A 72,089-nucleotide genomic window follows, 5' to 3' on the forward strand; every position below is an offset into this window, starting at 1 on the left:
GCTGAGTGACAGGCAGCTCTTCTGAGTGCTGCAGATCTCGGCTGGCAACATATTTAGTTTACAACTCTTTGTATTTCCTCACATGCCATCCTCATTTGTTATTGAACCCACCTTCTCTCCTGGGGAGCAGCAGTCTCTCCTGGGTTTGGTCTGACTGATAGCTAAGCTAGCACAAACCAAAGCGATCACATCTGACAGCAACTTAGTGATAAGACCCTGGCAGTACAAAGGCAATCCTTTCCCTCCCCTCCGAATCTCCTCAACTTTGAACTTGTTCGGGTCAGAACTTTTTTCGGACTCTGTCAGGCATCATTTGTGCCTCTTTTATGCGTCTCATTTCTCTTACTCATGGCCAGGACAGGTAAGATGTGGTGCATATGCAGGGCAGACCTCTGGGACCCATCCGTCCCTTTGGTTTGATGGTTCCTGGGAGCTGTGGTCGGGAAGCAGCCAATGAAGCAGGTTCTAGTCTGTGCTATATGATAGTTGCATCAAGCAAAATCCAGACATAAGCTAGTAAACCATATTCCAAGGTGACCAAAATATACCTTTTGGGTCCTCCAAGGATCTGTGTCACTATTGGTTTTAACGAATGGTCTAAAATGGGATTGTAGGCAGCAAATGTGACAGTGGCATAAAATGATTTAGAGTAATAAAAGCTGAAGGAGAAATGACAAAATCAAGAGGGACCTAATAAAGCTGGATATATGGGCATTGCAGCAGCAAATGAAATGCAGTGTTGCAAGAAAATTTATGCCAGAAACAATGATGTTAACTCTTTTTATGCATTCTTGAGTTCTGCATTTTGCTCTGAAAAGATCCGTGCCCTTGACGGACAGCTTAACGAGAGCTGCTACTCCAAGCCCAGATGTGATGACCAATGCAATAAGAGATGGCAGGTCATGCAATCTACCTAGATAAGAAAGATATGGGTGGTAGGAAGGGAAGAGGAAAACATCAGAGACTGCAGTGTTTGCCCATGGTCTCTCATAAAACTAAATGTAGAGCAGAGGGCTTCAGAAAGCCACGCCTAGGGCCAGACTCTGAACCACATGGATAAATCCCCAGAGACCAGGGCATTAATTGAGACAGAAACACCTCAAGAGGGCCATAGCACCATAGAGATGGCCAAGACAGAGGGAATGAATCACTCTTTGTCTAGCTCTGTTAGTTAGAGATAGAGCTTAGATGAGGTTCTTAGGCCATATGCTCATTTTTTAAGTGCCTGGAATTAGTAAAATAACTTACACCTTCTGTTATTTTTTCCTTGGAACCATTTATTTTCAGCCACAGCTGAGACTAGAGGTTTGTTCCTGGATGGCAAGTCCTTTTGTTTTTTCCTGAGAACTGGCAGCTGTGGAAAAAAATGTCATCAGAGGAACAAAATGAAATTAATAGTGCTAAAATCCCTATGCACTCATACCAGCCTTGGAGTACAGATAGAATGGGGAGACTGAGAGATGCACAGTCCAGGAGGTTCCTACAGATCATTGATGATAACTTCTTGGTTATGGTGGAGGAGCCAACAAGGAGAGGTGTGCTGCTGGACCTTGTCCTAACAAACCAAGAAGAAGTGGTTGGAGATGTGAGGGTTGGGGGCAGCCTTGGTTGCAGCTACCACGAGATGGTGGAGGTCAACATCCTGCATGGAGGAAGCAGGCCAATAAATAAGACTAAAACCATGGACTTCAGCAGGCCAAACTTTGGCCTCCTCAAGGTCCTGCTTGGAAGAATCCCATGGGCTAGGGCTCTAGAAGGTAGGGGGGTCCAAGAGAGCTGGCTGATATTCAAACATCACTTCCTCCAGGCTCGAGACCAATGCATCCGTATGAGGAAGAGATCAAGTAAAGGGAGTAAGAGGCCAGCATGGATGAGTAAGGAGCTCCAGTCAAAACTCAGGTGGAAGAAGGATGTTCATGTAATGTGGAAAAAGGGACAAACTGCCTGGGAGGAATATAAGGTGGCTGTTAGACTATGCAGGGATGGGGTGAGGAAGGCCAAGCTCCACTTGGAGTTAAATCTGGCCAGAGATGTCAAGGACCACAAAAAGAGCTTCTTCAAGTACATCAGCAGCAAAAGGAAGGTTAGGCAAAATGCAGGCCCGCTGCTGAATGAGGAGGGTGCCCTGGTGACGGATGATACAGAGAAGGAAGAGTTACTGAATGCCTCCTTTGCTTCCATCTTTACTGCTAAGACCAGCCTTCAGGAAGCCCAGAACCCAGAGGTAGGAAAGTCTGGCAAAAGGAAGACTTTCCCTTGGTTGAGGAGGATCAGGTTAGAGGTCATTTAGACAAACTGGACATCCACAAATCCATGGGCCCCGATGGGATGCACCCACGAGTGCTGAGGGAGTTGGCAGATGTAATAAGCCACTTTCCATCATCTTTGAAAAGTCATGGAGAACAGGAGAGGTGCCTGAGGACTGGAGGAAAGCCAATGTCACTCCAGTCTTCGAAAAGGGCAAGAAGGATGGCCAAGGAAACTACAGGCCAGTCAGCCTCACCTCCATCCCTGGAAAGGTGATGGAACAGCTCATTCTGGATGTCATCTACAAGCAAGTAGAGGAAAAGAAGGTTATCAGGAGTAGTCAGCATGGGTTCACCAATGGGAAATCATGTTTGATCAACCTGATAGCCTTCTATGGTGGTGTGACCGGCTGGGTAGACAAGGGGAGAGCAGTGAACATTGTCTACCTTGACTTCAGCAAGGCTTTTGACAATGTCCCTCACAACCTCCTCATAGGCAAGCTCGGGAAGTGTGGGCTGGATGAATGCATGGTGAGATGGATTGAAAACTGGCTGGATGGCAGAGCTCAGAGGGTTGTGATCAATGTTGCAGGGTCTGGTTGGAGGCCTGTAGTTAGTGGGGTTCCCCAAGGGTCAGTGTTAGGTCCAGTCCTGTTCAACGTGTTCATCAATGACCTGGATGACGAGACTGAATGCACTCTCAGCAAGTTTGCTGATGATACCAAACTCGGAGGAAGGGCTGACACGCCAGAAGGCTGTGCTGCGATTCAGTGAGACCTGGACAGGCTGGAGAGTTGGGCAGAGAAGAACCAGATGAAATTCAACAAGGGCAGGTGTAGAGTCCTGCACCTGGGGAGAAATAACCCCAGGCACCAGTAAAGGTTAGGAGCGGACCTGCTGGAAAGCAGCACTGCAGAGAAGGACTTGGGAGTTCTGGTCGACAACAGGTTGACCATGAGTCAAGAATGTGCCCTTGTGGCCAAGAAGGCCAGTGGTATCCTGGGGTGCACTAAGAAAAGTGTGACCAGCAGTTTCGAGGGAGGTTCTCCTCCCCCTCTACTCTGCCCTGGTGAGGCCGCATCTGAAGAACTGCGTCCAGTTCTGGGCTCCCCAGTTTAAGAAAGACAAGGAATTACGGGAGGGAGTCCAGTGGTGGGCTACAAAGATGATTAGGGGCCTAGAGCACCTTTCTTATGAGGAGAGACTGAGAGAGCTGGGTCTGTTCAGCCTGGAGAAGAGAAGGCTGAGAGGGGATCTCATCAATATTTATAGATATCTCAAGGTGGGGTGTCAAGAGGATGGGACCAGACTCTTTTCAGTGGTGCCCAACAATAGGATGAGGTGCAACAGGCACAGACTGAAGCATAGGAGGTTCCATCTGAATATAAGGGAAAAACTTCTTTACTTTGTGGGTGATGGAGCCCTGGAACAGGCTGCCCAGAGAGGTTGTGGAGTCTCCTTCTCTGGAGACATTCAAAACCCACCTGGACACATTCCTGTGCAATCTGCTCTGGTGAACCTGCTTTAGCAGGTGGGTTGGACTAGATGATCTCCAGAGATTCCTTCCAACCCCAACCATCCTGTAATTCTGTGATTCTGTGATGAGGGCATATGGGATCTTGTCCTTACCCTCTGACATTACTGCCCTTACCTCAGGGCACTGGGCAGAATGTGGGTCCCATGTAGGACTGGGGCTGTCACTTTGAGGTGTTCGCTTGTGTGACAAAGCCCAGTCCCTCCACTGCAGCAGGCTGAGCTCCCTGGCTGTAAGCCACCAGCGGGTTTTATGTAGTGCTGCCAATGTCCACGCACACTGCCAGGCCTGGCCTTGAGGAGCCCCAGGGCAGAAGACTGAGGATCTGCTTGTTTGTTTCACTGCCAGCCTGTGACACCATACATTTCCTCTCCCTTCTCCCTTCTTCTCCCCTCTTCTAATTCTGGCCAGGCCTACTGGGCCCTGATGTGTCCATAAATGGATCCCTTTTATATCTCATCAGTAAAAACAGAGCGTTCTTCGGTTTTGCTTGTGGGAAGGTGATAGATGCAAGTGTTGCTTGTTTGCATAGAGATTTCACAGATTGCAAAAGCACTGTCACCTGTTCTATAAAATGGGGAAAAAAAAAAAAAAAAGCACCAGGCTGCCAAGTGCCTACTAAACACCAGCTGTGTAAGTGTCACAGCATCAAGCTGTCCAACTATTGCCTGTGCTCCCAAGCTGGGGCGAACTCAAGGCAAATCAGACAGCCTAATGGTGACATGCAGCTTAGGAAGGCGGGTTCAGAGCCCCATTCCCTGCAGGGTTCCTCGGGGAGTGAGTGCAAGCACCTAACGAAAGTGCCTTGGTCCTTCTCCACTGGGTGGTTACACAACCCAGCACGCTGGTCTCAGCTGCTGCACGGCCTGTCTTGCAGATGCCACTGCTGGGGGCTTCTGTGGAGTAAAAGCAGATCTTGGAGCAGCTTGTCCTGGTAAAACGCTCAGTAAATGCAGTTGGTATCTTCAAGCTGAAGGCACTATGATGCTGGACTGCATTTCTACCTCACTTCCTCCCGCTCTGCCTACAATGGGAGAAGTAAACCGCTGTGTTATGAGGTCACAAAGAACTATCCAGAAGCTTTTTGTTACTGTAGACTGTGACTTAAGGGAGAGACAGTAATGGTCTGAAAATAATAAGCCATAGCTTTACAGAGGGATAAAGTCATCTACATGCATTGCAGGGTTGTATGGCAGCAAGGGGTAGTTGCCTTATATTTCCTAGGGAAGGCTTTCAGTGCTGCATATATTGATGCAGTGGAAGATTGCCTAGAAAGGTTACAGAGCCTTAACAGTTGGGGGTTTTAAGAATAAACAGACATCTGCTTAAAATATATAAAACTGCTGGCTAATTCAGACAGGGAAGTGGTGGAATAGCTGCCTTCTCTACCTTCCTGCTCTATGTTCTGTGATTCCTGTTGTGCCAGGAGGTGGGGAAACTCTCAGGAGTCTCTCAACAGCAGTTTCGCATCTCATACAGCATTTCCTTGATCATGGTGGTTGCAGTTGTCTAGTGTTATAAAATCAGTATGATATGTGAGGGTAAGTGGTACAGGATGAGTAAAAGAATCGTTATCACGTAATTTTCAGTGCCCTGTCTGCAATGGTGTGAGGCGGGTTCAGGTGATAAGAGTAGCCTATGGCATATTATGTTTGTGAAGGCACAGATTTTCATCTTGTCTGATGGGCAAATATTTGAGAAATCACTAAAACTTTTCCTTGCTAGCTGCCTGGCTCTCCAGGAGTGCGTGACTTTGTATGAGTCTGTGGAAACAAGGCTCCTGTTTTAAACTGGTACAGCCTAAGATTAAGCAAAGTAGAGACAGCAGTGTTTTGTGCACATTTGCAAAATAAACTGAGCACAATATACACATGGTAAAAGTGTGGTAACTGTGTGGTTATGTCTGCACATTTATTTTCTGGGCAATCTGAGATGGAGTGAGTCCTCAGCTAGAAAGAAACCTACAAATGCCATTTCGGACTGTTCCATTTTCAGAACCCTTTCGCCACCTTCCATGAAACTTGTGTTAGTGTAATTTCCCTGGCCCTTCCCACTTACACACAATAGCAAGATAATATCCAGGCTCAAAACTTGGATTGCAGAGTAAGAATGACCATAAATGGATATTGCATTTTACCGTCTGTCATGTCTCTGAAGGCATGAGATTCTGTCAGGGCTGTGTAACTCATTTCCATCCTTCTCAATGCCCCAGCCATAATCTTTCCAAAAAATCAACCAATACTTTGTTTTGACCTTAGCATGGCTGTAAGAGAAAAGCAGCTAGTCTGGTGGGCTGCACTTGGTCTGATTCACTGCTAAAGACAATGTCCAAGTGAAAAATGATAAAAGAAGCCGACAGTCTCCTTGAAACTGCAAACTGAAGGCTCATCTCCTTGACACAGTGCTGATGAACCATTTTTTCTTGTGCTCAAGGCATATAAAGCCACAGATAAGCACTAACTGCTGTGTGCAGACTAGTCAATAAATTGTCATCAGACTTTTCCTTCTGTTTAACTTTTATTAAAAGAGGTGCTAAGGTACTGTACTGTATGCAGTACATCATATTTATTACCAAAATTAACAAATATACAAAACTTATACATGTAATTTTCTTACATCCATTTATTGGTCTATAATACTGCATTTGTTCAAGTAGGTTATCTACAGTATGTAAACATCCCTTGGATTGACCTCACACAGATTAGGAAAGCCCATCTAACCCATGTATTACCAAATATAGCTTTTTCATTTTTTAAAATTTATTTGGCTTTCATTGGTAGAATCTAATCTTCACATTTGGCACATGGAAGAGACATCTACAGTGCAAAAGAGGCAGATTTTCTGGTTTTGTTCTGAGCAATTTAGTGGAGTCATGGTTTTAAAGAGCCGAGAATAAATTTACACAAACTTGATAGGCGATGGATTAGTGTTAATGCCAATGACTCATAGATCAGCCATTAAATTAGAGCAGAAATTCAAAGCCTCTTCCCCAGCCCTCTCAGCCAGGTGGAAAAAAACCCTTGACCTTGTTTCTAAAGGATTAAAAAAAGGACTCTGTTAGCAACAGAGAGAGCAGGTTTAGTTTACAAAGAGCCCTCCGAGATTCCGGTTTCAATTTTCTGTTTTGTGGTTGTTTTGTTTTGTTTTGTTTTTTTTCTCTTGTTAGCAAGCAATATATTTTCCTTTTTAATGGAGGAAAAATAACTGGCGGGGAAGAACTTTTCTGTGCTGGCAATTTCTCAGTGAGTTGGAGATTACAGTTGGAGTTTACAGATCTTTGAAACCAGGTGTATAGAGCTCAGTAAGCTGCCGTGTAAAAGGGAGAGAGACATGGAGAGAGAGGAAGAGAGTAATGTCATTATATTCCAGGTGTGGAACTTTCCAGTTTTGCTGTAAAAACCAGGAGAAAAACTTTCTTCATTCTACTTCTCACTGTTTCAAAAACATGACTTAATTTAACCAAGTAAAGCTGATCCAGAGAGATCTTCATTCGCACTCTTCTTCCCATCCTCATCCAAGCACCGTATTGCTATTTTTTTAGGAGGTCTCACCCATGTCCATGGAAGCATCTGATGAGAATGGACCTAACTGGACACCATTTCATGTGGAAACCCCTCTGCCATTCCTCCTCCGTTACCACAGAGCCCCGCTGCTGTCCGTGGCACCGTACATCTCCGCCAGCTTTTTGAAGCGCGGCCCCCAGTCCGTCAGGTAGTCGTAGCTCTGGTCTGAGTCTGTCGTCACCGACTGTAGGGAGCTGAGGGACTCTGCCACCGAGCCGTTCCCTTCAAACATGTACGTCTGGAGGGAGTCGAAGGGAGGTGCCCACAGGTCCATGTCAGCTTCGTACAGCTTGGCGAGCACGTAGCTGTGGACGTTGTTGTCCATGACGCATGCCTGAGGCACGTACCGGGAGAGGCTCTCTATTTCAGGCAGCATGTCCTGCCGGTTTTTCACCACCAGCTGGGCCTCCCGTGGGTTCCACATGGCGGCTATATCGAAAGCCTCCGTGTCCTCCTCCCCGCCACCCTCGTCGTCGTACCGGACGATGTTCTCGTGGATGTTCTCCTCCTCGTCGATGATGTACGGCTGCTTCCGTTGGCGCCGCATGGAGAGGATGAGGAGCACCAGCACTGCAGGGGACAACCAAGACACGGGGCCATCAGCGAGGGGACAGATCTTGCAAGGACTTCAGACTCTCTGCTGCCCTATTTTCCCCTTGGTGAGCCCAGCTAGCCCCTTGGATTTAAAGAGCTGTGATGTTTGCAGGTGGAGGGGTGTAGAAATCCCTCACCCCCCCCAGTCAAAATTAGTAGCTTGAGGTCCTGTTAATCTGTCCCTTTTCTCACCTTAATTCTTAGCTCTTGGTGACACTTTGAATAAGTATATCCAGCGGTGTTTGCAATGCACTGTAGCTACACTTGAGCTACTTTTAAGCTAGCCATATCGAGTATCAGTAAAAGTGGCACAGAGCTCCACAGAGACATTTTTTTCCCTGCTGGGTAGCTGCGTTTTGCAGCCTCCTTTGGGGATGCCGCTTGGGTTGGGCGCTGCATGTGACATAGACGGATGGTGCCAAGGCACCATGGTGACGTGTGTGCCTACGCAGCAAAATGCAGAGCTGGCCCTTTAGTCTGCTCTGAAGCATTTTTCTGTTCGTCTGCAAGGCACTGCCACGGTCTGGGTAGACCTACCATCAGTTGCTCTGTGCTAACAGGATGCAGATGCAGGGTGAGAAGTGGTCACACAGGCATCAGAGCCCTTTTCTATCGAAAATCTGCTATCACCTGGTGACTGTATTTCCAGGGCTAGAACTCAGCAGAGGTTTTGAATGCTGAAATTCTGAACTGAAGTATCTAGGCTCCTTTGAAGAGCCAGAATCGAAGCTCTTTTAAAAAATTTTTCCTGTGTCTTACTCCATGGCTCCTCAAACTGGGTCCTCTGAAATTTCAAGGAATGTGTGTTTTGAAATAATATCTCATGAGTTGAGACAATGAATGAGGTAACTGAAGTTCTTTTGATACCAACAGCTAACAGAGGATATAGAAGGTCTGGTCAAGGAAAAGACAAAATTTATTTGTAGACACAGAACCGATGAAAGGTGCTCAGCCCCTTTATAGCAGCACAGGCACCATTTAAATGTAGTTCCACAAGGAAAAAAGATGCAGGTGGGGATATGCCTTGCAAAAGACACGAGGTGGAATTGGGCTTACCACTCCTGTTTCCTGTGGGAGCGTATGATCAGAAACTGCTCAGGATGAGAAAGAAAACTGTCCCCAGCCACAGCTCTCAATACTCCCACCTGGCATACCCCTTCCAGGAAAGCAGGGCCATAGCAGACACCCTGGCACGTTGGGCATCTGGCAGAAATATGTGCAGGCTGTAGTTTTCCCCTATTCCTACACCCCAGAGTCTGAAGCCATACGCAGCTGACTACACCACCTGGTCCCTGATTTGGCCGTTTAAGTACAGGTGTGTCTACATAGAATATATACATAAATGCGTGTGTGTGCGGTTGTGTCCTTCACCCTCCCAAGAAGAAGGCAAGGGTGTACCTAGCAGGACAAAGATGCAGGCGAGGATGGCGATGAGCGCCCCTCTGCTCAGGCTGACAGGGAGGACGTAGGCCTCCGCGTTGCAGGACATCACCATGCCGTCGTCGTCGCAGCTGCACACGTGCACGGTCAGCGTGCCCGTGCTGCTCAGCACGGGGCGGCCGTTGTCACTGATCAGGATGGGGAGGTAAAAGGTGTTCTGCTCGTGTTGTCTGAAGCCAGAGCGCCTGGTCAAAATCCATGCCGTGTTGTCTAAGGGTAGAAAATAAATAGAGAGAAGAGCTTATATGCAGAGCAAATACGTTCAGCAGAGAAGGAAGGTTAAAAAAATCAGCCCTAGACCCACATCCATTTGTCTTCTCTCTTTTTTTCTTCGGATTTCTTTTTCTTTTTAAGTCAGTTTGTCACTAATCAGCATTTTGCCTCCGCCTCTCCCCTTCCAGAATCTTCTCAGGCCATAGCTCCAAGCCTGCAAGGCAGACACACCTTAGGAGTTGCCTTTACCCCTTCTGACATAAAGTGCCCAGAGCAAACTCACAGCCTTCAGATTGAGCTAAAACAGCTTTCAGAAGGCAAGACAGAAACGAACAGTTGAAGGCAACCTGTTGTCCCTGTTTGCTCATGCTCAGCAGCCTTTCCAGACCTCACTCTGAAGTGCTGCCACCATTTTGGAGATGCAGGAGTATAACTCCTGTGGACATGTTAAGGTACCCTTTATGGTTTTTGATACATGCCACAGTCATCTGCTTGAGGCAACAAGAAGACTAAGGAAAAAAATCAGCTTTATATCCTAAAGCAGCAGCGAGTTGAAAATTTGCAACTGAACATTCTTCAGTAAAATATGTGCAATTTCATTGGCGCTTCTGCCATTGAAAAAATCAGAAAGCTTGATGTCGTCACTGTCAGAATTATTATGCTTTGATTTGACCATTCTGCTTCATTTAGTGTGACTGCCTGTTTTTTATAAGAACTTAAATCAAAATGGTGCCACTGAAAAAAACAGTAAGAGAGTGACCTAACAGCCAGTTGCTGTTGGTCATTTCAAGGGAAATTCCTACCTTTGGGGATTTTTCCTTCATATTCAGCATTTTTTTTAATGTCAGAATTTCCCAGTGTCATTTGAATTCCTGTCTATCCCATCCCTCAAATTCCTCAGACTGTGCACCAAGTTTACTAATCAAAAAGAAATTCGGTTCAGGAATCTGTTATTCTCAATTCTCATCTCAGGAATTCCAAGGCAAAATCTTTGGACATCATTGGTGATTTTGTCAGTGCTGACTTTTGAGCTTTTTGACTTCAGAGGCTTTTCAAAAGTGTAAGACTGAATGTCTCCAATGTGATCTGGGCCAGCAGGGAGTCTAAAGGAACCTGCAGGAAAATTAGCCCTTCTTGCAAACTTTTCTGCAAATCTTGGGCCAGCAATGATAAATGGGGAGGAACACAGATACTTTTTCTCTTTGGCAGACCTACAAGCCCTGACCCTGTGTAGTGATGCTGTGGGATTTTTGGGAGCTGAGCTTCATGTAGTTTCTTTTACTACTTAGTTTTGTTTCCTGTTCCGTTGGGTCAAAAGAGGTTGCAGCCTTGTCATCTTCATCTCTAGGTTGTTACTAATGTACAATTGCTATGCTTGGAAATGCAGGATGCAAATCAACTGTTCCCAGGTGGATTGGCACAGTGGAGCTGCTGCCTGGAAATGGCAAGAAACCTTCTGATCGCAAGCAGACTGTGAAAAAACCCCAAATACCAACAATGGATTGTTCCATTTCTTTATTATTTCCCTGTCAATTCACTGCTAAAATTTAAATCTTGGGTGGTTTTCTTCAGTGCAGAGACTCAGGCTGCATGCAAGTAAATCAGCTGTATTATCTGCTGTAGTCTGAATACCAGAAATGATATGATGGCTTTTAGGAGTGAAATCCAGAGTATTATATACAGCCAGCTATGGAATATATCCAAACTCAAGCTAGACTTGCCAGCTACCTGCTAGACTTAAATTATGCTCCAAGTTCCACGCTTTGTGCTGCAAATCTTATGGCATCAGACAGTACTGGCGCACTTAAGTATTGAGACATCAGGCTCCACTGTTCATGAGATTAGTTTGAATTTGAGACATGTTTTTAAAAGGTATCTCAGGGTCTTTTATTTCTTGCATGTCAATGACATTTCAAGCTTATATTCTGAAAGTGTAAAATTCTGGAGTATGTGTGCATGTCTGTACGTGAATATATGGTGACATCGTGGTGATTTAAAACGTGTGATCCCAAGAGCTAGAGCTTTGAGGATAAAACACCCGGTACAAGATGAAATCCCAGAAGTTGCTTAAAACTGATTACGTGTCAGCGTTCACTGATGTCACGGCCCTCTGATATGCCATGGAGCTCTGAGCATGTGCAGCAGGTGTGGACAGACAGATGATTTTCTGGGATGTGTCTCAAAACCCAGCAGAGAGCAGCACCCTGCGTCTCCCGTGGCTCCTGGGCGAGGGGTGCGCTGCGGACAGGAGCCCTCACCTCCTGCAAACCTCCCCTCCTCCCTTCTGGGGCACACGCAAGTGCTTTCTCTCCCTTGGGCTGTTTATGTGCCCTCCAGTATGTGGTCCCCAGCTATTAATACCACATCTTTTCATCACTGGGCCTGAGAAAAAGTGGCCCAAAGAGCAGAAAATAGCAAAGTGCCTGCATTTATGCTGTGTCAATGGAAACGTCTGAGTCACCTTAACAGTGTAGTAATTTGGTTGTGTTTCTCTTTTACGGGTGAAACACTCAGTCTCTTTAAACTGACTTATAACAGAAGTCACAAATTCTATCCAGGTGACAGCAAACCTTCATTTTATGTCAAATTGCTCTTTCTGAGGGAGAAAGACTTCATTATTCTGAGCTGGTCGTACTTTGTCTGTAAAAGAAGTCACAGGCAGTGAACCTGACTGAAGCAGTGCAAAATCAGCTAGTGACAGATATCAAGTGTTTTTAAACATAATTATTTTTTTCAAGCCAAACCCACGTTTCTATAAGCAAATACTGAAAGATATATTTGTACATATACATATTTTTGCCGTGATGTGCTGACCATATCACCCAGGTCTGAAATGTTTCTCATGATAAAAGTCTCTTGGTGAATATTGGCATTGCATTTCATCCCTTTTAATTTGTTTTGGTTTGTATTAGGCAGACATCCAAATCATCCCTAAAGAATCACTCTACCTGTTACTCTGCAACTGCAAAACGTTGGTGCCAAAGCTTGTTGTGTGACTCATCAAAAGCCAATGTGATTTGATGTGCTGCTGCAGTGCAAAGGACATGCTGGAACGTGATGCAGCATAGCAGAAAGCGGAATACAAAATCATTTTCCAAATTTGATATCTGCTAAACCCCAGCCATTAAGAGAAGAGGGCTTGTGAGGACATGAAAGCCCCATTATGTTAAAAAAAAAAGCAAGCATTATAAGAATGCACAATATTTTTTGCATCGCAGATTCCAATGCAGCATCTTTGGCTCGCAGAGGGCTGGATGGTAGCACTTAGCTGCAGTGCTGAGCAGAGATACTGAAAACTGCAGCATGGCGGGACCCCCGCCTGTGTGATCAGCAGCAGGAGGTTCCAGCTGTACTCCTCACAGGAAAGGCTTGGTTTCTTTCTGCATGTGTCTGTACAAGAATGGGGGATGATTAGCCCAGAACTTCTCTTAGTTTTAAAAAACTGATTGTAATAATTATGAATAGTTAGAAATAACATAAAGAAATATTTCACCAGGAGTGGGAGAAAGAGCACAAGGAAGCAGGAATTACAGACACCAATGGCTTGAGGAAGGGGTCACGTTTTTTCCTGGGGATATTCAGCTCACTGCTTTTGCACTCTGACAAAACAAGGTAGACCACAGTTTTAGGGAAAGAAGAAATACCTAAAAATTTTCCTAGGACAAATTTAAATGCAATGAGGAGGATTGCCAGAGGCTTCCAGTGACAGGCCTGGTGGTGATGTGATGCTGATGCCTGCACCCATTAAAATGGACACTCTCCTCATCAGTCCCCAGTACCCACAGAGGGAGGGCAGCAGTTTAGGGTCAACAGAACATCATCTCAGAGTTTTATCTGGAAATGCCATAAGGTCATTTCGTTGTTCATCCCATTCTTACAGCAAGCCTCTTTTGCCAACATTTTCCCAGCATAATCTCACCTGGATTTAGAAGCGGGGGATGACAGCTGCCAATACCCTACATTAGTAACTGAAGAGATAGGAGACCCCAGCTCAGTTCCCTGCTTAATCACATATATCTTATGCAGCCTTGGGAAGTCCTTTACGCCCAGATCTTTGCAGATACTTACATGCCTATCTCCCATGGATTTTACTGAACTCAAAGGGAACCAGGCGTGTAAGTAGCTTTATTTCTCCTTGCCCCGGATCCCCGTCTATAAAGTGGAGAACAATTGGATTTCTCTGTCTGCCAGAGATATGTAGAGAATGAATAGACTGAAGACGTTCTCAGAGACTAAAATTACAAAGGCCAAAGAAATATGTAAAACAGGTCATCAGAATGCAAACTGTGATCTATCTGTTGCTCACTACAAATCAAGGTTTTATTTGTTGCCATGAAGGCTGCATGCCTTGCAGTTTCTTTCACTGTGATACTGGGTGACCAAGGAACCAGCACCATTGCTAATCTTAATAGTGCCTTCCTGCAGCCTGGGAAGTGTTGCTGTCTCCTGTTTATGTGCACAGGCCATGACTCGCAAGGTGGGTTCTGTTTCTTGTCTTGCTACCCTTGGACATACAGGATAGCTACCCTCTCTGTGACTGAGTCATATAATTTATATAGTCCTTAGTGGTCCCTAGGTGAAAATATAAATTATTGTTACTGAAATGATTACTGCACTCCAAATTGCTGAGGCAGTCAGTTAATCCTTAATGTGTATATTTCAAATAGTCAGTGATTTGATACTTAACATTTTTATTTCAAATTTGTAACCCATAGTACCCTAAGCTTCTTCTGATATATATATCTCTGGAAAAACTGGTGTTTTACAGAGAGCAGGAGGCACAGCCATTCAGTCACTGCTGTCACTATAAATTATTGCAAGTATGGCCTTAGACAAAAAAAGAGCATCTCATGCTGGGAATTTTGTGAGTTTCTTTTTTTGGAACAATGCCTTGAGGATAAAGTGAGCCTAGTTTGCCAAATGTTTTAGCAATAGTTGTGTTTCACTTGTTCACTTATTTTTGCAATATATATTAAAAAATAAAAAATAGGGAAACAATGAGAGAGAGGGGGATAAAAATGCAAGAAATTACGTGGGGAAGCTTCAGGGACACCATAGAAAAAAATGCTTTTGGGATGAAAAAGCAATAGCATGCTGTGGAGAAGGGCTCCAGACTCTGCAAGTAGCATCTTTTAAGACATGTTTGGTTAGTGAAGGCTTTATTAGCCTCTATGTTGCTTTTTAATATGCCTTCAGAGGCAGAGATGGGGACTTATGGAAATAAGTGTGACAAGTAGGCATGTGTGGGAGTGCGGGTGGGTAGTCTGCTTGGAGACTGGCTGCAGGTCACTTTCTCCCCATTTATTCTGGACTGCTTGTGATTGGTGGCACTTTACCCGCTAAACTACTGAAATCCTGTCCCTTCACATTGATTTTCAAAGGTCTGCAGCAGGTTACTCAAGGTCATCCGTCTTTCCCAATGAAGGCTGGTGTGGACCTGACCTTGGCACCATTGTCTGCCCAAGGAGATCCTCCATCAGTGGTAGACATGCAAAGGCCTGCCACAGTGGGGCTTTCCTCCAGGCTCCAAAACTACCAAAGCTTTCCCCCAAAGAAGCAAATTTCACTGGTTAGGACACTCAAATGCCAGTGTTTTGCCATGAGTCTTCCCACTATGTTTCAGTTTCTACTTAGCACATCTTACACAGACTTGTAGCTGTACTCTAAGTTACTCCCCGAAGGCTTGCATCTCCTCCCCACCTCCCTCCCTTTTCTAGGGAAATCAGGGTGTGCAAAGAGGAAGAAAAAAAAGTGCTTGGGGGAGAAGACTGGAACAGTACAAGAACCTTCCCTTTCTGTGCCTGGGAGAAAACATGAGTTCAAAAAAAGAGCAAAGTAATTCCCTTCAGATTTGTCTCCTAGTTCCAGTTGCTATCCTACCTTTAAGCATCTCCTTTTGAATGAATGCAATTTCCAGTCTGCTAATCTGAGATGCCTGAAGCCTGACCACAAACCCTGAATTTGCACAAAACACTGGCACATTTCGTCAAAGAAGGAAAAAGGGCCTCTTGCTAGAGAATATTTATAGAGAAGAAAATATCATATAACCTTCAAATGTATTAAGAAATATGTCATTTTATCACTGCCTTTAAGGAGCAGGTGTCACTTGGTATTATTTGAAATGGCAGTCTTATCACATGCTATAAGCCACAGCCTCTCAAGTCCAACTCCGGCATTAGAAATTAGAGTAGCTAACTGTCTGTGTCCACTCTGATTACCTTGATTGTCCCTTAGAGTAAAGTTGGGGTTGTTGGCTGCCTCTGGAGCCAGGCTGTAGTAGAAGTGCTGACCCTCCTGCGGGTCATCCCTGTCGATGGCGCTCACTGTCTGGATCAGCTAGAGAATACAAGAACAAAGCAGAAACAGGTAAGAAGCAAAAATATATACAATATAAATAAATAAACAAACAGATAATGTATATATATGTATATAAATACAAGCAACTGGAGCACTGGAATAAAACTATCTTCCTGAGGTACAACAGATGAATAAAGAAGAGACTCGAAACCTTGCAGGTTTCATTTATTTTGCTATCACTTTTAAATAAAAGAGGCGATAGTCAGTTTGGTTGAAATAACAGGCACTTTCCCCCTCCTGCATCCCTATCTTCTGTTGCATGTTGCTTTTTTTCTTTTGAGGGCCCAGGGTGTTCAGAAGATGGCATTGTGCATTAGAGAGCTTGTAAGAAAGCCCATACTTATTTTCAGCTTAGCTTTGCAGGTAGAGAAGGCTTTCAGGTTGGTTTTTTTTATCACTCTTTTAATTTTAAATCAGTTAAACTCTTCCCAAGATGTCAGCGGAAAAGAAAGAAAATGCAACCATGCAGACACTCTGCATATGCAATAAATAACACCATGGAAAGCAACTAAGACAATGTTAAATCCAGAAGATTTGTCACCTCACCTGTAGAGGCTTAGTAAAGTAGGCCTAACAGCTGGAAGCACAGTGAGCTATAGCTCTGTCTGAACAAACATTCTGACATCTTTTTAGACAAGGAATAAATCTTCACCTGGGTTTTTGCATTCAAAAGTTATTTTTGGATTCAAAGGAAAATGACAGACCCATAAAGTCTTATTCAACACATTAAAACTGATTTCAGAACTTTTCAAAATGTAGCAACAGAATTTAGCTTTCTCTCCTGAAAGAAGCTGACTAAATTAGTGTGCATTTCTTGGAAAGCTTATTATTTAGGCCACTCACCCTTCAAAACCAGGAAACAGACTAGGCAATGATTTCTATTCCCTATATTGTTAAGGACCTCTGTAAATTAGTGGGATGAAATTATCCTGTATGTGATAGTTGTGAGGACAGTTGTCTTAGCAGTGAATAGCTATTTCATTCTGCTTTACAGCAAGATGGGAGAAGGTTCAGTGAACACACAGGGATATTGCTAGCGTAATATTTCCTTCACAAACCATGAGTGGTGTGTGTGTGTGTTTGCACTGTGCTGTGTCAGCTGTGGACCCTTGGTGGTGAAGCACAAGGTCACCTCCCGACAAGTGATCGGCAGCAGAGCCTGCACCAGCCCCAGCAAGGGAGAGCTCATGTCCATCTGTGGCACAGGCAGACCTTGTTCGAGGGCTTTGATGGGGTTTTGGAATGGAGAGGAGCAAAAAGGCATCACTGCTTGCTTGGATGTGCTGGTTTACAATGTTTAGAGCTGGAAGTCGTGTGTTATCTACAACTCTCTGTCATCTCCAGTTCACAGCAGAACAGATCCAGTTTGTCACACCTTTGAAGCTGATGTAGTATGTTATGTCCAGCTCCTGTAAGTCCAGATGTGCTTAAGGCTCTTATAAATGGGTCTTTTAAAAGTAAGCCCTGTCTGTCACACATAGGCCTGACTGACTCCATGGCCCTTCTCATGACACTTCTGCTCTCTTTGTTGCTGCTACAGGACACACAGGGTGATCGCCTGCTGGCACCTGCCCGAGGGAAGGCTTTACTTCAGCTGTGCTGTATATTGCACAGTGAGTCTGGACACTACTGCATGAGAAAATAAAAAGGTGCTATGTACGATGTCAATCCCGATGCGATGTGCTTGCCTTTGGAAAGCAGCACTGACAGCTGCCAATGGAGTTTAGATAAAACGTGTGGTTAGCTGAGCCCTCTTTTCAGCGCTCACCCTTTCCAGCACTCTGCCTCCACGTAGGACAGCATCCCCTCCGTCAACCCCTGGTGTTACCAGCATTTCTCACCTGCCCTGCTTTGGCGTTTTCACAAACAAAAGCTTCATAAAACCTCGCAAACTCCGGCGCGTTGTCGTTCACATCCAGAACTTTCACTGTCACGGAGACACTGCCCACCTGCGAGGGGTTGTCTGGAAGGAGAGGCACAATGTAAAGAAAGGCAGTGTACAGGAAGGGGAAAGGGGCTGCTCCTCACTCTGGTCAACAGGTAAAGCAGCTTTTTTGCTACTGACCTGTGTTAAATGACATTTTTGCATTGGGAAATGCAGTTGCTAGCAGGTTGTGTGACTCGGAATGAAGCTGCAAATGCTGCTATCTGTCTATCCTGGCTTCCCATCTAATAACATCTTTTTCAAATGAATTCTGTGAAAAACTTTTACCTGGTTCAGTTCAATGGGACTATTTCAGTAACAAAAGTTTTAGACAATGCTTTGTATTTTTTTCTATTGCCCTTTGACCGGCGATTCTGTTTGTTGAGCCTCAGCACTGGTGGCATGAATTAGGAAGCCACTCTTTTAAGGATAGGCTTGTTATTTAGAGCTTGTTGAAAGCGGTAATTCTGCAGTTCAGATACATTTTTGCTCAGAATTTATGTTCCTTGAACTCAAAAATAGTGTCAAGTCTTTGATACTTTGTACATGGGGGGTTTAAAATGTAATAACACATGAAATCATAGAGTAAAGCTTTCACTGAAGCTTAAAATTGCAATGAAAATTTTACATTCTGCATGACATCATTTGTGATATTTCTGTCCCACTGGTTCATTAGCTTGCTTTGCCAGTAAATCCAGACATCATTTCACATATCTTCACAATTTCCAGACTAAGCAGCCATAGAAGAATTTTTTTTTCTTACTGTGTTTTTCTGCCATAAAACATCTTTTTCCCCTTTATCGAATGATAAAATGAAACTTTAGGCAGAAAGAAAAAAAAGAAATCCATTATTAAGAGGTCAGAAAAAGTGCAAAACCCCAGAAAATTCTTAAAAATTTGTATTCTCACCTTCTTTTTAGCCATACCACTTCATGCATTTATGTCCAAATATATCTCCCTTTATAGCAAGAAATGATGTGTTCATATAAACAACAGAGAATTTTCTTACACTCTGGAATTTTCTTAAATGTTCGATGTACTGTATCCATAACAAGTGTCACATTGTATCATTGAGATAATACTCTTTGTTTCTCCCTAATTTATAATTTAATCCTTCAGCTTTCCACATATCCATGAATATCTTGCTAACACACCTGTCACTATGGCAGATGAATGTCTGCATTTACACTCTTAGTAATATTGATCTAACTTTTAAAACTAGGAGCTTTATTCAGGAGTGCTCAACTATGACAGTTTTGAAGCTATTCACTAAATTAAAATATTGTGCTGCACGTGTACAGAGCAAAACTGACAGGATTGGTGGAAGATGAGTCAAACCAAGACCTTCATATTGCTCTCACCCTCAAGTGCTGCTACAGGGGCAGCTTTTACAGACTTGTGTGTGTGTGTGTGTGTGTGTGTGTATGTGGATCCACATGGAATTTTAATGTCTGTTGGTGGATGAAAATAAAACTGTCATCAAAACATACGAAGTGAGATCCTATCATGTCACCAACCCCTCTCACTAGTTAAAAAGGGGACAGAAAGGCACCGTGTGCTGGAACAACCTACAGATCTGTGGCAGAGTCACCCCGAATCTTGTGAAATATTCCTTCTGCTAACTCCAAGTTGGCTGATTCGGTTTTGGGCAAGCTTCTCAAAACTTTTTTTCTTTCTCAAACTGCCCCATGTCTCTGGTACAGCTGGGATGTGCAGGAAGCTCGCTCAGATATGAGGAATGGCTCTGCTACTAGCAGCAAGCTTCAGAAAAGCTGCTGCCCCTAGGCAAATGAACTGAAATCCTGACCAAAAGCTATATGGACCAGAAGAAGATTGGGTGAACCTTTTATTTTATTTGCTTATATATCCCAAGCTTCTTTATGAAGCTCGCATCTGTTAGCATTTCAAATCCAGCTAAATTTTTCATACTGACACTATGCAATGACCAGCATTTCCTTGTTCTCATAGCCTGATAAAGACCTGGCATGGATGAATCCTTGAGCTGAGTTTTAGCTCATTATAAAACTCAGGAGTATAACGAGTTCAGCACACTAGAAGATCCCAAAGCACTCTGGTCCAGATTATTTATGCAACAAGCAGATGGTGATGACATTTACTTGCTGTTGAACCAGACCAGATTCCAACTAGTGACCCAGCAGTGTAAGATCATTGCTGCCTACCAGTCCCAGCACCAGGCTCTGGTAGCTTTGCAGCCTTTGCAGTGTCTGCTTTAGCTGCCTTGCCCTTCTGGAGAGACATAGCTCTTGCAGAAACACATCAGGAAGAGTTTTAAATAAATCTGCTGAAAACTAATGAATTGAAAAAGCAGCACTCTATACTTAATTGCCAGCCTCTACTCCTCCCACTACCTTGTGAAAAGAAGCATAAAAAATAAATAAAATGCAGTGTTTGCTTGTTGATGTCAGAAGAGTAATTCAGTTAATATGGCTTCCCACTCAATGCATAAGAACATATGAATTGCTGAATTCGGGTCTCTCACCCTGTTTTGTCTATTGTATCTCTTTAATCTATGTACAGTTTGCATTCTCCTTACTCAGCTCCATGGCCAGTACAGTGATGTTGTGCCAAGAAACATCCTCCCGGTCAAGAGGTCTTGCAGTCATCAGCGCTCCTGATGTAATGTCGACATAAAAGAACCGCCCTGGATCACTGCTCCTGTCAATCGAGTATCTGCAAGAGCACATGTTAAAAATATTATGCAACCCTTGTGAAAACTGTGTGCTATAGCCAATGGAGTATCCCAGAAATGGGAATACTGTTATATATGGCAGATCCACATTCTTCCACAACCTAGTTATGTGCTGCATTGACTTGTACAGGTACAGAGTGAGATGCTCAAAAAACTAGGAGCTCATGTGGCTCATGGTGTTTAACGGTGAGTAGTACTTGGATGGAGCTGGAAGACAGGAAGATTTAGAAGCAGCAGCCTCAAAGCAAAGCACAGCTCAGCACAGGAACATCTACTTTACAGATAAAATCTGTCAGTGTGATTTCTTTTTCTAAGCAAAATAATTATGCCCTTTCCTTGGGCACAATTCAGGCAGGATGAAAATGACTTTACATTGGCTTGTTCTTTGAGCACTTAGGATGATGAGGCGGAACTGTTCCCTTTCTTGTGCTTTTGTATTCTCTCCTCCTTCAGGTGACTAAACTCCACTTGCATCCTGGACCATCCTACTGATTGAGCCATGTCAGCGCAAAGGGGGATGACGACTGGCTTTCTCATATCATCCAGCCAGAAAAACAGCTCCCTCTGGGAGGCTGATTCATCATCATTACTGAACCTGCCTGGTAATTATGTCAGTTTAATGCTGGAAACAAGCTTCTCACGCTCATGAGCAGGGGAGCATGGTGGTACCTGCAAACCAGAAAACTCAGGCAGGGAGGCAGCTGATTGACACCTGTCACTGCTGTACTTGGTCAGAGGGACTGTTTTGCAGAGTGTGTAAAATACTCAGTACCCTTTTATGTATTACCTTGCTCTTAACAGCAGTTTGTACGAGTTGCCTTCCTAGCCAGCTGTGTCAGTGTGGTAAGAGATTCTTGGCCAAAGCCATGCATGCGCCTATGGAAATGCCACAGCCTAGAAGAGAGCCCAAATTTATTATCATTTTTGTTGGTTCTTTCTTCAAAGCTGGTAGGAATTGAAAGCATTACTTATAATGGATGCTGGATGGGGCTTGTTCTTCTGAATTTTCTCCTTTCATTACAAATGCATTCACTGGAACAAGCATGCCAACCTGATCTTTATCTAGACACTTATTAAATAAGGGGGATATAAAATACTATTGAGCTGTGTTGTTAGGAAATTCTTTTACACCTTTTTTTAGAAAAATCGAAGAGGGTGGGATGGCAGGTTTGCTTCCCTTCCCACCTCTTCTTAAACAAAGAGCTTTCTCAGGCACTTGATTTATTTAGGAAATAAGTAGGAGTGTTGCTATATTTTGCTATAATAATTATTCTTGTATGAAGGCTACAAAAAGAATGTGTGACAGTTTAAGGCCAACAAGTATCTGAAATTGAATATGGCCCTGTGATTAGTGGTGCGGTATTAATCATTGGTGTCAAGAGGCACAGGTGGAGTCTTTGTCTGGATTCTCCACATAAGTTCTCCTGTTAATAAGACCTGCTCCTTCACACTCATTTCCACTGTACTCTCCAGGTAATTTTCCTGAATTGCTTAACAACAATCATGGTGTATTTCCAGTAATCAGAATTTCACAGTGTGGAAGTCCAGATATTGGATGCTAGGAAAATGAGGATTTGAGAGTTCCTCTGTGTTTAGTGAGCCCTTTTATAATGAGCCCTGCCTTTTCCATTCTTGAAAAAAATGGCAAAAGGTGTGGTCAGATCACAGTTTTAATTTCATTTGTATTTTATCTTGTGTAACAAAATATGTATCTGGAATTTTGTTTTTCTTATCTTGTCCTGTGCAAAGTGAATGCAGAGAAAGCCTAAAGCATTGCCTGACTGATACTGCACAGAGCTGGCATGGATGGAGGACACCACATAAGAGGCAAGGAGAACCAAATCTTAACATTTCTATGTTAGATAGCATTACAAATGGTATTTATTTTTTTTTCCTGTTTCCTCCATCCCAATAATTTATGATTGTATGTACAAGGTATGAGGGAGGATAGAGAGGAAAACGGGAAGGAAGGAAGATAGGAAGAAAAAGATGAAGAAAGTTGGGAAGGAATGGAGTTACAAAGGAGTCTGTGCATATCTGAAACACTTTTTTAAATACATCTTTTGTGATGCATTCTGTACTTTATAGAGTGCTATTTCATCAGGGGTAGTCACTGGAAAGCTCTGAAGAAAAATAAGAAAACCTCATTAAAAATAACAATGAACACTTCTGCCCTCTGATAGTCCGTAGAATTATTCTTATACTATTTTAAGCAGATTAGCACAAAGCTGTTTGTACTGCAGTGTTTGGATAATGCTAGACAGTAATCATCAAAATAGGATGCAAGTGGAAAAAAGTTTAAGGTAATGAAATTGTGATGCAGACAGTATAATACTTAGTTTTACTGAAGAATTTGCAACAATGTCATGAGAAGTATGATAACCTTACAATGTAGGTAGAAAAGACAGGTATATTAAAGTAGCAGAGGTGAAAAAAATAATTGGAGCAGTAACATAGAAAGCAATATCATCAAGAAGAACAGGCTTTGCATCTGCTCAAATCTCCTAGCTGAAGCCCACAGAGTTGCTCATATAGATTTCAGTTTCTTCAAAAACTCCAAATACTCAGTTTTGACTCCCTCCTGTATTTCCCAGGACTGTTGCTGAACGCAGACAATTCAGAAGCTGGACTGATACAAGGTTCGGCAATGATCAGCTCAACAGCCAAAGCATTTTTCAGATGACAGAAAGAGCCGACCTGCTGGGATTGTTAACTTGCAGTAACCTGGAGCTTCTGCAGGTTGTGAAAATTAGTATTTGGGCTGGCCTTAGAAAAAAAACCAGTCTTCTCTGATAAATTGGTCTGACTTGGCAGCCGCTATAGAAAAGTGCGCTGTGATCACACAAATCTGCTCCTTTGGCTCCTTGCTGAGTTGCAGCTACGAAGCTCCCATGGCTGTAAATACAGCTTTACCTTTCTTAACTCCTGGGAATACCTAGCTTTGCAGCTTTGACCAGACACTATATAATTTAGTGGTTCATGAATATTTATTAGCATGCATTCAATCTACTCCAAAAGTAGCTGTGTATTTGAGCTGTTGACAAAGGTGGGCTTTGAAACAGAAGGGAGAGGGAGAGGAGAAGATGCAGGTGTTCTCCATACCACAGAAAAGGCAAGGCTGAGCACCTGCATTGCTTTGGCAGTCACAACAAAGCCCCTCAGTGTGAGATCTGGTTTGACTAAACCCACTGATGATTACCATGGGCTAAAAAGAAAGGGAGTTTCTCTTGTTTCAGCCCCATCACTGTCCCACCAACCAAAAGTACCAGGGAGTGCTCCTGGGGGAGCACGCAAGGAGAGGACAGACCTGATGGAGTTGTTGGTCACATCCGGGTCCTTGGCAGAAATCATCTGTATGGTGGTTCCAATCTCCACATCCTCGGGCACTTCCACAAAGTAGAAGCTGGGCTCGAACACTGGAGGTTCATCCACATCCTCCACGCTGATGTGGACAGTGGTGGTGTCGCGGAAGGGACCCAGGTTCAGGAACCGCACTTCCAGGTGGGGGTTGGCACCCTCTACTTTCAAGGTGTAGCTTTTCTTGCTCTCAAAACTTAAAGGCTGAGTAGAAAAAATATATCTAGCATTAGGCACACTGAGCTATATGATTTAGGCCATATAAGTTTAATTTTCAGAAGTAAAAGTTGCCCTCTAATATAAACTGATGCTTTTAAAATAATAAATCTTTTCAATGATTTTTAATCATAAGAGTAACAAAGATAAATATTTGCAGATGGAGACAAAGCATCAAGTGTCAGTAGTATTAGGAATGACACTGCCTACATTTTTTTTTAATTTGACAGTTGAACTGAAAAAGCCAGGACAGATATTTGCAGATCACTTCAGAATACATATTCTTTCATTCTTCTTGCTGAAACAAAAATAAAAATGGATGCACCACCACTGCATTGTGATTCACACAGTGCGTTTCATTCCACTCTGTGAAAAAAAAAAAAAAAAAAGACAGAAACAGACAGTATGGGAGCACCTGAAAATAAGGTAAAGATACGAAGAGTCAGTTCCTCAAAAAGGGGTCCTGGTGGCAGGGACAAGGGTGCTCACCCCTGAGGCAGAGGTCCCAGTCAGGATCCTCTTTTCTCCCTGGTGAGATCAGACTCTTGTCTCTAGAGCACCCACCTGCCAAGCTGCTAACGGGCTCCGGAGGGAGCAGGGGGCACATCAGCCTCCCTGGGATCCTGCTCCAGCCTGTATCAGTAATCCATCCTGTCTACAAGCAGGGTTTTTAACTTCCTTGGTAAATGTCCTAAACACATGTTCACAATCCAGGTGTGCTGGGTGCTAGGATTTGAATCTTCTCCCTGCCTAGAGAATAGTTTAATTTCAAAGCATTATGAGATACCCTTGACCTCTTCCTGCAGCAGCTCTTCCACTTTGTATGAAATAGTCAAGTATTATTTGAAACAAGGAGTGGGAATGGCACTTTTTTTTTTTTTCTTTCCTGGGATAATGGATAAAGGGGAGGGGGCAGCTTCCTCTGTTAGTAGTTTCATGAATTTGATTTCCTTTCTAGATAAAACTACTTATTTGATGAACACAGATATAGAAATAATGCTGCTGGCACTGAACTTTTCGATAAATAAATATTTCATCTCCTTTTCTTCTTCTTTTCACAGATCCCTGAAGAAAATAGGGCCTCTCCAAAACCTTCTTAGACCTCAATAGAGAATTCTGTATTTAACATGCTGTTTACTAGTCTTGATAAGAGATGACTAAAAGCATCTGACAATGACATCATGAAAGGATCATTCCAAAACATACAAAAAATTTTCACCAGATGAAATACACCTTATAGAGGACACAGCCATACTTCCTTGGCTGCAGACAAACCAGGAAAAAAATGTCCATCAATTCTTAGCGTTGCCCAGTTGCCCTTTTAGTTACACGAATGGCTTTCAAAACATGCGGTTTTATTTGTACGTAGGGATTTGAGTGTTGTGTGTAGAACTGCCACACACAGCCCCGGTTCATTCAGACTCCAGAAAGATCACTGCTGTTCCCATCCAACATCTTTGTTTTTCCTATTCAGCTCTTTCTTTTTGAAGACCTACCACCAGCCTGGGGCAGGAACAGAGGAGGAGGAGGACAAAGCAACCAGAAGACAAAGGTAGGAAGATCATTACTGTAGCAATGAAGTCCTCCTTGGCCAGTCATAACTCATCTCTTTTCTGCCCCGCTTGATAGTGCAACCAGGAAATTCTGCAGCCATGAGATATGTATTAATTTAAGCAATATCAGAGGAAGTCTCGCATGCTCAGGCATGGCAGGAGTGTATACTATTGGCCTCAAAACACGCCCTGAATTCAGGGGAGGCTTCAGTACTTGTCTACTGCCACAACAGCTCCTTTCTTCAGAAGTGGAAACATTGCAGTGACATACAAAAGCTCATGCTTTCACAGTAAAATTAGTAATACAGAAGTCCTGCACAGGGATGCCTGATGAAAGACTGGAGTTCTTGAAATTATAAAAACTAGAACTCACTCAGCATTTAGTACATGGGGTTAAGGAATGAAGACTGGAATGGGAACTATTTTTTTTGTACTGAGGAAGATGATGGTCCAGTATTACTGGAGATGCTGTCCAGCGATACAGTAAGAACTGTGCAACCTGTAGCAGCAGGTACAGACGATCTAAAACTTGTTCCTGCTGCCCTTAGTTCCACATGGTAAATCAGTGACTGCTGCAGGCATGACACTTGTCAGCATGGATTTAGCTAGGTCTACAAACATATTACCCATTACTGCAGAGTCATTATGGTCTACCAGTTGCATATTTATGCATTGTAAAAATAGCAATAAAATATATTCACATGAACAAGCAACACTTATTGTCCCTCTGGCAAGGAAAACGTGCAATGCAAAGCTGCCTAAACATATACTAAAAAAAAGAGGCCATTATATTTCATGGTTTCTCATGCAAAGAAAACTGCATGAGAAACATTGCATGTACACTAAAAAGCTATGTTATAAAAAGAGCAGTTAAATCACAGGAACACTTAATAGCTATAAAACCCAACTACATTAGACAGAAACATGATTGCCTAGAATGATCAAGCTAGAAAGATGAGAAAAATCAAACAAACGTGCTAGGCCATCACATTTTTAATGCTCCTGGGTTCAGACCCCCTCAGTTTGCCTTCGAGTTCTTCATCGTCAACCGTGGCTTTCCCACTAGATCATCTCACGTGCCAATGCCTCAGAACCACTGGCCCCTCATCAGATTTGTCTTCACAGGTGCATTCAAAACTCTTTCCAACGCTGGTGCCACAGGGACAGCAAGCAGGTCGCCTTCTCCTGTGAACCAAACATGCTGCAAAACAGAGCCGAGAAGAGAGGTACCCCATGGAAACCTCTCCTTTCCCTTGTCTTCCTTCCCCTGAGGCTGAGACAGGCACCAAGAGGCGCATCGTGTGGGTGATATTTAGCGGAGGTGGCTGTGAGAAAGTGTTTGACCGGGCATCGGATGGGCAGGATGGGGGGCAATGTGGGGCTCCCCGGGTGTTGGGATCCGTCCTAGCTGGGTAACCTCCCAGTCTGCCTCCTATGGGAAATGCAAAAGCTAAGGCAGGGAGAAGAGAGAGGCTGTCACTGCGGAGAGTGTCAGCCCCACAGTCAAGGAGTATGAAAAAGCTGTAACTCTTCAGGAGGTGCTCAACATTTTGTGGGATTAGTTGCCCGAGATCAATGGCCGCAAGACTGAAAGCAGTGGTCTTATCTGTAAGTTCTAACTTTTTAATGTCCGTGATAGAAGCAGGATTAGTGCTAGTTATTTTGTTTGAGAAATCAGTCTACAAAAATTAAAAGGCCATTTTTGTTTTCTTTCAAAGAAGATTTCATTACGGGTTTAAAAGTTATTTTCTGTCAACACCAGTTGATTTTATTTTTAGTTGAGTGGATCCAAAGGACAACTTTCCTAATGTTTGACTACTGCTAATCAAAACATTACAAAAAGCTACAGGCCTATATAGAATTTTACAAACATTTATGTACACTGAATGAATTGAGCAGTATGTACCTGATGACAGTACATATCTGGTACGATTGTTACCATCAATTTTTATAATTCCTCCTCCTGACATACATGAACACCTAGTAAAACTGTAATCATAAGAAGTGTCAAGCTTATTGACACATTTACTCCAAATAAACTGTTTTCTTTCATCAATAAATAAGTGAAAAATTACATTAGAGTTTGCATTCCACATCGACTTCATTCCAGCAAACAGGCAGGGACATACGTGCGTAAACAGGAGTTGGAGAAAGGTGGCCATAAATACATGCTTAAATGCTTTGCTGGAGGGCATAGAGGCTTGCAGGGTCAAATTTCTCTCTTGTGTTGTTCTATTTTAGTGCACAATTTAGTCCGAGGCTATTTAAATGGAGACTATACTTCCTTATTAGTACACTAGATATGCTTAGGCAGAAATATGGTTACAATTTCATAACCTAGAAACAGAGTTGAACTTCTAGCATTTATGTAAGATTGTAGAATAAATATCCTATAGAAGGGAGTCTAAGAAAAATACTCTATGCCTTTCTGCATAGCCTGCGGTACAGAGTACTAGCAGTTTCACAGCTGCCATTTTAGAGACAGCTTCTTCCAGCCTAATTAGCATTTATGGATCTTCAAGCAGCAATTAAAAAAAAAAACCTGCCTGGGTTTTATTGGTTTATAAATAATTCTGAGGCATGCTTTATTATTGTTTGTGGGACACCGGGGTGAAAAATGTGTACAGTTCAAATGCAAATATTGATCTAATTTCTTGCATTGTAGGATAATTAAGCTACAGAGAATATATAAATACATAAATAGTGAGTCAGAACATTCTTTCGGCGGGAAAAGACATGTTTATGCTACTGCTGTCCCCACTTTTTAAAGGTTGCTCCTAGGAACGCAGTCTGTTTTCATATTTTAGCAATGAATGTTAAAGAAACTGCGTTTTATAGCAGGAAAGGGGCTACTGTCATGTAATGGGAACTAAGTTACTACAGGCATAAGAGAATACTGCACACATAAAAAGTGACCAGGACTGTTAGCCATATAAATTACTATAAAAATGAAACTTTACTACCTTTCTCACAGTAATGATGCCAACTTGGTAATTAGGATCAGTGTTAATGTCAAAGACATCCAGTCCATCTCCGTCCACGAGGCTGTATTTCATCTCCGCGTTGATGCCTTCGTCCAGGTCTTTAGCAACCACGCGGCCCACCGTGGAGCTGACGGGAGCGGACTCCAGCACGCTCATCTGATAATGCTCTGGCACAAGCAGCGCAGAGGGAGAGGGGAGCAAAAAACCGGCTGTGAAAAGGAACCGAAAACTGCACAGCGATGCAAAGAGCAGGTCAAGGCAGGCCACAATAGTGCGTAGCCTGCAGGGAACCCCTAGACCCTTTCCCAAAGCTGCAACAGCGGTGTGATTTTCTTTAAAAAGCCACAGCTAGACGGGGCTGCCTGGGAAAGTTTTATTTAGGTGTTTGTCATATCAACAGGTTTGTTCAAAGGCTTCTTTTCAAAACAGCAATATACCTGAAAATGGGGACTTCAACTAGAAAAATAGGGCAATTAACACCAGTGCTGTTGCAGCCATGATATAAAGCGGGATATGAAACAGATTTAATAGGACAGGCATTTTTTGTTAGATCAACTTGTATAGTGGGAATGAACACACGTGTTTTGAGCTCCACAAATCCTTTCTCAAGGCCATATAAACTTATTTTCCACCCTGAACAAGGCTTTGAGAGCTTGGAAGCTTTCCTGTTTCTTCCAAATTTACTAGTTACTTTATTAAAATATACTACCTCTCCCTACAAACCCCATCTTGAGCACATTTGGTGCATCACTAATTTGCTTAGCAGCAAGCCTGGGGAAAGAGAAAGCTGCTATTTTAAAAATGTGTTTTAAAAATACACGTTTTGTATCTAAAATACAGGATGTTTCAAAAAGGACCAAATTTGAAATCACTATATACAAATTAAACTATCATCTCGATGTTGTCTGTAGAGCAGGTGGAGGGAACATAGGGCATTTAAAAAAGGTTACTAAAACTTGGTAACTCATTAAAGCATTTGTAATTTTTTATGTAACTGTAACATGTTGCCATCGTGAAATTTGGTCTAACTTTTTGAAACACCCTGTACTTCTCTGCCATCATACTTTATGTTCAAACCTTCCTTGCTGCACTATCTCTATTAATGCCACCAATTATTGAGCTTTACAAGGCAGAATTACACCAAAGGTGGGTTTGATCTATTCTCATTTTTCTTAATCAAGACTTTGACATCAAACAGTTACAATTCACGCCACTTTCAAAACAGGATCGGCAATGATGCATTCAACAAGTTGCTCTGCCAGAAAAGGAAAAGTGGAAGTTGATGCTTCTTGCTGATCTTAAGTGGAGTGCTTTGATTTAGCAGTGCAACACGCAGAAGCAGATGGAGAATAGCAACAAAAAGAACTGCAGGAGTTTTCTTTTCTCAGCTAGATGGGAAAAATGGCAAAACCAAAATGGCTTGAGACTGATCTACACCACCAAAAAAGCACTTTTCTTAAAAAAAAGTAGACACCTTTAAAGATTTAGTTCAATCAAACTTGAAAAGTTTCTTTCAAAGTTTTAACAGTAATACGGAATTAGGTAAGTAAATTTGCTCCAAAAGAATTTTTAAAAGAGCAAAATATTGCAAATCTTGCTTTGAGATTCACTTCTGTAAATACAAATATTGTTTCTGATAAGAGTGGAGTTGCCTATTTTTGCATTCCATTAACTGTGGCTGTTACGTATCTTAGGGTTTAACCATATATTGCCAAGGTTTAGACAAACCTTTACTGGAGAGCAGCCTGTACGACAAGGCACTCTACAGCGGCAGCACAGCTACCAGACACTCCCCTGCAGTGGCCTGGCTGGAGTGCTGAATGAATTCTCTTTCAACTTCCAGCAGTGCCACATGTCCCTGATTTGACAGACAGCCTTTTGGAGATATTACAGGATGAAGAGAGAATCAGGGCAGCAATTAGCAGCCAAAGGCAACGGCCATGAGCAGTCTAGGAACACAAAAGATCTCCTTCTTTCCTTTTTCTGTAAATTAATTTCCCACCCTTTTAAAAAAAGTGCTGGTTTTGATGATTTTGGAGGTCAAAAACCCCTTCTGAAAGACAAGCTGGTGAATGCTCCATTTTGACATTTTCTGAAGGCAAGTTCCTTCTTCAATCCTAAATTCTGCCCATCTCCAGTTGTCACTGTCCTGAGTTTGAAAATGTCTGTAAGGAGAGCAAACAGCAGCCGTACAACTCAGTCACCCATCCTGACACAGCGTGTACTCACTCTGTGGAAATCTGGGTGGATTGTCATTGACATCAGAGAGGGTGATGTTGACTGTGGTTGTTCCAGCTAATCCTCCCAGCTGTCCACCCATATCCTTGGCCTGGATAATCACTTCATAATATTCTTTCGCTTCTCTGTCCATGTTCATTAGAGCTGTCCTGATTAAGCCTGTGAGATTGAGAGAGGGAAGGGGTTTCAGGAACAAAAGCAATGGCAGTTAAAGAGCACACAAACAAGGTGGAGTGGTCTTGCTCCTGCGTCATATTCCTCGTGTCATGAATGAGAACAGACTCTGCATTCAGTCTCACCTTTCCCGGCAGAGTAAAACTCACCGAGATTAAATCTAGGTTAACAGAAGGTGTGAATTTTAAAGAAGATGAATTAAAATGCATCAGCTTTGGGGCAAGCTGCCTGTTCAAGATTAAAATGTTGCCTTCCAAGGGAGCTGGAAGAGTATTTTGGGAACAGAGCATGTTATGCTGAATTAAGGCCCTGCTCAGGCTAAATATGTCCGCACAAAAGGTGGAAGTGATGTGATTAGTTAAAAGATATGTCAAGATGAGATTTCCAGAGTGTTCCTACACACTGGAGGCAACCCGACATAAGCCCACGGGCTTTGCTTGGTTTCTTCGGGACTGGGGGCTAGGAGAGCAGAATTCGGGGAGAAAACCCCTGGTTCGGGGGGGCTGCTCCCGCCCCGGTCACCCTGCTCCCCAGCGCCTGGCAGATCGACCATGTCCTGCGGGGTGACACTACTGCGAGAGGACGTGAGGTGGCAGCAACACTTCTCTGATGGAGCCTGCGAGCAGCCGGCCCGGGCAGCGCTGCCGACGCCGCCGGGCGCTGCGGCCGGTGCCCCCGCCCGCACCCACAGCCCCGGCCCCTGCCTGCGCTACCGGCCCCTGCCTGCGCTACCGGCCCCTGCCTGCGCTGCCGGCCCCTGCCTGCGCTGCCGGCCCCTGCCTGCGCTACCGGCCTCGCCTCACCGCAGCCTGTCCGGCGTCTGCCTCAGGGTTTGGCTGCTCCTCTTTTTTTTTTTTTTTTTTTTTTTTTTGCCTCGGGCGTCAGGTCTGCTGCTGCACGCACTCCTTGCCTTGTCACCCCAGCGCATCCTGCCCTTCCCCGTGTCTGCCCGTGAGGACGGAGGTGAACGGGCCTGCGTTTCGGAGCTGTCAGCCCTCCAGTCATCCCAGTGCGACCCACTCCTCGCTTCAGCAGCCCCTTGCCCGCAGCGTGCGGGCAGCTTGCTCCTCTGCTGCGCGCCCGCCCGGTGTGATGCTCCACAGGCTGCTCGGCGGCAAGAGGGTCCCTGAGCAGGAGCGAAGCAGCGGCTGGTGGTGCAGCCCAGGGGATGTGCTGCCAGGGGACACGTTGCAGGGCACTGATGGCCCTTGCTAGACATGAGCTGTGACACATTTGGGGTGCCCTCCTGTGTGGGGGTGGGTATGTGTCAGCCCCAGGCACCGTCCCAGCAGTACTTGCACATCAGGACACTATTAACTTGAGTGATCTGCATTTGGGCTTTATTTTTAGCAGAAAAACAATATATGGATTTAATAAAAAAGCAGTAAGAAGATATTGCATTGGCAATTATCACTGTATGTACAAGGGAAGAAATAGTGACCAGTACTGAACAACTCACAGTGAGCTATTTTAATCTTGCTACATGGAGCCCTTAAGAGTCTCATCCTGCCAAGCTGAGTGACTCCCGTGAAGTGCTGTAGCTCCTCAACTCCCAGGGATATAAATAAGATACGAAAACCCTTAGCATTTTGGGAAATATTTTCTCCTTACACGAATACTTTTTAGGGAATTTCCACTCTTGGCTTGTCCTTGTCCTCATCCACACAGAACAGGCTAGATCTAAAAAAAGACACCAGCGCCTAGAAGCCAGGCTCTGCCATGTGCTTGTTTGGGGCCTCTGGTCCCTAGAGGAGGGCCAGTCCAGGACACCAGGACTCAGAGCCACGTCGGAGTTCATGCTGCTCCAAATGGGACCCGGAGGAGCAGCCACGCTGAGCAGTGAGCCTCCGATGCTGCTGCACACAGCTGGTCAGCAAGGAAACGATGAGGACGGTGATGAACCTTTAAACTTTCCTTAGTGCTATGGGAAAGGCTCAGATCCTCCACAATAAACGTGCTGGTACCATTTCTTTCACCAAACTGAGTGAGGTTCACTCTTTTAAAAATATAGTCGTGAAGAGCAGAGGTAATGTCCATCCTTTTCTGTAACAGCCCCGATGGTTTCTTGGAAAGTGGGACACTCAGGGGCCTTTGCCTACTCCATTTGAGGGGAATTAAATCCACCTTTTTTACCTTGTAGGGGAATATGATAATTAAAACCTTTTTTGGGTTAAATACCAAACAAATACATGATTTTGGACTTAAGAGCCTATCTTCTGTCGAAGTTGCACTCTAATAGTTAAATCTGTACTGGATCTGACCCTGAATATTGCTGCTTTGCTTTCTTAGAAATCATTCAGTACTTAACAAATCTAAGATTATGCCCTTCTTTTTCTGTGGCTGATAACCTGGTTACAAAATGAGGATTACTGTTTTATTTACATTGTAAAGAGCTGAGGAAATCACATACCATATACAATTTTCTCTTTGGCTAGGGCACCTACTAAATAAACTGCTAACTTTCAGAAGTAGATTATGCAGTGCTTTTTATACTTTGTCCCCTAGGGCTCAGCAGTGACTATCGTCTCATGAGTTTCTGACCTTAGCGCTACAGATGCCCTTTAGAAACTGTCAAAACCTGTCAGATTCCTCTTTTGGATATAAACCTTGGATATATACAGAAAAAGAGAGAGAGAGAGCAAGCAAAACAGAGAGGATGTCCTATAGGTAAATTTAAGGTTATTAACAAGAACACCCTTAGGTAAAATTACTCCAGATAATTGCATCATTTAGCTTGCACTTTGCAGTCCTGGTTGGATCATAGATTGCCTTTTTTTTTTTTTTTTTCTGCTAAGCCTTGTTCCTAGCTAGGTCTGCTGAAGACATTTTTGCAATGATAGAAACCAACAAGAATATATACAGCACCAAACCCACCTAGCTCCTGAGGTGCAGAATGCGGTCATTCAGATGAATATATTACTGCAGAAAGCACATTCTTCTCTGGAGCTCATTACCACAGCCTTGCTTTAACCCTTGCACAGTGCTGATGGCTCTTGGCTCCAAGCCATAGAAATACCTTTTTTCTGACCAGAGTCATGATGCATGCTACCTTTCCTTTCTGCTTGGAACTTTCAGTTTTCACACTGCCTCATTCCCTGATGAAAGAACATACCTGTCCGAGAGTCCACAGAGAAATATGGTTGTCCTTGCAGAATACTGTACACTACTCTTGCGCTGTTCCCATAGGTTGGGTCATCAGCATCTGTCGCTGTCACCTGGATAACAGAGGTGCCTGACAAAAAAACCCCATCAGGTAAGACCTTGTGGGATAAAGAGCTGGCATGAAAAGTACACAGTTCAAAATAAATTGAAATGCCTAACGAGAGCTTTCCTACGCCAAAATTCTTCATTTGAGGCTCATAGTGCTTGTGTTTATTGCTCACACTTGCATCTCTTTAGCACTAGAGGAATTAATAGGCATAAATTCATCATGCATCTACAAGAAGATATAAAAAAGCAAGTACTCTATGGGCCACAGTTACAGAATTGCTGATTTAACAGTACTTTGTTATGGTTTGCAGAGAGCTGGTAGTTATATACTATTTGCTTCTTTTCCCTTTTTCTTGATTTTAAATGTTATTTAAAGGCAGCTCAAATAAAATCTATAGCTATGCTGACAAATCACATACTGCTGTAGCGGGTCCATGAGTGCCATATGTTGACTAAGGGATGGAAATGGTGCACAAATAGTGAGCGTGAATGGATGTATCTCTGAGACAATCTCTCTGTGGGATTGCAGTTTACATTGCATGGCCTAGAGATCAGACCGTGCTGAAGTGTCTTTTGGAACCCACACAGATGCATAGATATTTCTTTCCTTCAGTTGGTTTTCAAGGTCGGCTTCCTCTGAAGTTAATAATGGTTGCAGGTGATGTAATTTACCAAGAACAAAGAGAAGGTAAGGCATAACCGCTTGAAATCTATGTGAGTTTTGACTCCTTAAAATGTCAGACAATGCCTTTACGAATGCATCTAGCCTTCTACATAATGTTTTGTGTTAGAAACAAATGCAGTGTTACTAGATACCTACTGGAAAATAAATCTGAATTAATGCTAGCCATTACTGTTAAGAAACATTATTTCTGAATGGAACTTCTGTATTTGGTGCTTGTCTCTAGCTTTATGTCAGCAAAATATTGAAGAATGAGAAGCTGAAGCATATCTCTAACTTCAAGATGTGAGATTTATATGGTATTATTATCTCCGTAATGACGTCACAGAGACAAAAAGCAATAAGCATCTCCAAAAGAAAGAAAAAAGTCAAGAAAACTAGTATTTTATGTGACTATTGGATTTTTTGTATGGAAATGGTTTCTCCTGACTTGTGTAGGTAGGAAGGTTGCTGTTTGTCTTCTGCATTGCAATAGCAGGACTGTCTTTGACATGATCCCATTCTCTAAAATTGGAGAGCAAACGGTACCAGAATCTTGGGATGCACTGAACTCTGTTTAGTGGAGCCTTACATGGATTAGAAGGAGCAAAGCTACTAATAGTTGTTGTCATGTGTCCATGATTTCAAGGGCTCCTGGACAGCATTTCAGCTCCCAGTGTGAACTAGAATAAGTTCCTAAAATTATGTTATTTTCTGGATGGTAGTAATTGTCTAACAGTCATTACTATTGCCATCATCTGATGGCAGGGGAGAAGGGCCACTACGTTACTGCAAGTTGTCTGAGGATGGAATGTTGAAATTACATTTTTTTTTCAGCTCTCCTGCTTCCCTTGGCTTTTTTTTTTCACAGGGGCCCAGCTGATGGTGGTATAAAACCTGCTATCACTACTCTGCAGCAGTCAGGCACCCTGGGGAAAGATGTCTTGTCCTGCAGCTCCTGCGAAAGAGGCAAAAGCTGAGCCCAAGGAATCAGTGAATTTGTGTTCTGGTGACCATCTCCAGTTCTCTTATAAGGGGAAGAGACTCCACAAAATCTGCCTTACCCACAGGTGACATTTCTGGAACAGAGGCTACATAAGGGCCATCGAGGAACTTGGGTTCGTTGTCATTGATGTCTTGGATTTTGATGATGAACTCGGACTCTGGTTCCATGGGCCGGCCTGTTCGCCTGTCCAGAGCCTGGGCCCTGAGGGTGTACTGCGACCTTTCTTCCCGGTCCAGTCGCTGGATGGCGTGAATGTCCCCTGTCGTGTCATCAATTGTAAACACGATGCCAGCTCCCTCTCCTGAGAGGATGTACTTTATCGAACCATCTCCCCTGTCCATGTCAGAGTGGAGCTGTGAAAAGGAACAGGATTCAATTAGACCGTGAGCTGGGCAAGCAGCTGCTGAGAAACACTAAGCACATGAGCATCCTGAGCATTTTCGTGTCACTGTTGGGACTCACAAGCTGGTTTTAATGAACTTGCTTTGCTGAAAGAGGCAAATACTCCGTAAAAACTGTATCACGGAGTTGCTGTCTCCTCATTTCTGCACCCACAGCTGTGCCAGAAGAAAAGGCAGAGACACCCAAACAGGAACAGGCTCTGTGCCTTTTTGAAATCTCAAACAACACAATAATTATCTTTTGCCTGGCTGCAATGGCCATTGAGAAGGACTCACTGCCAGGCTTGGGATAAGGTGAGGTCAGCAAAGCTGCAGACTGTGCTTGCTCACATGGCTTAAGAGGAGACAGATGTTCCAGGGGCAGCATAATACTGGGGCGGATAAGGCCAATCTGTTTGGGATCCACGGGAAAGCAGGATGGGAGAGCTCAGTAACTATCATGATTCAGAAATCTTCTAATTTTTTTTTCCATGAAAATTTTAGCAATAAAAACTAGGATGGATCCTCACATCTTCAGGAGAGAATTATTGTTGAACAGTATGTTAGGTACGAAATGACGAACATTTGACTGTGTCCATGGCAGGATATAGAGGTGGAAGGCATCCCTGATTTCCTAGGGAATTAGCAAACGGATTTATTGCATGACTGCTAATTAGTTCTGAGCAGCCACAGATAGCTGTGAATGCAACAGAACAGAAGAAAAGTAAATGCTGTGCTAATTATCATCTAAAACAGAGAAACAAATCATCCTGGGGACTACCATTCTGCTAAACACCTGGTTCCCATGAAATACTGGAATGACTATCAAAAGACAAACAAATCACTTAATTTCACTCACACTATGAAGATACTTAACAGTATGCTCATACTTCCATGCTTTTGAGGAACAGAGCATAAAAAACAATGCCCAGAGATAGTATTGGTTCAGTCCCAAAAGACAGGAAGTTAATAGACTTGAGCTGCAATAATCAAAATGGGATTTTCAAGAATGGTTCAGGTGTGAATACTGTTTTCCAGTGTGATTATGATTTTGAGAGATGAATAAAGAATAGATAAATAATAATAAAAAAGTGGTCAAAGTGGGATAGATTCAGTCAAGCACATTTTAAAATGCACATATGAGCTAATTATCTCAAGAAATATGGTCAGAATCAAGTGTGTGTTTAATGCTTTGGTGAGCTCAAAGGTCATATGAGAATAATCGTGAAGGATGGGGCCAAACGTAGGTAAATATTTGTACTGGAGAGAAAAATCTTGGAATAATGAACTGAATATATGAACAAAGGATTGTTAGGATTTGAAGAAAGAATCCGAATAGAAATGGCAAATTCGTGTGGAAAAGCAGAAGTGAAACTCAAGGCATTTGATTAAAGGCTATTGTCTCAAGAAAGAAAAAATGCCATCTCTGAGCTATTTAAAAACATGCTGAAAACTACACAATAACTTTTCACATAGGAAAAAGTTTTATAGGGACACAGACGAATTGGCTTATTTGACCTAAGCATTTCTAATGCCAGTGGACGACCTCTTCAGCTGTTTTAGGGCACATGGTCCCAATAGGCTTGGGAGCTGAAAGACCATTTACGGCAGTGAAAGGTCTGGTTGGAAGACGCTCTTCTCTGGAGGTTGTTTTCCTTCCTGGCCTCTCGGAGTGCAGCACATGACCTACACAAAACTTGGGCCTACCCTTGATTTTAGGGTACGACTGATTTCAGCTGAGGTGGGATCTATATGGTTTTCTATGGCATGTCCCACCCTGCAGACAGGTCTGTATGTAGGTCACCCATCGACTCTTAATGACTGCTGGGACACCGAGCGTTAAGGGCAGCAGCACTGGCTGCAAGAGCTGAAGGTGCAGGCTGTGACAACTGCCATGTCAGGTCATTGATACTTCATTTCACCCCTTTGCCACTGGTATCTGCAATGGCTGCTGCATCTGAGAGACATCAGACCTTTGGAGGAATGCTGGCAGCTCCAGGTGATGTATCAGCTAAATGAAGGAAGAATAAGCCCAGAAAAATTTGGCAGTGGCAAACAGTTAAATTTAGATGACTGCCATGTGTATTAATTCACACCTAGGTGCCACGACTGCAAACTGGCATATCTTAAAGAAACACCGTCTCGTGATTAATTTAAAAACGACAGTGGTTGCCATTATTTACCCTAAACACCCATAACTCAGAGATTATCACTGTAGGAGCTAGTAAACAGGATGCTTCCAGAAGGAGGACACTATTATAGCTGTTCTAATTGATTCAGAACCACTAAGCTGCATCTTGGGCATTTGTTTTAGTGCATCAGTGTGTCAGCGAGGCAATGCAGCTGCTGAGACAGATACGGATGTTAGACCTGATTGGAGAATTAGACCTGTGCCTGATGGAAGAAAATGTGTTTTGGAACATCAACAAGTCCTCATTAAATAAGAATAAAGAAAAAAAAAAGAGAGAAGTCAAAGTCAAAGAAAAGGCAAAGGCAAAGAAAAAGGAAAAAGAAAAGAAGGAAGGGAAGGGAAGGGAAGGGAAGGGAAGGGAAGGGAAGGGAAGGGAAGGGAAGGGAAGGGAAGGGAAGGGAAGGGAAGGGAAGGGGAAAAGAAAGGAGAAAAGAAAAGGGAAAAGAAAAGGGAAAAGAAAAAGGAAAAGAAAAGAAGAGAAAAAAGAAGAAAGAAAAGGAAAGAGAAGGAAAGAGAAAGAAAGAAGGAAAGGGAAGGGAAGAAAGAAAAGGAAAGGAAAGGAGAGGAAAGGAGAGGAAAGGAAAGGAAAGGAAAGGAAAGGGAAAATTGAAAAATAAATAAAAAAAAGAAATAGAAAAAAGGAAAAGAGAAAGGGAAATAGAAAGAGAAAAGGAAAGAAAAAGGAAAAGGAAAAGTAAAACCAGCAGAAGGTGTTTGGGAAAGTTCAAAAGACTTAGAAGAAGATACTGAATCAAACTCATGAGTTAAATTACACCTTCTGTCCAAAGTCCTGTTTGGAATGAATGCAGTTGTGTAGGACGCAAACAAGGAATGAACATGGCACGCTAAAAAGAATTTGGGAGTACAACAGAATCTCTGTCTAACTGTGATTTGTTAAAAACATCGAGTCGCAACCAAGGCTAGGCATTAAGAAACGCTAGCAGCACTTTCGCAGCTTCTCATATAACCTGCTCTTTCTAGACAAAGCAAAAAACAGCATAAAAGACATAATACTGCCAGACTTCAATAAAGCTGAAAGAATTTGGTGTCTGGAAGGACTGAAGCTCACACTGTTGCTCACATCAATCTGAATATCAGGATGTTGCAGTTTGGGGTGTATGTAGAAGTCATTGTGCTGGAAAGGTGATCCAGTTTTAAGTTGGCTCTGGTTTATGGGTGGTGCAATAAATTGTTCTGCAATGTGGCTGACACGGAAGTAGGAGGAATACATTTGTACTTTCTCTTCCATATTAAGGAATGGACTATGGGAGGAAAAAAGCTGGTAATTCCTGAGAAATTGTTAACTGTGTCAACCCGGGTTGCTTCTTTTCATGAGGATAATACAAAAGGTTAAGGAGGCTACACCTGCATCTGAGCGACACATTTCCCAGCAAAGGGCAGGTGGAAGAGAGCGGTGCTGCTGAGGGCAGCTCAGGGGAGGACTCACACAGCTCCGCTAACCGGGCTGTGACTCCATCCTTGATGTGCTCCCCCTTCCCTGCCTCCAGGGAGGTAACACCTGCAGGTGATTTTCGTGAGGGTGCATGAGTGAGTTTGGCTGATCTGCAGCGATAGTCTGTAGAAAGGATGCATTTTATTCACTCGTTCAGCTGCTGTGGTTCAAACGCCTCTTTCCTTTGAAACAGGGTTAGGGAGTCTCCCACACGGCAAAGTGGTGAAGTCTGTACCCAGTTCAATTACTGATGCAGTTTAGGTTGCTGGATGAATGTGGAAAATACCTGCTGTAGCAAATGTGGGGGCTTTAGCTTGCCTAGTTCATCCTATTAGACAACAATGGCTACCTCTAGGAAAGCTGAAGCCTCATATTTATCTGTGACAGGACCAGACACCCTCTGAAGCTAAAATCCTTTAAATTACAATAATGAGCATTGGAGAAAAGCAAAAATTGTACTGACTTCACCTCAGGAAGTTTATTTTCATTTTCCTGTCCAGAAGATATTTTGCACCTTGCCTTACAATTACATAGGAAAGTACATTTTTCATAGCAGCCTTGACAATCGTATTAGGCAGGCCTGGACCTATGGTTCAAGTCAAGGTGCTTTTTGGGTTGCTCCAGTCAGAAACAACTGTACAAGAGCATCAGAAGGCCTCCTTTCTTATGGGAAGCTTTTAGAGTGTTTAAGTAAATACAACTGGATCTACGCTGTGCATGCTTTCTCCTTCTGACTTGGGCTTGGAGAGAGCAGATGGATAAAAGCAAGGCCTGTCTAGCGGGATGTTTCAGGGTGCCATGGGTGGTATCAGTCAGAAGCAGCTCTGCCTGGCCAGGCAGGGGACCCAGGGCTGTTTGGAGGGCTGGTGCTTGCAGCGAGCAGCAGGCTGGGAGTCCTTCTGCACCTCCTCCCCGCTCTGCGCCGGCCCTTCCAGAGCTATTTCTGAGCCAGCCTGGGGTGACTCGGGCTGAAAAATTTCTGGCCTGCCAGAACAATTAATTCAGCCCACAGACTATTCCCTGGTGACCCCTTTCCTAAGGATTCCTGAGACACAGGCAGCACGAACGCAGGCGGGGCGAGGAATCGTGGTGGGCTGCAGCTTCTTCTGAGAGCCTGTGCCTTTGGCGGTATGAGGGGAGGGGAAGCTTTTCCCTCACGGCAGCCCCCGTGGAATTCATCCAGGGAAGGGGGAAGATGAATTGTGTGCTCCTCAGAGGCCCATTTTGGCAGCAGGTTTCCCTAGTGCCTGGTGTACATGGAGCAGAGCGGAGTTAGGAGGCCTTCAGAGAGATCCAGCCATGTCAGATCAGCAGTGCGTGGGGCTAATTGGCCCTGTTAACTGTGGGAGCTAATTAGCACTTGCGCACCCCTATGCCAACACAGCCGTGGTGTAGCTGGTCCTGGAAAGAGCTCATTTCTGGCAGCTTGGGCCTTTGTGTGGTGGACACAGATCATGAAAAATCGTCTCTGCTTCCCCCCGGTTCCACAGAGCTGAGCAGCAGCAAGCTCAAGAGCACTGCTGGCCCTGCCAAGTTTTTGTGCTCCTAATGACACAATCAAGTCTAAAATGAGTCAGTTTCTTCCAGTACTTGTTTTAGCTAAAATTCAGCTCACAGTGCAAGTCTGAAGTCATTTCAGATGAAACAGAGTATGTGAAATAATATGTCTGGCCCTTGTTCCGAAGCTGGGAATTGCATGAAAGCAAATATTAATTTCTTTAATCAATAGAGATATCAAGAGCTGAAAAGCTAGGTGCAGAGATGAATGAAGACTAATGAGGTCTCATTTGGTGGCAATCACTATTAATACCATTGCTGTGGGAGGAAGGAGAACACATCTTGCTGTCAGTCACACAGGGATAAATCAGGAGGAGGTCTTTTGAAGCCTGTAGATTCATTTTTTTTTATACTGGTGTGACTGAGGGCACAGTTTAGACCTATGGGGTTGTAGGATGATAAATACAAGTTCAAATGGGCCTCCGGATATGTGATTCTGGTGTATTTTCTTCCTTTCTTTTTTTCTTTTCTCTTTCTTTTCTTCTTTTCTTTTCATTTTCTCTTTTCTCTTTTCTTTTCTTTTCCTTTCTTTTCTTTTATCTTCCTTTCTTTTCCTTCCTTTTCTCTCTTCCTTCTCTTCTCTTCTCTTCTCTTCTCTTCTCTTCTCTTCTCTTCTCTTCTCTTCTCTTCTCTCTCTTCTCTTCTCTCCTCTCCTCTTCTCTTTTCTCTCCTCTTCCCTCCTTTTCCTTTCCTTCTCCTTCTCCTTCTGCTTCTCCTTCTCCTTCTCCTTCTTTTCTTTTCCCTTGATCATGTAAAAATAAGCAATGAAATCTGAAGGAATTGTTTTCTGACATCCTTTCTTAGTTCTTAATTTTTTGTACCTACCTATATGTAGTGTGCACTCATCATAGCGGTATCTGATATTCTAGGTGTGGAAAATCTTAATTGCATTGTTTGAATATTTAAGCACACTAACTGTCCCCTCCCCACCTTTTCCAGATTTGTCACCTTGGTGTAGACTAGAAACAAACTTGGTGCTGACCATAACCCTTTGAATAGCAGGGTCAATACTTCAAACAATTCAGAGTCTTTAAAAGCAGTTTGAAAACAGAAAAAGGACGATGGTTATAGTGAGACAGATTGTGACGGCAGACATCACTGGCCTGATTTCCATCAGCTGCTTTTCTAGGAGATGCAGAAAAGTCAATGCAAAATACTACCAAGTAGATGGGGTGAGTTTAGGGATCCATTTTACACATATCTCTACAGATGTGTAGGTTCTTGGGGTATAAGTGATCCAAAAATAGGACCCTTCATGGTTGGATTTAATGAGCTGTCCCTCTACCTTTCTGGATCTGGAGCAATTTCTCTGTAGTCCACAAAATTAACCTGTGGTCAAGCTGTGGTAATCAAGAAGATACTCTGACTCTAGAGATTTGCAGAAAACAAAAATTGAAATGTCAGTTTTCAAGGGAAACTGGCTATTTAATTTGATTGTGAATTTCAGCTTCCAGTTGACTTGATCACAGACAGAAACATGATCACAAACTCTTCCTTTCTTTCCTAATCCTTGTATGTCAATATAACCTTGCTTTGCCTTGACATTATAGGAGTCCCTGGAAAGATCACTAGAGATTTTCTAACACTGCCTCAATTACAGATGAAGATTGATGCAGCAGATCTCTTTGAAATAGGCAAATATATTGACAGCCCCTTGGAAGAGAAATTCTTCCCAAACGAAGGTGACACTGGTCAAAAGCTCTTGAGAGCAAAGTGAAATTAATGTGGATAAATTCACTGCCAGAAAGAAGGTAAAGGTGCTAAGGGGAACTGCCCGTGTTTCATCACGGTCTGCAGATACACAGGTGTGTACACCCTGCCAGATATCTTCCTGGTGCGGGTCTTACCTTCCCAACGTAGAGAGGGTCAGTTCCTGTGTACTCCTCCAGAACGAAGAACTGGTTCCACACCCAGCTGCGCTTCATACGCTGATGCAGCTTGTCTGACAGGTTGTCCTCTCGTCCTTCAGTGAGGGGCCTGGCACTTCCTGACAGCACAGTTGTAGTAAGGTCCATCAGTCCCCAAAAATACAAGGAGATGCCAAGTCCAAGCAAGTTCTTTGCATTGCTCATTCTACCTGAAGTCCACATCCGTATACTAGGGCTAACTTTGAAGTCAAAACACAGTATCTTAGGTCCCTTGAGAAGAAAGTAGGTCCTGTGTGTGGTCCTTTGAAATGTCCAAGGGAGATCCAAATTCTGAGAATGGCAGTATCCTGTAAAATTAAAGGAAATACATAGGAGGATGTTTTTTTCCCCAAGGTAAGAGAGTTTCCTCAACAGGCAAATATGCTATAAAATATTTAATCTTCTATATACCTTCTGAAACTAGGAATGCTATTACCATATAAGCTGCAGAACTGGAGCCTTAGATACAAAAATCGTCAGGGTTTAGTCAATAAGGAAGAGTTCTCTACTTTGCTAACTTAGCTGTAGTGTTGCTTTATGGTATTGATTGGCATGAGTTAAGTGCGTACTCTTTAGAAATATTTATGAGCAGAAGTCCTTAGAGAATATTTAAAAACAGTTCACTCTGGAAAATTATAATAGCTGGTCAACACTCTTTGGCAACTGTTTTTTTCTTTCTGTTTGGAAACTATGTCATTGTCATTACATACACGTACACACACATACATCTACATAAATACAGATATTATTGCTATACTGCAAACCAGGAGATAATTTCTAGCACTTCCAAGTTACTTTTAATTTCAATTATTCTCTCAGCCTCCCCATTGCTTGAATTCAGGTTTCACACTCTGCTGCCTTCTCTCTGAGGAGCTGATTGCTGCTACAAATGCAACATTTCTAGAATTTGAATGGTCAGTCAATCACTTTATAACCCACAAAAGGTTTCACAGTGCTGATGGTCACATGCTATTGTGTGATACGTCCAAGCAAGTCAAACTAACAAATTTTTCTGCCACAAGCCTGAAAGATGCATTTAGGCAAAGGAATGCTGACCTCTATCAGAGGACACTTCCTCATCAGTCTAGGGTCTTTTGTTGTCATGAAGTCAGTTTAGTTGGTGACGTCACTCCAGGCTATGGATTGTAGCAAACTTTTTCTTCACCATTTTGCTGAGTTTAATGATGTGGGGCTGCACTCAAGTTACTCTGTCAAAACACTCCATAGATCCTCTGTGGGTCTAGTATTTTTGCTGTTCTTTTTAAGAACTCTTCTTTCTCTTTTCAGGACAAACAGACTCATTAGGAAAGGGATATGGGGCTCTGAGGCTTAAGCAAGTAGCTTACACTTCATTTTACTGCTGTTCTAGACATAAGTCTTCAGGCTTAATTAATTGTTTTATCCTGTGGAAATAAAATGTAGCAGAAGATGTCTGCCAAATATTTCTAATTGAAATCCTTGAAAGATTTCAAAATCATAAAAAATATTTTAAAGATTCGCATGATAGTAGTGTGAAATTAAGAAAGAGACAATGCAACGTTTTCAACAGAGAAGAAGAGAGTGTGTGAAAACTCCCCAGCATCCAAGCTGGAGGACTGGGTATACTTACAAATCTACTGAAACAGAAATTCAGAATTTAATCCAAAAGTTGGCTGGAATCTGAAGAAGGCAGCTGAAGCCTGGAAAATATGTGCACAGTGGAAGTATAGACAAAATAAAACTATCTATATTAGACTAATTTCCACACAAAATAATGTTTTCAAGTATAAAGCCCGGAAGGACTATGACTACACAGTGCTGCTAGTCTATGGAGTTGTGAAGTGCAACAAACAACTAACAGGTCCTTTACTTTGAGAAGTTTACAACCTAAGGCTCAACAGATACAACAAAGACAGAACAAACTCTAAGTACAGAACACGGTAAATCTCTTCTAAGCAGAGCAATGTACAGAACTGCTCTTGTTTAGACATCGATGATGTAATGTGCTAGGGTTTATGGTCTGCAAAGCCAAAGAATGAGTATTTATCTAAGCAGCATAAGCCCAGAAGGACCACAGTAATCTCTATGTGTCTGTCACTTTATGAAGAAGCTGGCAGCTGTTTGTGAGAGGCAGGGACGAAGTTCGGCTTGCTGGATATGCACAGTCAAAGGAGTCCAAGAGCTGTGTGTACAGTGTTTGCCTCCCTCTGTCCCATGAGTCCTTAGCTCCCACTAGCCAACATACATTTATCCTGGGGAAAGGAGACCGAAGTCCTTTTCACACAAGGTACATCCATGTTGCTCTGGACATGAGCCAGCAATGTGCATTTGCAGCCCAGAAGGGCAACCGTATCCTGGGCTGCATCACAAGGAGCATTGGCCAGCAGGTCCAGGGAGGTGATTCTGCCCCTCTGCTCTGCTCTGATGAGACCACACCTGGAGTCCTGTGTCCAGCTCTGGAGCCCTCAGTACAGGAAAGACACGGACCTGCTGGAGGGGGTCCAGAGGAAGCCACAAAAATGATCAGAGGGCTGGAACACCTCTCCTATGAGGAAAGGGTGAGAGAGTTGGGGCTGTTCAGGTTGGAGAAGAGAAGGTGCTGGGGAGACCTTATTACAGCCTTTCAGTACTTAAAGAAGGCTTTAAAGAAAGATGGGGACAGACTTTTTAGCAGGACCTGTTGCAGTAGGATAAGGGTTAATGGTTTTAAACTAAAAGAGGGGAGATTTAGACTAGATATAAAGAAGACTGAGCATCCTGAGCATCCTGATCTAGTTGAAAATGTCACTGCTCATTGCAGGGGGGTTGGACTAGATGACCTTTAAAGGTTCCTTCCAATGCAAACTATTCTATGATTCTATAATTCTATGATTCTTCGTTGTCAACAGCAAGTTTTTCTCAGCAAAGTCAGAAGGACATTATTGACAACTCGTGTGGCGAGTAAATGTGGGGAAGGGCCTCCCACCACTCCTCAACGTGACTTGAGGGAACCCAGCACTGTCTCTGCCATGCAACAGGAAGGGAAAGCAGAGGCAGGCAGCTGCTAAGGTCCCACCTGCTGTTTTTACTTTAAGAAATTCCATCTACTCTACAAGTTAGTTACATTTTTGTCCACATGACAAAAGGGTGATATAACATGTTGGGCCAATTCCTGTGGCAACAAGAATTGTGTTTGTAGGTGAACTCCCAAACAACAAATTCAAAACTAATGGTGCCAGATGTCTCCTGCAATTAAGTTCAGACAGCAAGGATTAACAACGCTAAGGCAAGGTAGTATCAAGGCATGGTTAAATAAACCTGCAGAGATACCAGTATACCTGTAATGAGACAACAGCAAAAGAAATCTGATCATCAGGATGCTTTTTCTGCACACGTGCATTATAACAGCAGAGAGCAAAGTAAGTAGAAGCAGTGAAATAAAGGCCAAGAGTAGGGATATACCTGCTTCAGGCTCTCTGTGATAGCAGCTTTTATCATTTGAATGTCACTTGGCATCGTAGTGCAGTTCAATGAGGAACTTTTCTTGAAAATAGTGTGCAACTCAGTGGCCACCAGGAGCAACACCTCTAAAAGCATTTCCTGTTCCCAATGTAATCTCATTTTGGGGTATAGTAAATATCAGGAAACTTGCCATTAGGTAATGCAAGTCTTGTAAAGGGATATTCCTTCCCTGAGTACCAGTAATTTCTCCATTCAATGCCAGCCCATGGTGACATGGTCACATATTTTTGTAGGAATGCAAGAAAACACTAGTGGTGAGGTGGCACACAATTTTAGCTTGGTGGGATCTCTAGCCTCAAGTGGACCTTAGTAGTTTTTGACGCAGATGGATGACACAGGCTTTGAGGCAGAGTCTGTTCTGCCTCAGGCTGGGTAGATCAGGAGTACCAGTCATACAGGATGGCACTTGTTGGCATGACTGAAGCAGAACTGAACCTTTAAAGGTCTCTTAATGCAAGTGGTTCCTTGGAGCCCTCCACAATGGTTCCTTAAGGACATCTGCAAACATGGAATTGATGAGCCTCTGCTGTCATATGAAATACATTACAGAAACACATTTCATGGCTCAGCATGGGGATATGCAAAGGACTTGAAGGCAGTAAAGGAAGGGAAATCTTGTTTTCCTTGCTCACACACACAAAATATTGAGCCCAGGAAGACTGTATAACCAAAACCCGTGGGATTTCTGCAGCAAGTATTTTATTTTTCAAGAAAATTTAAATGTTTCGGAACCCAGTTTGTTACCTGCAGGTGAGTACCCCATTGCAATAGGCTTAGTTAGCTGCATCTGTGCAGTTCAGATCCCTGACCCAAACTGAATGTCTTTCTTGCCATTGCTTTTGTGATAAATATTTGATTACCTGCTCAATTGTTTAGGTTAGTTTTTCTGTTCTTGCCTTGCAGACATTGCTGAAAATCCTTTTTCTTGCCACTCAGCAGTTACAAATATGACTTTTGGCTGCATGAAGAACCATAAAGGTCTGATTGAACTCAGTGCAACTGGTGTTCTTTGCATAGTACAAAGGAAGTACCTAATGGTTCTACACAGAAGAGTCACAACAATGCACTTCCACCATTTCAAATACAAATTTCTCTTTTAGCTCATACGACAAATTAAAGTAGGGGTATTCCAAGTGTGAGCTACTCTTCTTGTTCCAATTTTAAAGATCCCTCCCAACACTGTAATTAAACTATTCTTAATGGAATATCTAATTCTGGACAAAGATGAAAAGGAAAAAGAAATATCTTTCAGAACCAACTTCTAGCATTTCTCGCAAGTGACCCATTTATCTTATTAATTCTGAAGAGAACAGCACTTCTGAAGAAAGAATAAAAATATTAATAGTTTGGATGACCATGTGGGCATCCAGAGAGTTCCACTGGGATTGAAATGTACTGTACTCAATACATATTTACATAAACGCCAAGGATTTTATAGTCAAAAAGCTCAGACTTGAAAAGGTTTATATACACGCTTAGTGTATTTGTCACATTGAGCAAGTGGTCTCACAGAAAGTCAGTGGACTATTTACATTCATAAAATTAATTACATGCTTACATCTTTTATGCATGTTCCTTCCAATGGATTTTTGCTGTGTGGACCCAACACTCATGTAGAATCCTACAGACCTTAGCGGATCCTATGCAGGAATATCACCTGAGCAGAGGGAATTCATTTGCAGGAGACATATTACACTGAGAAAGTGGGGAAGAAAGAGGCAATCATTTTGAAACTCTCTCCTCCACTTTCTCTGTACATAAAGAGGCAAATACACATGATATTTCTAATACATATATATGGAAATGTTTCTTAGCAGCACAAACACTGCACTAGGAATATACTAATGGAAAATTATTTCTGTGCTTAATGACATGCTTAAAGAGTTTTCCTCCACTATTTTGCTAAAAGAAACCAAACAACACAGTTATTAACATAGTAGGAAGAAATTAAATTTGAGTGAAAAGAATTCTCCAAGTGAGCTATTTACTTTGTTCCTTTAATTTCTTGCAATATTTTAAACCCAAGGTGGCGGTGTGAGTATTGCACAGTTCTTTACTTTTAAATAGATTATTCTTTCATGTTTTCACAGATTACTTCTTAGGTTTTCTGTACCCTTAGTTGCTTACAGCTTTGTCATAAAATGCCTTTGCAAAAGCCCCACAGGAGCACCAGTCCTGTAAGAAAGTGCAGGCTGTATGCTGCATGAGGCAGACCACCCGCAATAGGTGCCCAACACCACCTTCCAGGGATGGAGGCTCCACTGAGCCAGGATCTAAAATCTCTTAAGCACTTCATGCAATCCTTGTTTCCTTTTAGACACCCTAATGGTTGCACTACCTAAGGTACCTCTAAACAGGCTGTCTGATTACAATCCTAAATGGTTTTGTACCACTTCCAGAACTTCATGTGTTTTATCTCTGGTCCAGGCCAATCCTACTGCTACTATTACCTACTGTTATACTTACTGGGCAAGTTTAAATTAAAAGGAAAAATCTAGAGGCATTTGTTACTATTCTTGAAAACAGACTGGGCCTGAACATGTATTTTTATTTTTACTACATTTTATTGAGATCTTCATAAATACAATGAAACTCGACAACATAGCATATGGTGCATAAACATTAACTCAGAATACAATCCATTGTCATAAAATTACACACACAGACCAGTCAACAATCTCTCCTGGGACACATCAGTGAACTCATTTTTCTCAAGAGCTGAAGTTCTTCAAAGCTATAGAGTGCCTGTAGAGTGAAAAATCCCACAGAACGACAGAGGGAGTCCCATCCTATAAATCCCAGCCCTGTGGTTATAGATGCATAAAAAGATCAAATGAAAGAAACACGCACACATAATCACAAAGTAAACATTTCCAAATGAAATGATGCTGATAACTTACATCAGGAGAGGATCTGATCCTCAGCTTTTACTCAGTGCGAGGTACTGCAAATACTACCATAAAAGAGCAGGACAGAAGTACAAGAGGGTTTCAAAAGCTCCATGGTGATCTAACTAACTGTGCTGAAGTCACCCTCAATAGGAACTGAGGCATTGCAAATATATTGGAAAATCCAAATAATGCCAGATAAAACAACCCCTCTTCAATCAAGGATATGCAAAAATATATAATACATATGAAAATCATACTAATTAAGCTTTCATTATTAAAGAAAAATTTATTTTAGTTCTCAGAGTCTTCTGACTATTTTTGCTACGCTGTCAAGAATAACCCTGTACAAGTGACTCTAAATTGAGACCTGATGTTCATGTAAACTGTGATAACCTTATGAAGCACATATATTTTTTAAAAAACATAAAGTCCTCCTCTCTGCCACAGTGTGACCTTTCTTGCTTGCTTTGCAGCTGTACCAGGAGCCTTTGCTCAGACCTGTCTGAAGGCTTCTAAGCAGTACAGGCAAAATCTGTAGTTTCCTGCCAGGAATCAGAGGGCCGGCTGGGAAGGGTGAAATTTCCTGTGCTATAAAAAAGGAAGAAGGAGAAGGATGGGTCAGGTGTGGGGTAAAGCGCTGGTGCCTGTCAGAGCCATGGTTTCTGCGAAGGCAATGAGCAGATGAGATGGTGAACACTTCTGTGACCACCTAAGCTCTGCAAGCTGAGAGGACGGCAGAGGTCAAGCTCAGGGGTGCAGCCTGCTGTGCTACGCAGTGGAATGCTTATGCCCTGAACAGGACCTACTCACAACTGTTACAATCCTCTTTGAGAAAAATTTACTAAGGCCTTCGGTCTATTTTTCATTTGCTTCCTTCTGCCCATGTCCCTTGCCTCTTCCAGGTCCTGAGGAGATGCTTTGCCTGACCTGCTATTCCCCTGCAATGGGATAAAACCCATTCCTGTTGCACCCTTGGAATGCATTTCAAACGGAGGTGTTCCTTTCTGTGCTGCACAGCGGCTATGGTACCAAATCATGTTCTTCAGCTACTAAGCATTGCATTTTGGGTATGCTAGTCCCCAGAATATGACATATTTCCAGGTAGCGGTGAAAATTTGACTTCTTCTTTTCCCACAGCTGCTGGATAGACGATAAGGCTCCCTGAGACCCCCTAAATGCCAAAGATGGAAAAAGTGTTATCTCCGATCTGGAGACAGATATGAGAAGCGGCTGTCTGCCTGGAGCAAATAGAGGTAATATTTCTTCCCATGCATGAAGATCAAAAATAACGATAGGTAAGAGCCTATATGCTGTCACTGGTGAAGATAACTTCCTAGTTTCATTATGACTGTGTTCCTGGTTAACTGGGCATGTCATACAGCATTTTGACATAGTGGAGACGGATCCAAAACAACCCACTTCCAAAAGCAGCTGTTGAAGACAAAGAAGTGAATGGGAAATTTTTTTTCCAACCAGGAAACAATATTTGGCCATCTCTCATAATAATTGTATGTACCCACTGGCAAATAGTGGGTTTTTTTGTTTTGTTCTTGCCTTTTTTTTGTTAAAATTTTGTCTGTGTTCATAGAGAAAGGATTGTTGTTAACCTACAAAATAGCTGATGGTGCTCTAAGAGGTAAAAATCTTTCCACTAATTCATATTTATTGAGTCTGACATTGATTCAGCTGCACAACACTGGCATCTGTACCTTGTCTCGACCTCACTGATTGCCTTGTTTGAGAATGAAGACATGGTACTAACCAACAGCATGAACATTTACAAGCCAACTTCAAGCTGCTATCTATGAAATCAAACTAGCAAAAGAAACAGAAATCTTACAGCCTCTTTCTCTATCTGAACTTTTAGAGCCTTGTTCTTATCACCTAGCTTCAAAATGTTTCTAGAAATACAGAATATGAATGCCTGGTCTTCACACAACACTTTCAAGCTGAAAGAATAAAGTAAGAAGGAGTAAAGATGTTCTGCACTCATTTGTCTCAGAACTATGAGACAAATGAGTTTGGGTTTATGTAAAGCCCAAAAAACCAACCTCAGATGCTTTGCATGCCAGCCTCTAGATTTTGGTCTTCAAACTCAATTGTTGCAGTCTCCACGGGGAGTGTATGTGAGGTATTATCTAATTTTCCTCTATAAATGTGACATGCACTAACAATACCCGCCATGAAGAAGACTCCATTATCTATTTTCTACCTTCTTCATAATCCACTGCTGGGACATGTTCCCAGCTTTCCCAGCTCCCTCTCATTTCAGAAGGTGAGTACTCTGGATGAAACAGTTCCTCTGCCTGGATTACCTAATGCCTAAGAAGAACTATCATTTACTAGAATATAAAAGACTTCTTAGCCTTTGTTTTGCTGGCAAACTCCTGGCTTGGCAACTTGTTACAGGTGACTCTTTCAGAGGAGACTGAAAAGCCCAGTGCTCCATCTGTCTTAGTATTCAGTATGTAAAGGTGATGTAATAGCAGTTTTTGTAAGAGCTGAGGTATTCTTGGCCAAAATCCCCATCCTTCCATTATCTGCTGTGAGCCATCTGGTTGCTGTCCTCCTTCACAGAGAAGGATCTTTTGCAGCTGTTTTGAGTCTGATTTCCCAAGTAAATGAGTTTATCCAGTGATATAATTGCACCGATATTCCATTAATATTGTGAAAGACAGCGATCCTAAGTGTTACTGTATTTCTATCTGCTCCCTGGGAACTAGCAGGTACAGAGAGAGACCCAGATTAATGGCCCCACTGAGGAAAGGACTGGCAGTTATACAATTTCTTTGGCCAAGTGATCATCTTGCATCTGGTTCCAGAGTAGTAACTGAGGTGTTTTAGGTGGTATGCTAAGGGAGCTGGAAGGAGCTGGAACTATTGCGTACATGAAAGAAGAGTTACAGGGAAAAGATACTACCGTAATAAACAAGGCGTTGTGATTCTGTTCCTCTTCACTTGTTTGTTAGTAGTCTTATAGGAAAATTTTATCACTATATAAATCCCACTCCACTGCTGAAAGTCGTCTTAGTGATCCAGTGATGAATACCAGTGCAAACTGTGGAACAGACCCAAGAGTAAGGGATGGCTTCCATTAACTGTTCTTCACTGTTGGTCACCAGCAGGTCCTTTGGAGCCTCTTTAATATCTAAGCATACCTTCTCTTCAGGCAGGGCAACATCAGCCACTGTACAGAGAATTAATGACCCTGACCACAGCACATAAACACAGGAAGACTCTACTGACAGCAACTACATAGAAGACCAAGGCCCATTTCTCCCACGGTGAACAGTCACTTCATGTAATCCCGCAAACAGTATGAATATCCTTTCTTAATTCCCCAGAATTCAGACACAGAATTGCAAATACGCAATCAAAAGTCAGTAAGGAAATGTAGAAAATGCACGAGGATTTAAAGGAAAGCACATTAAAAAACATTGCAGACCTTCTCAAATGAGACTGCAGCTTTGCTGTTAGCCCATCTGCGTGTGCATTTCAGCAAAAAGATTTTTCTTACATACCTGCTAAATCTATTCTTTCTTATTTGTGGATTTGCATTTTTATTAGCAAGTTTTGAACAGTATCGTTTCGAGATATCAGGATTGCCCTGCCAAACCAGACTTCTGCTCTAATGTTGAGATTTTTGCCTTTGGAAATTGTCAATAACTGGTACTTGCAAATAGTTAAACTCTCTCCCAGTATGCTTTGGAGGTGATAGTTCATAAATGAAGGAAATTCTGACAAAACAAACTTGACATCAGAATAGATGTGATTAATAGAAGCAAAGAGGATTATACCAAGAGGCTGGAAAGATAGTACTTCCCAAGTGGAAATGGAGTTGCCTTCTAGTCTGACACAAGTGAAATCCTAACCAGAGAAGGTGTAAGAAAAGGAGAAAAAGTGGTATTTTCTTGAGATATTGAGCTATAGGTTGCTGGAAAAATGTATGAGACTTGAAAGACCTGTACATGCAAACTTAAATAATTTGCCTGAAAGACGGTTGCTCAAGGAAACTTTGCTTCCAGGCGAAGCTGAAAAATCCAGCCTTGATGTAATTTTGTTTCTTTCTCTTTGTGGGAGAAATTTGATTAGTTAAATATTTTGTATTTGAAGTTTCAGAGAGGGAAAGAAGAAGTGGAAAATGAACAACAATGGGAATAAACACCAGTGCTCAATCTTGAGGTCAATAATGAGGTCAACTGCTTGATACATAATCTTTAGTTAATCATAAAAAATAAGACTGTACTGTTGTGAGATGCTGGAAATGGTGAGAAGAACTCCTTGGTGACCCTTGTGATCAGTTTACGCACTGAAGCATGAGTTCTGATTTCTTCCTTTTGACTGAAGAATCATTTTGTCTCTTTAAAAAAACTAGCGGAATAAGTATCACCTTCAATTTCTCCCAGATTCTCAGTGTTTTACTACATCTTTTCTTTTTACATTTGGGGAGAGCATAAAGAAGTAGGATGGATTCACTTTTACTTCAATAACTTAGCTTGATTTCAGTCAAAAGCCTGACCTAGCGCCCACTGAAAATTGATGGGATATTTAGATATTAAGCTCTACATTCTCTCAAGCCGTTTAACATACATTTTCAAAATCTCTTGCCAAATTAATTCAGTCCATACGGAATTTACCCTCAGGTTCTTCAGAAACCAGCTGAAGCAATAGCCAAAACATTAGTGATTATTTTCACGAGCTTATAGAAAGTGAGCTCCTAGAGGACTGGCAGAGGAAAACCATTATATCTGTATGTAAAGGGGCAGTGGGGAAGAGGAAATGGCGAATTATAGAGCCTTCATTCCAACTTCAATACGTGGAAAGTTACTGGAACAACCAACCAATTTTTCAGCATCTAGGGGTTAATGAGGTGCTAAGGAATAGCCAACATGGATTTGTGAAGAACAAGGTGACAACAAAACAGCCTGATTTTCCTCTCTTTGGTAAGATAACTGGCCTAGCAGATGCAAGATGAGAAAAATGCAATACTTGTTGAGCTTTGTAAAATGTTTCACACAACTCTAGAACTCATTGTCAAAGGCAATATAGGGCAGTATTGCCCTGGTGAAATGAGAGTAAGAGAGACTGGAAAAAACTCAAAAAAGCACTATAGCTCAGTGCCAAACTGCTAGTCAACGTCAAGGGGTTGTGCAGGATTTTGCTTCACAACCAGTACTATTCAATGGTTAGGCTAACAGTTTGGATGATGCAGTACAGTTACAAAATGTGAGGATGACATCAGGCTGGGAGACGTTGTAAGCACTTGAGAAGATGGGGTTAGAATTCAAAACGATCTTGATACATTGGAGAAATGGTAGGAAATCAATACCAGAAAATTCAATAAGGACAAGTGGCAAGCACAAGCCTTGGAACGGCAAAATTAAATGCCCAGGCAGAGAGAGGTGAATAACGGCCTAGGAGTCAGCGTTGTAGGAAAGGAGCTGACCACAGACTGGACAGGAGCCAACACTTTGATGCATGGGTTGTTGCAAAGGAGGAAAATGCCACTCTCTGCTGTGTCAACAGGATGCTGGGCAAGCTGCTCATGTTGTGTACGTGAAGCACTTTCGCTGGCATCCTCAGTGCAGAAACTCAGAGCATCACATCTCAAAGGACACCCAGACAGACTCCCAAATCGCTGCCAGGAAGACAGCAAGAAATTTGAGCACAGGTCTGGAAAAACAGGACTTGTGAAAAGGTTAAAATAGTTACATTTGCTGAGTCCGGAAAAAAGAGATTTGGGGTAGGGCATAAAAGCAGAGTTTAAAAAAGTGTAATACATAATAACTGGTAAAATAGGAAGAGCGGTGATCTACTTTTCTTAGTTTCCAGGGACAGAGGAAGGTGTAATAAACCTGATTTGAAGCAAGACGAATTTAGGTTACAGGCAAATCAAACCTTTAAGGATAAGGTGGGTGAATTATTGGAACAGATGACTGATATAAACTGTGAAATCTCTTTTTTTTTGGCTGTTAAGCAAAGGCTTGAGTGTAGTCTATTGGAAGTTGTTTAGGTGACCTCTGATTTTATATCAGAAGCAAACGACAGAAGAAATGTAGGAAAAGTCCTACATTTCTATAGCCCTGAAATGCATATAAAATCACATCTTGTAGTGTAAAACTAAAGATCTGAGTGCTCATTATATTTAGTCCTCTTCTATAATTTCTTTGTGTCTTTGCACCTCTTCCCCTCCTCCTGTTACCCGTGCTGTGACTTGCTTCTACTGTGCAGGTACTCGAATAAACCAGCCAGTTTTACTAGGTGGTGGAGAGAAACCTTATCAGGCATGGATAATATTTTTAAGCTTTTGTGAACATACCAAATGATCTATAGAATGATAAGTGATTCTCATGATAATTAGCAAAAAACATGAAGAAAAAGGCATGCTTTTCTTGGTCATCGTAAGAAATTGTTCTTTCCAGGCAAGCAATGATAAGAAGGTGCTTGGTTGTGATTTCTGGGGCTAACTGAGAATAAAGCGTTCACTCCACCTGCACTTTGATTGCCCTCATGGGTCCCCACTTCTATAGCAGCAATAATTTCACAAAAGGTAGATCAGATCCAGAGCCTTGTCTACTTAAATGGCGTTCTTTTAGATTATCCTCCAAGCAAGAGGTTGTACCCTTGATCCCTGCGTAAGGACTTTCGTGGTGCAAACTACTCGTAATCTCTCTAACCACACCGAACTGCCACCTTCACAAATTTACCATCAAATTATGTTGTATTGATTCAGAAGGGGCTTCTGCTTTTGCGTGTGCTAATTCATACTTTATTAAGGTCTAAGTTAGCATACGAAAGTGCTAACTATGCCAAACTTGCTGCAGCTTTGTAAAAGACCATTATTCCCCATTACCTTTCAAATCCCTCTATGAGAAAATAAGGACTACCTACCCACTTTTCTCTTTGATTCCTGCCTCAGAGTATAGGTTCAGAGTCTATGTATCCAAGTAAAAAAAATTAACTGACCCCTCCTACTAAGTACAATACATTTTCAATAAAACAAAGTTTGAACCCTGATGACTCTGTCATAGCTTGCTGTAAAACATCATGGGACACAGTAAGACACTCCTCTTTGCACTAGTCAGTTAAGATATAAAAGACACACTAGCTATTTCTGCCTTTTAAAAATTGATTGACACTTACTGTAAGAGTAGAAGTGTTCTTTTTCGTGTCCTATAGACTCAATTTCATGTCCTATAGACTCAATTTCGTGTTTATATAAATCCACTTAAAACTGCCATTGATTCTCTCACTTCTGGACTTTGTAGTCCTACCACAGTGCTCTACATTATGGATTTCATCTTGGATTTGCCACGTTTCAATACGAAGTGAAGTGTTTTGATATGCAAAAAACCAAACTTTCTCAAAAAAAGCTTCTGGCCTAGTGTTGAGATTTGTATGTATTTTGCACAGGGTAAAATCTTACTTGCTTTGCTCATTTGCACCTTCCAGTTGACTTCTGTAAGAATACTGAGGTGAATAGAGCCATGAAAATATGACCTGGAGTTCTGCAGAGGGACATAAAAGACACATAAAATAATTACAACACCCAGCTATATACTTGGTAGGTACAAATGTAGCTTTGGCATTCAGATCGCAGAGTTAAATGCCTATATTATATCTTTTGTGCCCACTAGCCTATTAATTGTCTCATTAGCAACAGTGAATAACTGCAGGCACAAAATATGTCTGAAGAAACTAAAATTTTATTCAGATACTATTTATATTACTGCGACATTCCTTGAGATGGAAGTGCAATATAAATTCATAGTATTACCAGTCAAAAATCTATCACCTCTTCTCCAGCCAGTAGACTATCTTTCCTTCAAAAAATATTTTTCCTGTCAATCACACGATAATACGCAAAATACAGCTTAAATGAAATTTTCCACTTTTTAATATCGGAATGATGTCCACTAGCATAATATGAGGAGACTGGGTTTCTTAATCAGTATTTCACTCATCTAAAATAAAATAGTGTAATATAATGGAATATGATTTACTATAAAGTGATATAATATAATGCAATATAATGTGACACATATGGAAAGTGTGGTGTCCATTTTCCCTCGAAGATATGACATGCTCATGAATGTACATCATTTGATAACACCAGGAAGGGCAAACTCAGCACACATGCAGCTCACATACATAAGTCCTTGGGCAACTCTAAAGTAGAGGGGGTATGAGCCACCTGTAAGTCCACAGTTTGAGATACACCGAAGAAATGATCAGATTTGATTAAAGCCAGTTGCTGATAATTTCTAGTTAAATACTGAAGAGTAATAAACCAGAGAATGTGAGTGACTCGGCAAACAGTTGCATTTTCAGGAGGATTTAAATAGGTAAGCAGTATCTTGCAAAACCCATATAGGGAGAATACTGCAGGCTGCTCGAGTGACACGGAGACGTGGAGGGCTGGGCTGTCCCAGTTCTGCACAGAGGCAGCCTCAAGCACTGATGGCCAAGGATGGACCGTGGTCTTCCTCTTGTCCTGCCAGTTGTCCACTACACCTGCTCTGCCCGCCCACATCTCCCACCTGCCCCAGGTGGCAGAGATGGTACCCGGGATGCCAGCTTTGAGAAGTGCCTACAAATGGCTATGGGCAATCTGTGGGTGCCAGGGTTACACCCTTCTCTGTCCATCTTGAAATGGAGATGAAAGACCCTCTTGTGGCTGCCCTGGGCAGAAGTTGGGCACCCCGAGGAGTTTGTACACTTAAGATTCAGGCAGAGGAGGGCATTCTTCTCCCAGACCTGCTGCAAGGGCTGTGGGTCCCTACCCACTCTGGCCCAGGTTGGTCTCATAGATCCCCTGTGACAGTGCCACCCCACCACTTGGGGACTGCAGCTGGCTGCGAAACTGGAGGGATGGCCCTGATGGAGCAGCAAAACAACCACTGCTCCTCGTGCTGTGTCAGAGGCAGGAGGAAGAAAGCAAGTATCTCCTCGTGTGCAGGAGCCGGACTGCTCCACTTGCACAGGGTTTTAACAGGCATTCACCTGTCTCTGTAGCTTTCTTTAAAAAATGTGGGAATTTTTTCTTTTATTATAATTCCCATACACCATGAATTTCAGAGGGTGGACTCTGGAGCAGCAGTTCCTAGTCATTTTGCTATGAAGAAGAAATGAATAAACTAGAAAAACGTGAACAGTGAATTGGAAAGTCTTATGTCAAGGACAATAGAACTTTTGATTTCTGGTTTAACATTCATTCAATATTTCAAGAAAAGCCATAGCGTCTGTCCAATGTTATTAATTAGCATGAACTTCATTCACTGTAACTCTTCTTCCTCTTCAAAGAAATACATATATTGTTATATATCCCCCATTTTGTTTTCCCACAAGGCACATTTCAAAACAACATGTGCTGTTTCTGATGCAATACCATATCAATCTGATTATATTGTACATAATAAGATATGCCCTAAGATACAGCACTGCACAGATATTTATTTAGAAGGACACCTTTGATGCTGTGTGAACTAAAGAAATCTTTAAATTCTACTAAAATAAAAGTGAAATTCTGTGTCACTGTAATCAGTCTTGATCCACTGTAGAAGTCTGGGCTCTGTACAAGTGCCATTCTAATCTACTTCCAAATGCAAGCTTCCAACTAGACAGTCTAGATGTGCAGATTAGCTCTTTCAACAGGAATTTTCTGAAAGCACAAATAGAAATGTACGTGCCTAATGTCTATATTACAAATCAACTTTTCAATTAGAAGAGTTTTCCAACTTGTTTAAGAATAACAAGTCCATGTCACTGTCACTCTTAAGTAATGCACGGGTTTAAACTCACAGCTTCCTCGAACAGACTTTGAGAAACAAATAAGGGAATTATTCCTGAGCTTTTCATATGGATACAAATGACTGCAACTGACAGCTACCTAATATTTCTGAAGAACTGTTTCAGACAGCTTCTCTGCATCTTAGAGAACACAGCGCATTCAGTTGTTTCTTACTAACACAAAAATACGATGCTTTGTAAATCTTTCCTGTTTTCGAGCAATCCACTGTATTCAGCAAGAAGCAATACAGAAAATATACTGTATGTCACTGAGAAATAGTAGCATTACAACATACCTTTCACTATATTTGCACTTCTCTGGTCTCCTGTCATTCGCTACAGCAGCTGAGTTCACATACTGCCTTTCTCCTGTGTGCTCCTGGGCACCCTGTGCAACAGGCGCTTCAACAGCTCTGTCCCCTTTTTAACACAACCCGCTCTAAAGAAGAAGTTTGTGGCAACTTTCAGGAAGGAAAAAAAAAAAAAAAAAGACACAATCCCAAACTGATCAGAACACTCTTAAGTCTGATGAACAAGCTTCTTTCTCACTGATGCACCAGTGTGTGAATGGGTCCAGTAATCCATGAGGTGTGGCATACACCAGGAAGGATGCTGGGAGAACATAAGCTACATGGGTGGACAGTGGGAACAATAGCAAACATTTCATGTTGAGGTGGCTGGGAATGAATAATGCATGTGTTGGGGAAACAGTTGCCCTATTCTGGTGCGGAGGGGGTGGAAAGAGTGGGCGTGGGAGGTACTGTCCTGATTAAGTCACCATTTCTAATTAATATCATTGTCTGCATAGACCCAGAAGACATCGTATGATGAGAAAACAATGTGCAAATATCCAAGGGGGAACTGTTATATGGACCCACAAAAAAACCAGCTTGGATGCAAAAATAATATTTAATGTAGGCGGGCAGACATACACAAATGAAACTGAAGGACCAAGAAAATGTTAGCACGCTACATGTTCTTTTGATCTGGTATTGTTTAGACATACCATATAAATGAATGCTTCATCTCAGCTGAATCACCCTTTCAAATTATTGTTAATTAAGTAATAATCCCTGAGAAATCTGTCACTAGCAACAGTTAGGAACCGGTTTATTATGTTTGCCCGGGGCTATTACTGCTCAAACACAATGACCACTAATTGCAATAAGAACTAATTTCCCTGGAATTACACATGCATTTTCTATCTGGCAGCATATTTTTTGTTTTTAAACTTTAGTTTTTAACTTGCCTAACTAGAGCATTGGTCAGTCAGAAAAACTATTCTCTAATCATCCTGCACAGAAATCAACATTAACAAAAAGAAAGCTGATTTTTGTTAGCTTTGTAAATTATTAACTTTTTGTTGCAGACAACAACAGCAGAGGTTATAATCCCTATAAACAATGCATCAGCTCCAAATCCAGCAAAGCTAGCAAAAGCATTTTCAATCAATGCAATGAGCTTTGGATCAGTCCCGACAATTTCTTTAAAAACAAGGTGGGGGCAGGAAAGAGAAGTCTGTTTTTTCCTAAGTTTACATTATGACTCTTCTTCTGTAACATGCTATTAACATAATGAGAAATCATTTCTGGGATGTCAATGACCAAACGTTGACATTTATTCCTGTCAGCTGTTCTCAGTGTAGACAAGTTAGGTGGCCATTAGAATGATTATTAAGTACTGTTAAAGGGATAAATTGAGAAAATTAATATAGAGGGAGGGGAAAAAGAATATACCTGGAATTTAAAGTGATTTGCTCCACAAACACTTTTTCGCTCGGCTCAGGAGCAGAGTAGAAGGAAAAAGCCTTAAAGAATAGCTGCCATTGTCATTGCATTTTAAAAGCATCCACATGACAATTTAAAAAGAACTGCCATTTCAGCTATTTCTTAAATAACCTCTTTCTTCCTCCATAATCATGTAATATATTTCTTTCGCCTTTTGACTAGCACTTTGGTTTTTTTAATAAACTTACACAGCCATTTTGCAGGAATTATATTTTAAAGTGCTTCTCAGAGGTGTTTCATCCTAACAGTTTCATTTGGGTCAAACTAACGTTGAATCTTGATTTGCAGAAATACAGGGAGAGAAAGAGCGGGACAGAAAGAGGAAAAAAAAGGAAAAAGCAGCTTAGCTTGTACCCTAGCTCCAAAATACATTTATCTTCAATTCACATTTCCAGATCAATTTTACAGTAACCTTTATCTGTAATAACAGAATTATTCTGATACTTCTAAAACACATACAGCACCAGTGTAGTTAGTTACTGGACTAGATAGTCAAAAGATTTTCACCCCAAAACCTCTTCACCAGCGCACAGTTTGTTTTCAAGCCTTCAATGCCTGTTCTCACTTGACAGGATTTTTTTTTCTTTTTCCCTTTCTTTTTAGGTCCTCGTCTCTCTTTTTTCTCCATTAAGATGTGAATGGGCTGGTACCTCATCCAATATGTCTATACATGCCTGAATAGACTTGCAGAAAAGCGAGGTCTCCTTTTGTCTGGGCCCGTATGGCTGTATGTCATTCCGCACCGATAGGCAAGGGCTCCTCTCTCTGTGGGAGATTTCCAATAATTGCCAGAACAAATTAAACTGGAGCTTATCTGTTCCTCTCTCTTTTCAGCTTGAAAACGGAGGAACAAGACCAATTTTAACTGGTGACAATGCAGCATAGAAATAGATTGGATACAGCTTGTGTGAAGTCACGATGTAGGTAGCAGTGGCAGGACACCACTTTGAGGAGTGAGATGATGTTGTGCTACATGGACTCGGCTGATCCTTCTGATCTGACAAAGAATAAAAAAATGAGTTGGGAGGTTAAGAGCAGTCCATCTAGTCACTATTGTGACAGGCGGAGATGAATAAAGGAGTATTTCTGATCATACTGGAGTGGACTGGGCAGCTCAGAAAAGCGGAATGGACTGCAGTGTGTAAAAAGGACAGACGTGGCCTATTTTGAGAAATAGAAATGAAGTGTACAATGAATTTTGAATATTCCCTCAACACATACACAGATCCTTCTCCCTCCTTGTCCCCCCACCCAGTACACCTTGGGCCTTAGTCTATGGGCAAGCATCATGAAGTGCATTCTTCAGCCTTGACAGAGCAATGGGGAGAGTTCTGCTCTGTCACTGTGGTGAGTATTTGGCAGTCTGGAGCTGAAAAGAGTGTTTTAAGAGATAATATAGTTATCAGACACATATTTTCTATAGCAAAGAGCTGTCATCTTCCTTTGCAGATGAGATAAAGTGAGTTCAAAGTGCTTTCTCCAGGCAAAGACAGACTTGAAACCATGCAAAGGAAACTAATTCTTTGACGGTGTCTGACAGACAGAAATGCGAACCATGAGATTTGAAAGAGACCCTTAATTCTTGGGGCTGCTGAATGCCAATGAGAAATATTAGGATCTTCTATTGACCAATATGATTACTGCTATCAGTCGAGAATATGTCAAACACCTTTCAACATACTGTTGTCAATCAAGCTCTAAAAAGCCATCATTCACTGTAAACTATCTTCTCAACTATGACTCTGCTTCAGCGGGGCTCTTCCAGCCCCATAGTCAGTGAGAAAGTAACAGTGAAAAAAAATCCAGCAGTACTTAGTTCTGTCAGCTTTCCTTATCTTTTTCTCTCAAGCTCTCATGTTCCTGCTCCATATCAGAAAATGAAAAAGGAAGTTGTGATATAGTCATTAATGAAGACCAGAGGATGTAACTTCAGGTTACTGGAACTGGATGCAACTTCTATCGGTAAGGTCACCCTCATGTCCTATCATGGGAGACCAGAGATAAGAGATCACCACCTCCCTCTGCACTCTCCTTCATGAAGCTGTAGACAGCAATGAGGTCACCCTCCAGTCTCCTCTAAGCTGAATGAACCTATTATCTTCAGCTGCTCCTCAAAGTCATGCCCTCTCATCCTTTCACCATCTTTGTTGCCCTCCTTCAGACAGATTCTAACATTATTAAAATATTAAAATGTTAAAAATCCTTGTATTGTGGAGCCCAAAATTGCGCACTGAACTTGATGTGAGGCCACACCAATGTTGAAGTGTAGAATATTTGGTGAAGAACTTGGGACAAGTGTTACCTGCCACAAGAAAGCAGTAGGATCTTGCTTTTGTTTTTTATACAGATGAGTTCATTTCAACATCACACACAAAAAGCAAAAACATAGTAAAAGAAGTGAAAGCACTAGGCAAAAAACAGATGGACTGGGAAAAAAGGAAAATGCAAAGTCATATTTTCAATTTGTAATGTCAATCCTGAGAGCAGCCCTTTGACCTTAATAACTTCTGTAACTTGTGAATCTTAAATAAGCAATTGTGTTTCTTAAACAGCCCGTAACTAAACTAATTACCAAAAAGACACTATAATTTTAGATAATTTTTAAATGTCTCTGGAGGAAGCTATGGGAAATCCATAATAGGTTCATTTTCCATTAGGTACTCAAGAAAAAAATTAGCGAAGTGCAAGTTTTACAGCATGATCTTCAGTTCTAAAAATTGTGAACAGTCAGCAAAACTGGAATGGCAAATCCATTCTGAACTGACTTTTTTATAGTCATAAGTCTGTGAATTCAACTTTTTCAAAAGCATGCACTTTGGAGGCTCTGCAGTATTTAAGTCCCATACATTCTCATTTCTAGCTGTTCTGTTTGACTGGGGCAGATATAGGCTAGTCACCATGCAATGGACAAATGCTCATATCCCAAAGGGGTATCCCAGACAGAACTCAGGTTCTCCATTTCTGACTTGAAAACACAGAAAAGTCAATAAACCCTACTTTCCTGCAAAGAAAATATGATCAATTTCAGTCATTATTTATAGTCTAGAAACCTTCCTTACTTAGGAGGAGTCAGTAAAGGGGATTCCATGTCTATAAAATGGGCCAGATTGTCGTTGGCCTTAATTAGTGCCATGCCAGAGAAATCACAATATGGAATAAAATTGTCCTTTCTTTTTATAAATAGAAAAATGCAAAAAGAGAGAAAATAAAAAACTTTTGCAGACAGATAAAGAGCGAAGAGTAATTGCACGCCAGGATGAAGTTACGGCTGACCTCCGAAGCGTTTGCAAACACGAAGTGAAGAAGAGGCACCCATCTGCTTGCCCACTGGTGACCGCTCTTTAGAGCCTCGGGAAGAGAGGTCTGACTTTGCTCGTTGTGGCACTGAATCTGCCTGGCCTGCTACTTCAAACAGGGACAAAACCAACCGCTTCAGAAGGTACGGGGTGCTTTGTCAACTGGCCACGTGACTGGGCAGAGAACAAAACTCTTCCAAACCAGTCACGGCAGAACCGACGTCTGTTGGTCCTTTATTGTCTCACTGTGGCTGCTGTTAAAGGTTTAAAAAGCCTCACTGTGTTCATAGTCAGTACAGCAGTAGCCAAAAGGGCGTTCGTGATGGTGGGAAGGTGGCTGCCCTGCTGCTCCCCATCCTTGGAGGTGGATGGTCCTACCAGAGGCCTCTCTGGCCAGGGGCTTTGCTCCATCCTGGCAGTCCTGGGATGAGGTGCGAGGTGTCCCTGCAATGAGGCAGCATCACCAGCCGTGTCAGAGGAGATGAAGGGGAGAGAAACCAGGGCCTGGCTCACTCCTTTCCCCCTTCCCCTCGTTACTGATGCCCCGGATCATTTCTTGCACGGTCTCTCCTTTCAAAAACTGGAGGCAATGGTGAACCCACAAGTAGAGGGGCCTCCATTTGGATTGGAGCAGGGGATCCTGACTGGATGGAGAGCCCCAGCTTTCAGTGCAAGAGCAGGTGGTGCCTAAGGGTGGGAGCTCTCCTGCTCCCATGACCACGCTGCTTGTCTCAGTCAGCTGCTCCATGCAACTACTTAATTTATCAGCACTTCAGGCTGGCCTTGGTTGCAAATGAATCAAAAATCTCCTTCCTCTCTGCAGCTCTAAATTAATTGTTTTTCAACACTAGGCCAAAGAGGCTTGGTTTTCCCTTGATAGGACAACCTAATCCCCTTTTCCGTCTGTCGAGGACCACCTGTTTTGCTGTTTGATGTACTGAGGCATAAACGACACCCAGTTGACCTTGACAGCCTTTGTGGCTGCCCAGCCTTGTGTGTGCCCTGCTCTCCAAAGGGCCACTGCAGCTGCTCAGGTTTTCTCTTCATACACTCATACAATTTTTTTTCCTGATTCAGCAAACCTGCAGTGCCCAAATAGAAATAGATCACTTCCTAGACGCATCCTGCTATAGCTTTTAAGCACTCATGTCACTCTGCATTATGATTCCTGGGGCTTTTAAAAGCTAAGGAAGGGCTGGAAAATGCCATGAGTGGGAAATCCCTGAGGAACATCCACTTGCCACAAATACTTTTTGCTAATTCTGTAGATAGCATGTTCTTTCTTCTGAACAGGACATTAAAATAAGCTCTTGCTTACATGAGGCTATTAAAAGATGCAGTAGTCCTTTCAGCAAGAGCAGTGGTGAAGCCTTCTGTGTCCTTTCCAAATTCCAATTCAGTTAATTATGTGTGTAAGGCACTGCACAAAGCTCCATCACCAGGTGCTTGATTCCTGCCAATACTTTCTGCCCGACAAAATTCCCGCTGTAGTTTCATCTCTGTGTCACCTTCAGTTCCTGCCCTGGACTACTTGAGAGTGTATGTCCTCTTTCACTGCTGCTTTGTTTTATTCCAGATGTGATCTGGGGGAAAATGAAATGATTCCCGCTCATATAAAATCCATAAAGATGAAAGATGTTATAACTGTATGTTAATTATTCATCACTAGTAGTATTACACATACTAATGTTTTCCTCAAATTATAACGTACCCCGCTGAGCCGTAAACATGTTAAAGAGCTGTAGTTTTTAATATAAGTTTGGCACAGAACTCAAAGGAATTTCACCAAAGAGGTAGGATCAAGATCGTATTTTGTGAATATAAAATCCCTTCCTCACCTAGGGGTGAGTTTAGAGAAGGATGCAACAAAGAGTCCAAAAATACGCACTGTTGATAGCTTATAGTGCGCATTGGATAGAGCACAATTCAAAGCCAGCCACTAAAGCACATCACCACATGTGCAGCCAAGATACTGAGATCTCTACTGAGCACAGAACTGCTTAACACCAGCTTCACAATTACCCTGTAGGCTGTCCAGTCTGATTAACTACTGACATCAACAAAAATAGTGACTGGAAATTCCTGCAGCTAAATATAATTCTGCCCTATAAAGCTGCTTTGGGTCTAAATACAAAGATCTCTGCACAACTGTGTGAAACAATCAACTACCAGCAGTAATACTTAATGGTGCTGTTCAATGTAAACTGTGCACTTAGGAGTGATCATGCTATAATTATAGAAAAATGCATTAACAAATACAGCTTTAAAGAAGAAAGTACTCAAAATCAGACAGTAAGTCGGAAATGATATTGTGAATCTCAGGTAAATTCAATACAAACTGCAATCATTTTAAATTGGGATAGCAATAAAAAAGCATTGGTGTTAGGTTGATATGAATGTGTTGGTGAGTGTTCTGCTGTTGTTTCACTTTTTCTAAATTCTACCAACAGACGCCAATAAAAGGAAATAAGATTAAGTTTTAAAACGGCATCTTCTGCAGTGGTAATCACAACAGACTAAACGACTGCCTGTTCCCAGTTTCAAACCGGAGGCAGCTAGGAGCTTTCCACCCAACAAAGGGGTATTAGAGCTGGAATTTTCTTCCCTTGCAAGCCTGACAAAGCCCAAGGTTGAAGTGAAGCCATGGACTACAGGCTGTGAGCAGTGAGCTGAGAAAGGGTGTTGGATGCTAGATGGAAATGTATGTGTCTATGCACGTGTATGCTTGTGTACACCGATGTACATGGGTATATATTTTCAGCTACCCTAACATCTCTGTATCAAAGAGAAAATGTCAGTTTCCCAAACATGTGGCAGAAAAGGCTGAGCAGGAAGATGCTGCTGGCCAGTGGCGAAGCCTTACCTATAGTGCCCTGTATAAATCCAACGTATACATTGCTGGCCTCTTCATTAATGGTGACTGGAAAACACAATGATCACTGCAAGTGGGCGACAAGTGCCGTAAATTCAAAACCATTTTATGTTTCGGATGTGGCACCGCATTAACATGAAAAAACCTGAGGAGCTCATGCTCATTTATTTAGATTGTCTCATCTGCCCAGACTGAAGAACTATGCAAGGCCACAGAGCCGTTATCTCGTGTCTTTTATGTCAACAGATGATAGGATTTTTGTTACACAGGGAAATTGTAGATATGTACATCTTCTGGGGTTTGATCACTACACAGCCTGCCTGCACTTTCCAGTAGTACATGAAATATGCAGCCCGTGTCAGCTTCTCAAAAGGCAGTCTCTGGCACTTCTCATGAACTCCAGGCTCATCAGGAGATAAGATGCTATACATCATAAAATAAGCACCAATCAGCTATCTATTACTGATGGAGGAGAAAGTCCCATTCAACAGGCGTTCCCAGTAAGGAATGATCACTAATAAGGAACACTGCACTATTTTCTACATTATCTATTGGAACATGGGCTGCAGTACTAAAAAAATCCATCTCCAATGCTACCGAAACTTGAGCACAAGCACTAGAATAACATACCAAAAGCTCTTTGTAATGAGATACTTGGATTAATAATTGTGCAGTTATTTAAGGGCCCTCAGCACTGGCAGCTCCCAAATGAAGCATCCAGAGACACATTCACTGACCATGTTTCAGGCTGTGACATGCTTAGGATGGTACCCTAGCAGACAATCTGGTTTTGAAAAAGTTAGCATGCATCTTAGGGCACTTTGCTCTCTAGCTAATGTAACTGGAAAACATAATTTTCCCATAGTACAACATATATTTGCAGGAGTAATTTCAGCTGAAACAAACACTTTGCTCCAGGCTTTCCATTATAAATGAAATCTTCAAGCATTTTTTTTTCCTTTTTTTTTTTTTTTCTTTACTGTTGGCTGCTGGGGAGGTGGGCAGGATAAACAGCGGGTAAGAATAAGGAAAGGCTAAAGAATAGCAGACACAGCCTACTCTGGTCTGCGCAAGCACTAAGTCGCTGTTCTGAAGAGCTAGCCATATGCAAAATTTCTCTCTTTAACCAAGTAAAGAAGAAAGCTCTGTGCTAACCTTCCACCTCCTGGGGTCACAACTGCCCTGCCTACTACAGTGAATTCACTACGGTGAATTCTTGCATCTCCCTTTAATTCTCATTCCAAGCAAGATGAGGCTTTTATGCAGATTTTTTCCTCTGGACTCCCAAACCTTCAGCACATCTTCAGTGCAGACATAAACGGTTCTTTCATTTGTGAGTCTCAGAGTTCACTTGACTTATAGTGCAATGAGGGAACTGATGTCTGACTATAAGGATGGCATGCAATGTTTGCTGGCACCTACTGTGCCCATATACAACCTCCCTATGCTCTGCAGGTGTTCAAAGGGCTCAGGGATGCCCAGGCCTTACTCAGCGAGCAGAACAGCCTCTGATAGATAGCACTGGCGTAGCCTGCCATTTTTTGCAATCTCAAAATACAGCTGCATATCACGTTGCTGGGAGTAATACCACATATCATCAAACTCGAGAATAAAGGATTTTTAGCTGAATTTCCCAAAGAAATGGGTGTACAGTAGTTTCTTTCTGCCTGTCAGTCCTCATCTAATAGAATTGGAATCCATTTAGCCAATTTCAACCCTATTTGACAAAGATGATGTTATAGTACATAAGGAAGAGGATTATGTGCAACATACCCAAAGGACAATTTTTTCACAGAAACTGTGTATATGCATGCATTTGGGTTGAGAGCCAGCTCTTCAAGTATATCTGCTTCTTTAATGTGCCACATATATGCTGCTTGCATGGTTGTGTAATGGATGTCATCTTTTTAATGTGTATTTACAGACAGTTTAAAATATGCACTGGGATCTTAATTTGGAATGAGAATGATAGTACGCAATTAAAATCTGAAATGAAATATAGCAAGAACATTGTAGGTTGTAATTGCAATTATTACCAGCAAAAAGATGACGTGCCTAAGATATGGTCTGTCTACCATTTTGTGCGTGAAAGTTCTTTGGGGAAAGAACTGCTATTTGTTATGAGGTTGTACACTGACAGTGGTCACCTTGATCCTCTCTACTAATATAATACAGATGAGTTGAGTCAGGATAAAACCAGACAGTATCACAGATGACCATGAGTGACACTAGAGCACTTCCTCTGGTTTTAGAAGATGGCGCCAACACTGCATCTTCAGCCATCCCTGTGTGGTAAAAGATAGTGACCTTTTAATGGTGACAGTTATATGAAGTGGTTTGAATAATTACCCATGAAAAGATCCTTTTATGTATCTTTACAGACATCCTACAACGAGATGCTCTTTTGTGGCATTTTCATTTCCATTCTACACCATATTAATGATTCACCAAGTTGGAGAATCAGATGGGGGGGGTGGGGAAAACCAACCTAAACCAATTTACTGCTTCCAGTGCTATTGTCTGGAGGCTCTCCCTCAGAATCAGGCAAACACCCTCTGTAGCCATGGCTGGCGAGGGCTCCTGCGACGGAGCAGGGAATTCGGGGTGCTCCACCTCTCACAGGACCATCTCACTCCACCGCAACTGTTCCCAGGCAGATGATGGGGAAAGATCATCTGAAACAGCTGCAAAGAGCAGTAAACAAGCTGCAAAGAAACCTAGTTAGGGAAATCCCCATTTGACATTGCTGGCTTTATCACCTACGTCTCTAAGTTTGCAAATAATTGCTTTTATTTAATTCAGCATATAGCATACTGCAACAGAAAAACAAGACGGAGTGGGATGGAATAGATGAAAATTGGAGAAAAGGAGACTGTGTAACAAGAAAAAGGAGAGACTTTAAAGCTATAAAGCAGTTTGAAACATTAGGGGTTTTTTTTGTTACAGCTATTTTGTTTTTTCTCACAGATGTTCAAGGAAATATCTATCTACAGAATAAGAAATATCCTGTCCATATAGGAGAGGAATATGAGCTTAATTATATCTGTGTGCTTTTGCAGGAAATCACGGAGGTGATGGACCCACTTGTATTAATTTAATCAAACTCTTCTGCATTATTATCATCCTACAGGAAAGTTAAGCCTACATAGATCTAAACCTCCTTCATTCATAAGACAGATTCCTTCTTTTCTATTTTGCATTTTCAGCATGATAGAATAAAAAATATGTTTAGAGAGTGAAAGCAGGTTCCACAATGCCCACACAGACGTGTACAGGATATGAAATGGAATTCGGAAGCATTTTATGCCAGCTTCCTTTAGCCTGTTGGTGAAGCTTAAAAGAACAGTGATGACAGCTGATAACAAGTATCAATATTCATCTTTTCAGTGAAAACTAACCTCAGACCACTCTGAAGCTGAAACTCTGTTTTGTGAGATTCAGAGGTGGCATCCTCGGAAGACCGAAGAAGTTTCAATCAACCCCAATTTTTCTCTGCAGTTTGTTCATGGCTACGTGTTTTTAGACAAATTCTCCAAGATCTGTTGCAAGAGGAGACAGTTCCACTGTCTTGAGGGTCCTTAGATAAAGTGGTGTAGGGCACCTTAGAAAATAAATCTAAGTAGCAATCAGATGATCATAGCTTTCCTGAGAACCGAAATACTCTTTTAAAAAACACCCTGAGTGAGAACAGTACTCCAATATCAACTTTCCTAACATTTCAATTGGCTCATTCTTGTGAGAAACAAACAGGTGGGATAGAAGGAGGGAAGGCAGATTTTTTTCCAAGGTCTAAGCAGCTTTTGCAGAGAATGTGAGAAGCAGAGTCTAGGACTTGTAAGGAAGTGACCACCATGAAGTTCTTTCCTGAAGTTTTTTTGCCTTTAGTCAATATTTTAACAAATTCACTTGATCTGATACCTTTTGCCTTTCATTAAGATGTTGGCAGGTAAGGTTTGCTTGAATTTATGCCAGAGGATTTATTCTAATCTCCTCCTTTTATGATATCCTCATCTGGAGGAGTGGAAAAAATGATTCACCAGTTCTTGTGAAGGGGACTTGCGTACTCCCAAAATTGTGTTGGAAATCCCTGTGAATCTGGGCAGAAGAGAAATGTCACTCAGACATGTCACCTCTGAAATAATCAGTACTCGCTGTGTGCCGTGCACTCTGACTCCCTGGCTTGAAACAAGGGGGAGCGAAGTCAAGGAGTGATCCCGTGCAAATCTGTGTTGCGATAGCTGGAGCCGAGGGAGATCACTTTGGAAGACCTGAGGCAAGAGAGCAGAATTAGTCTCTAAGTCATGGGCCATATTCATCAGAAATTCAGAAGTGGAAAAAAAGCACCTAACACAGCTACTCAAGCAGGACCAAATTTGCCATTGATGCATATTAAGAAAGTGCTTCATGAATAGCTCACAGAATAAGGTAGCCCTCAGCATGAATACATGTATTGCAAGCTGGCCACAAGCAGGAAAAAGTGCTGCTTGAACAGTATCCAGTGAATAC

The 72,089-nt window shown here is 42.3% G+C and overlaps 1 protein-coding gene across 1 annotated transcript; it reads right to left on the reverse strand.

The window, feature by feature from the left end:
- Positions 1-7,413: 7,413 nt before the first annotated feature.
- Positions 7,414-43,651, reverse strand: CDH20 (cadherin 20). The gene is made up of 11 exons (XM_065630208.1): positions 43,409-43,651; positions 36,039-36,333; positions 34,216-34,335; positions 30,921-31,088; positions 28,671-28,858; positions 23,889-24,142; positions 20,426-20,562; positions 17,789-17,910; positions 15,809-15,926; positions 9,336-9,587; positions 7,414-7,913 (listed from the first exon to the last, which is right to left on the reverse strand). The coding sequence occupies exons 1-11, from the start codon at positions 43,649-43,651 to the stop codon at positions 7,414-7,416; spliced, it is 2,397 nt and encodes a 798-aa protein (XP_065486280.1).
- Positions 43,652-72,089: the final 28,438 nt, after the last annotated feature.

The sequence above is a fragment of the Caloenas nicobarica genome, chromosome 2 (genome assembly GCF_036013445.1).
Source record: "Caloenas nicobarica isolate bCalNic1 chromosome 2, bCalNic1.hap1, whole genome shotgun sequence".
Taxonomy (NCBI): domain Eukaryota; kingdom Metazoa; phylum Chordata; class Aves; order Columbiformes; family Columbidae; genus Caloenas; species Caloenas nicobarica.

What these genes read in the sequence shown, in the direction of transcription:
- CDH20 (XM_065630208.1), bottom strand. Translation starts at nt 43,651, where the DNA reads ATGTGGACTTCAGGTAGAATGAGCAATGCAAAGAACTTGCTTGGACTT. An exon ending in ACCCTCTCTACGTTGGGAAG is followed by an intron (nt 36,334 to 43,408) that starts GTAAGACCCGCA and finishes TCCTTTTCACAG; the next exon opens with CTCCACTCTGACATGGACAG. An exon ending in GTGACCAACAACTCCATCAG is followed by an intron (nt 20,563 to 23,888) that starts GTCTGTCCTCTC and finishes GTGCTCTTGCAG; the next exon opens with ATACTCGATTGACAGGAGCA.